Source organism: Diospyros lotus, chromosome 10 (genome assembly GCF_014633365.1).
Source record: "Diospyros lotus cultivar Yz01 chromosome 10, ASM1463336v1, whole genome shotgun sequence".
Taxonomy (NCBI): domain Eukaryota; kingdom Viridiplantae; phylum Streptophyta; class Magnoliopsida; order Ericales; family Ebenaceae; genus Diospyros; species Diospyros lotus.
In genome coordinates this window covers 25,645,708-25,711,462 of record NC_068347.1, presented here as the reverse complement: position 1 = coordinate 25,711,462, position 65,755 = coordinate 25,645,708, and the positions used below count along the sequence as shown (strand labels likewise).

General features: G+C 33.6%; 3 protein-coding genes across 4 annotated transcripts; all 3 read left to right on the top strand.

Moving 5' to 3' along the window:
* Positions 1–14,293: 14,293 nt before the first annotated feature.
* Positions 14,294–27,656, top strand: LOC127811675 (26S rRNA (cytosine-C(5))-methyltransferase NOP2B-like). The gene is made up of 18 exons (XM_052351758.1): positions 14,294–14,454; positions 15,246–15,512; positions 15,601–15,761; positions 15,877–15,940; positions 16,067–16,200; positions 16,279–16,362; positions 16,466–16,540; positions 16,623–16,694; positions 16,831–16,904; positions 17,537–17,589; positions 18,925–19,034; positions 19,530–19,598; positions 19,688–19,762; positions 25,299–25,391; positions 25,480–25,559; positions 25,653–25,752; positions 26,755–27,026; positions 27,217–27,656. The coding sequence occupies exons 2-18, from the start codon at positions 15,251–15,253 to the stop codon at positions 27,278–27,280; spliced, it is 1,842 nt and encodes a 613-aa protein (XP_052207718.1). The 5' UTR covers positions 14,294–14,454; positions 15,246–15,250; the 3' UTR covers positions 27,281–27,656.
* A 5,306-nt stretch (positions 27,657–32,962) lies between these two features.
* On the top strand, positions 32,963–50,309 carry LOC127811649 (uncharacterized). The gene is made up of 9 exons (XM_052351683.1): positions 32,963–33,299; positions 33,408–33,593; positions 44,847–44,976; positions 45,092–45,172; positions 45,295–45,491; positions 48,457–48,552; positions 48,654–48,747; positions 48,936–49,052; positions 50,049–50,309. The coding sequence occupies exons 1-9, from the start codon at positions 33,186–33,188 to the stop codon at positions 50,150–50,152; spliced, it is 1,119 nt and encodes a 372-aa protein (XP_052207643.1). The 5' UTR covers positions 32,963–33,185; the 3' UTR covers positions 50,153–50,309.
* Positions 50,310–53,341: 3,032 nt separating this feature from the next.
* LOC127811525 (serine/threonine-protein kinase D6PK-like) lies at positions 53,342–61,498 on the top strand. Of its 2 annotated transcripts, none has more exons than XM_052351461.1 (3): positions 53,342–53,604; positions 54,403–55,505; positions 60,352–61,498. In XM_052351461.1, the coding sequence occupies exons 2-3, from the start codon at positions 54,538–54,540 to the stop codon at positions 61,229–61,231; spliced, it is 1,848 nt and encodes a 615-aa protein (XP_052207421.1). In that variant the 5' UTR covers positions 53,342–53,604; positions 54,403–54,537; the 3' UTR covers positions 61,232–61,498. The 2 variants fall into 2 exon arrangements, with proteins under 2 accessions (XP_052207421.1, XP_052207422.1); XM_052351462.1 differs by lacking the exon at positions 53,342–53,604 and adding an exon at positions 53,761–53,920.
* Positions 61,499–65,755: the final 4,257 nt, after the last annotated feature.

Below are 65,755 nucleotides of genomic sequence, written 5' to 3'. Positions count from 1 at the left end.
CAAAACTTAAATTTCATGATCACAAATTAAAAATTTCGAATGAATTTTTAATTAACATTGAAAAATCTATGTTTCCTCACAAGTTTTAATTTATATTTATAATTTATAAATAAATATATAATATAATAAATAAGTTTATTTTAATAGTTAATCAATTATTATCTTTAATTTAATGCAAGACCAATGCATGAGTTTTTCAATACTAATTAATATTTAAGATATTACATTTTTAAGATTAATATATAAATTTGTTAATATTAATTAAAATTTAAAATTTAAATTTATTTTGATTGCATCTTCTGTGCATCGTACTGGTGAACACTAGTATTATATTAAAGTAGAATAGTTTGCAATTTTTTTTTTCCTTCCAAAAATCTATCAAGCTATTTTTGCCTCTAAAATTTATATTAATTTTGCATGGATTTTTGGAGAAATATTAATAGACAACTTGAACTATTAATTAAGGCAAATAAAATTGTCCATTTATTTAAAATCTTATCTTTATATATTTATTCTATATAAATATATTAGAATAGGATAGTAAGGCAAAATATTTTGCCAAGTGTCAATTAATGGTGAATTTGTTCCCTCAAAAACTTGCATTAAATCAAAGATAGTGATTAATTAATTATTAATTTTACTTTAATAATTATATTATAGTCTTAAAAATATGATATCTTAACAAATTCATAAAAAAGATATTTAAGATTGTCAAATGCTTGAGTTTTTCAATGCTAATTAATATTTAAGATATCACATTTTTAAAACTATGGAAGAAATCAAATTTCATATTTTTAAAGTTTTGTTATTATTGAAAAAACTTATTCTTAGTCACATTTAAGAATTTTAATTTATATTTATAATATAATAAATATAAAAAATAAAGGTGGATGTATTATAAATTTTATAATATTTATTTATAAATAAATATAATATAATAAATAAAAAAATTATAAATATTTTGCCAAATGATCTACTTATTGTGTTAATTATTCTTTAACACATTGAATGACAATATATTGAATTAAGAGTATTCTCCATTAGCATATTGAATAGTGAATAATTAATTAAACTTAAATTTTTATAAAAGACTGACTTTATATATATAAAAGTAGGATAGTCTGAAAAAAAAAAAGTTTCCCCCCAAAACTTGCATTAATAATTTACATTTAATACTTATTGTATTAATAATTTATATTTAGTAATTTGCATTAATAATTTAAAATTTTTAATTATTTTGAAATAATAAGTACTAATTACTGTAAAATTAATAATAACTTTTAAATACATGAGTTTTTCAATACTAATTATGGGTTTTTTAATACTTTATTATGCGAATATTAAATATTTAATTATTCTGTCAATCAATCAAAAATAAATACTATTTAAGAGGAATATGAATAGACACTTAAAGTATAAATTAGGTCACAAAAAACTGTCCATTAAATAAAATCTAATCCTAATATAATATAATAATATATAATATATTATATTAAATTATAATAGTTTGCAATTTTTTTTTCCCTCCAAAAATTTGCCAAGCTGCTTTTGCCTCTAAAATTTTTATTAAATTTACATGAGTTTTATGAGAAATATTAATAGTCAACTTAAACTATTAATTAAGTCATAGAAAATTATCTATTTATTTAAAATCTTATATTTATATCTTTATTCTATATAAATATATATATAATATTAAAATAATATAGTCAGGCAAAATATTTTGCCAAGTGTCAATTAATGGTGAATTTGTTCTCTCAAAAAAACTTGCATTAAATCAAATGTAGTAATTAATTAATTATTAATTTTACTTTAATAATTATATTATAGTCTTGAAATGTGATATCTTAACAGATTCATAAAAAAAATATTTAAGGTTGTCAAGTGCTTGAGTTTTTCAATATTAATTAATATTTCAGGTATCATATTTTTAAGACTATGGAAGAAATCAAAATTATTTTTTTTAAAGTTTTGTTATTATTGAAAAACTTTTTCTTACTCACATTTAAGAATTTTAATTTATATTTATAATATAATAAATATAAAAAATGAAAGTGGATATATTATAGATTTTATAATATTTATTTATAAATAAATATAATATAATAAATAAAAAATTATAAGTATTTTGCCAAATGACATACTTAATGTGTTAATTATTCTTTAACATATTAAATGGTGGTACTTTGAATTAAGAGTATTCTCCATTAATGTATTGAATAGCGAATAATTAATTAAATTTAAATTTTGATAAAAGACTAAGTATTAAAAGAAAAAGAAACTATAATTATCAATTATATTATAATTATTTAAAATAACGAGTTTAATCTTTTACTTTTAAATTAAATTCTCCCGTGTATCACAAGGGTTTACCACTGGTTACCTATAATGACAAATAATGTGTAACTAAATCTAAAATCATGACATGAATTTTTAAGACTGAACTTACACACAAGGATAGATGTACAAGAGTTGGCACGGACAGGCCCAACTAAACAGTAAAATATATATATTAAACAATAATACATATATATATATAAATATATAAAAGTCCAATCACAGTCCAACCCCAGGCCCCTTTGCATCCGCCCCTGCTTACACATCAAATTTTGTCTCTTTACTTGATCCAAACGAGATCCGAATATTTCATGTAAAAAGAAAACAAAATACATAATTACTTTTACCATGGTTAAAAGTAGACAAGTATAGTTGAAGGTAAGATTCTTAATTAAACAAAAGATAATTTCATTGTACATCCCTATGTAGTTTGTACTTTTTGTTAAAGCATATATTTTGTTTAAATTGTAAAAACACTCCCTATGTTACTAACAATATTAATTAAGATCAAATAAGACTTAATATCTTAAATTAATTTAAATTAAAATAAATAAAAATAAATAGCTTAATGAAACTTCCAACACCATGACCCATTTGGTGGAAATTCTATTCGCAGTGAGCGTTTTACTCTTCGCAATCATTTTTAAATATATCTAAAATACCCTCAAATAAAAGTTCAATTTTACCCTTACCTTCAATACTCAACCACTACCTGACATGTCGTCTTTCGCTGTCGAAATTCTGTAATTTCTTCTTCACAATAGCTCATATCCCAATCAAATCTATTCTCATCCATCTCCCTCTCAGACCCACTTTCAGACTCACACTCATACTAACCCATTTTCTCTCAAATACATATCAGTGACTCATCCATTTTATGATCGTTCATGAATTACTACACTAAAATATTGACGAAGAACTAGGAAGAGTTTGAGGAAGAACAGAACAACTATTTAGAAAAAGAATATTATGCACAGGTAAGTAATCTGTAAATGCGTGTTTTTGTCACGACCTGAAATCTAATATGTCATGACCGGCACTAATCCCTAGGCCCAGCGGCCCCACAATAGACTAGTAAGTCTCTTCTCTAGCTTGATTTGAATAAGACAATACTACTGACAAGATATAAAACATGAATAAAATACCAATTCACCTTCTAACATAATATCTCAATATTCCATATATAGCAACTGTACAAAATATCTATCACACTGCTATCATAAATACATATCTGTGCCCGTACCTCGAGCCCTTGGCACAATTATGTGCCAACAAAAATAAAGGACAAAACATCAGACTCTACAACACGTGTATATCTCCACAGAGCATCCTATATTACGTCCAGAATAAAAAAGAAGGTATGATATCATACCATAAGATCTGCTAGACCAATAATCAAAAGGAGAATTCCCTGAAAATATTTTTAATAAAAAAGGGTGAGTCTTGTGGACTCGCGAGTATAAGGTATGTCATGCCCATTATGAGAGTATACAATAAAAATGCTAAGATGATCATTATGAGTACAATAACATAATAACGGTATAAACAGCGAAAATATGAATCATAAGTTTAAATAATTTGAAGTTTCAAAAGAAAACATAGTGTAGGAAAAATAGGTGCCTAAAGACAACCCCCATAAGTTGTTCCTTAACCACCTAAGTCTTCTATACTTTTGTAAGAGATGCATGCACTGATCTTGAGGACACACTAGTAGAAACTGGCATAACGCCTATATACACATGCACACAAGTATATATATCGACACATACATCATCATCACACAATATCATCATAAAGGCCCACGTGATAGCAGTGCTGAAACATACTATCCGTGTCTCTCATGGCCTTGGCATGCCAAGCCTCACAGTACCATGATCTTTTCCTACTGTGAGTCACCATGGAATCTACTATATAGTCCTCTAATAATAATGCAAATGATACCCTAATTTATGCACAAGTCATAACCATTTATCAATTTAAGTGGTGCCTAAAATACACCATATCATCATATATTTCACATGCTCAAGATAAGAATTCAGTTAGGGTATCTTTCTGTTATGTCTCTCCTAGTAGGATGAAAATATTTCATGTAATTTAGGAACATTTAAAAGAGAATATTTTCTATGATTCGCATATAGAAATCATTTACAAGATATGCATAGAACAATTTATATACGTGCATAAAAATATGGTAAACATAACATATCATGTCTATTCGCTTGGGAAACGATGACTAAAGTCTGAGTCTAGGGTGAAGATCGAACAAAATCCTGAGAATCTGATCCTACAATAAATAGAATGGGGTGGTCACATTTACTTAATAAGAATAACGATGAAATGAAATTACCGAAAACCCTAACCATTACCTAATACCCTGAATTGATTATTTAATACCTTGGCCCGCACAATATTCAAATCTGGCGTCATGGAATTCGTCGAGTTAGGCCATCAACTACGTCATCATGCCTCGTCTTGCATGCTACGCGTAAGTGTATAGTGGAACCACACACCCACTTATAAGCTGCAATATCATAATATATATATATATATTTACCTATAAACTAGTTTTCTTTTAATATAGATAATATTTTTTTTTATCTAAATTCCTCATTTATCAAAAATACATACATATATATATATATTTATAACTAAATTGATAAATTTTCTTAAAAACTTAATAATTAATTAATAATTTAATAAATGGTTTAAAAGGAATAAATTGCAATATTCTAGCCTCAAAATAAAAGGAATCCATCAGAAATCAGGATTCGAAATAAACCCATGTCATCATCATAAGCTAGCCTAGAACGCACTCTGGGTCAATCTTGCTCGGCCTCGAGTCATCTAATAGGGCTTCGTCCTTAGGACTCCGATCAACAAAATGACTCGCCAATCATATTGCCAATTCTAGGAGACCTAAAGAGAACTCAAATTAGATCAACCTCGATATCCTGAGTAGGACCAACCTAACCAAGTCATCCTAGGTCCACGGACAAACGACAAGGGAGAACAAGCCAAGTGGGCCAGCCCAAGGGCTGCCACAACTGAGTTAGTCATGCCCAACACATTGGGCCATCCTAAAACTCAATTGGGCCCCACCATCCTAGGCCAAAACCTAACCCGACATGCCCAATCCCAAAAGCCCTCATTTCTTTTTTCCTTATATTTTATTTATTTTATTCTTTTTTTTTTCTTTTCTTTTCTTTCCTTTCTTTTCCTTTTCTTTTCTTTCTTTTCCTTCCCAGCAAACTACCACCGTCGGCGACCACCGTCGGCCTGCCAAAAACAGCTGATCAATATACCGATACGAAGCCCTCGCCACGAATAACAACATACCTTAAAATGAAACCCATCGGACGGTCAGATCTTAATAGATCTGAGAATTAATTTTTGGCCAAAATAGGGGCGAAATCTGGCGATTGCCGTTTGCTGGCCGGCTATTTTTCCAACGATTAGAGGCTACCCCGAGGTGCGCAGCACCAAGGAGAGCGACATACCCAAAAATGAGAAAGATCGGATGGCTAGATCTTCGTAGATCTAGAGTCAAACTCTCGGCCAGAATGGACAAACAAACTGCCAACTTCGCCGGCCCCCGTGGCCGGCGATTTCCGGCGATCCAAGACTGCCACCCAACTCCCTCAAGTAAACCAACCATCATATCCAAAAATCACAGAAATCCAACGGTTGGATCTTCGTAGATCTAACCTCAAACATTCGGCCAAAAAGCCCCATCGCGCCTCAACCCACATTTCACGAAAACAACAAGAAAAACCGTAAAGATGAAGCCAAAATAATTACCTCTTTGTAGATCGGGGGCGCTTTAACAGTAAAAATGAAGTCGGATCGAAGATCGAATGGTTCGATCGTTTGGAATCGAAGAAAATCCGAGAATGAGCAAGAGAGAAAATAAAAGAGAGAGAGAGAAAGTTGATTTCTGTTGGGGGGGTTGCCGAGCGCCTCCCCCTTTTCTTTTTATATTTTTACCTTTTTTAATTATTATATATATATAATTTAATTTAATTATTTTTTTATTATTTTTCTTTTTCGGATCTTTACAGTTTCTAAAATATGTGTTTGTGTTTGTAAGAGTAATATAGGTTGTGTTGGAATCCGTTGAAAAATGGATTAAGAAGTGTTTGTTTCTTAATATATTGAAAAAGGGCAAGGCTTCCCCAAACTTTCTCAAACTCTTCCCCAAACTTCCCCGAACTCCTGCGTTCAGGAAGGCTAGCCTTCCTCGAAAGCTGGCCTCCCCAAATGCTAGCCTTCAGGGAAGGTTATCCTTCCCGAACGCTGGCCTTCGGGGAAGGCTAGTCTCCCCGAACCTTAGCATTCGAAAAAGTTGGGACTTCCCGAATGTTAGGCTTTGGGAAATATGGTTTTTTTCAATTTCAAATTACGGTTGCAATCTTTGTTTTTTTTTTATTGATTTTTTTATAGGAATCGAATTGTGCAATCCAGCAATTTGATGTTATTGAACAATTTACTACTAATGAGGTATGATAGATTTTTAATAATTTTGTTTGAAATATATAATTATAGATAAAAATATATCTGAATATTTTTTGTTGTATTAGCTATTTGATACTAGAGAAGCACTCATTGGATGGGCTAGGAAAATTGGAAAAGAAAATGGAATTGTGATTATGATCAAGAGTTCAGAATCTGGGGGTCCTGGAAAAAGACTTAGAGTTCGTCTTGCTTGTGAATGTAGTGAAAAGTATAGACTATCGAAAAGGAAAGAAAGAACAATAGGAGAATTAAAACGCAAGTACACAAGTTCAAAAAAGTGTGATTGTCCGTTTGAATTATTTGGTATGAAATTTGAGTAGTGGGTGTTGAAAGTTGTATGTGGGCTGCACAATCATGCACTAGTAGTTCAACTGGAGGGTCATTCATATGCAGGGAGGCTTATAGAAAAAGAGAAAGTAATTTTAAAAACAATGTCTGAGAATCTTGTGAAACCTATAAATATTTTGATGAGCCTAAAGGTAGATGATGAGAATAATGTTACAACTATCAAAACTATATATAATGCGCGTCAAAAATACAAACTTATTGAGAAATGTGGTAGATCACAAATGCAACAGTTGATGAAGAAATTAAGAGAATGTAATTATGTGGAGTGACACAGAAGCGATGGATCAATAAATTGTATTGCAGACTTATTTTGGGCTCATTCGATGTCTATAGATTTATTAAAAGTATTTCCACATGTCTTAATAATGGACTGTACATACAAAACTAACAGGTATAAGTATCCACTTCTTGAGATTGTTAGTGTAACATCTACTGAGTTAACTTTTCCTGTTGCATTTGTATTTATGAACCATGAATACGAGGATAACTATACATGGGTTATGGAGAGATTAAAGAATGTGATTGGATCTAATACATTTTCAGGAGTAATTGTCACTGATAGAGAATTAGCATTGATGAATGCAATACATAAAGTCTTTCCAAGTACGAGGACCTTATTATGTAGGTGACATGTATCTAAAAATGTACTTGCTAAGTGTAAGAAATTTGTTGATAGAAATGAGACATGGGAGAAGTTTATGTTACAATGGAATCTTCTTGTTTTTGCCCCTGCTGAGATTGAGTATCAAAGTCTGCTATGTGACTTAATGATTGAGTATCATGCATATGAATAAGCACTTGATTATGTGAGAAAGACTTTATTAATGATTATAAAGAAAAATTTATTGCAGCGTGGACAAATAAAGTATTACATTTTGGCAATGTCACTACTAACAGGTATTCTTTAGTAAACTCAAATGTTGTTGTTATTATTTTTATTATAATATCTCTAATTAATCTTTTATTAATTTAATACTGCTTATGTTTGTATTCAAAGGGCTGAGAGTGCACATGCGAAGCTGAAGAGATATCTGGGATCATCTCAAGGTGACTTTGAGTCATCATGAAAAATTATCAATTCTCTTATTGAGTTGCAACATACCGAGATCAAGAGGTCTTTTGAGAAGAGTTTAATGTTGGTACAACATAATTTCAGGCAACAAATTTTAGAGAATTGAGAGGTATTATATCAAGAAATGCAATGAATATGGTGTTAAAGCAAACACAGATAGCTCAAAAAATTGGGGTGGATAAGGTTGCATGTGGATGTGTGATAAGAAGCACACATGGTTTACCTTGTGCACATGAAATTGCAGAATTAATGATGGAGGGACGACCAATTCCTTTATCGTTTGTGCACCCTTATTGGACAAAATTAGATTTAGTGCAAACTGTTGATACGTACTCAGTGTTAACTATTGATCCAGAATTAGAAAGTATATATAATATATTTCAGTCAGAACCACCAGAAGGTAAAATCGTATTAAAACAGAAGTTGAGAGAATTAATAGATCCAACTACGACTTCATTGATCCCACCAAGTGTGAAAGTTCGGACAAAATGTAAGCCATCATCAAAGAATAACATTTAGGTTGATACATCCACTTGACGTGATCCATCATATTTTGAAATAGTACAGTCTATTCATGACAGTACATCTCCAACAACACAAAACTCAGTTAAGACACCGAATGAAGGTAAACTTTATCGTACCAGTGTCAAACACAGATTGCTAGGCTATGATGCTTCATTCCCATCAAAAATACATCATTTTATACATAATATTGTTAATGTGGAGTCGGATGGACATTGTGGATTTCGTGCTATTGTTGCGTTGTTTGGAATGAGTGAGCACAACTGGAGGGATATTCGTATGAATCTGATTGAAGAGTTGCATACTTTTCGTGATGAGTATATAGAGTTATATGGATCTACTATGCGTGTAGATGAATTAATGCACGCATTTTCTTGCTTTGAGTGTGTTGCACCTCCTCAACATTGGATGACTTTACCTGACATGAATCATTTGATTGCTTCAAAATATAATGTTATATTGGTTCATTTATCTCGAATGTAGTGTCTTACCTACCTTCCATTGAGATCAGTCGCCCCTTCAGTTATACAACATAGAATTATTACTATTGGTTTTGTAGATGATTGTCATTTTGTACAGGTATTATTATTTAATAATTTATTTATATATTCCTATAATTATGTTAATATAAATTTGGTACTAACAATATTGTCTTATCATTTTATTAGGTATCTCTTAAATCAGAGTCACCAATTCCTCCCGTTGCACGCAATTGACATAAATATCGATATGATATTGCACGTGAATGAGAAACACCGTATATAACTCAAATTTAAGCATTTCTGTCTCTTATTAACAAAAATGTTATTACAAATGATGTTTTTGATTTAACTGATAAATGAAGAATGACCAATATGTATGTTTTACATTATATATTTTTTATTTAATTGATGAATATATGTTTTATATTATATGATTGTAATATTTCTTTATTTTGTTAGAAGTGTCAAAATTGCACAAAGTTATATTTATTTCTTTCATTAATTTATTCTTTTAATTTTTGTGTAAATGGTATTAAAATTAGATAAATCATAATAAAATTTAACAGTAAATATTAAAATAAAATAATATTACAAGTTATACACAATTCAAAATTATAATTTACGAATTACAACTATAAACAACAACTATAAGCAACTCGGTGCTATAAACAACAACTATAAGCAACTCGGTGCTATAATTAGTCCGAAGTGAACTTGATATTGATTATCTTGGAGGAGATGTACCAGATGTGGACGCTCCAATATTATCAACATCAGGATGCTGAGAGCCTAGAATGGTATTCACCCCAAGACATGTCTCCCTCCATGCATCAGCAGATACAAGCTCGGTACTTGATATCGTCTGTTCGAAAGCATATAATGTTAGTCGATTACGCTGAAACAAAAATAATTATATCATTTTTTTAATTTAAATAAACTAAATTCAATAATAACTTAAATATAATTTAAAAACCTACTGATTCAGCAAGACTGAGCATATCTTCTGCACCTCTATCAAAAGTTGATCGATGTATAGGATTTTGTACAATTAGATGTGTAATAGCTCCATACCACGTTAAATATTCAGGCGTAAAATGCCATGGAAATTTAGAATATTTACCACGTCGACGTGGTGGTAATAAATGCATATCCCATCGATTCCAAATATCATCAACAAATGTATAAATTACCCGATATGAAGCCGTACCCGGACCCCGCCTAGCTTCAACATGTGATAATGGGGTGGAGGAATAGTTTGCACATGCCCAAATTGTCGTAAAACTCTTTCAGGATGATATAATTCTATAATATTTCCACATTTCAGACAACCTGAGAAAAATATAATTTTTAGAAATGGGTGGTGTGCCTGAACCTTCTGGTACGGCGTCCAAATCAACTGTAAATATTATTTAGCTTGAAATTAAATTTTATAATATATTAATTAACTTGCAAATCATATATATGATAAATACCTAATCCGGTGATAAAGCATCAAGCTGCTCCCTGATATATTGTAAAGAAACAGTATCACGAACAGGTATCTAACGGAGAGCTCGTGGCTGATCGTCACTATATAATAAGTTACATTTAATTCTCGTAAAAGGGAAATGCTCGTACACCCATGCCTGTAAATTTAATATAAATAATTATGTTAAATATATATAAATATATGATATAAAATTATGAAATTAAAATAATTACCTCAAGTAAAGTAAGATATCCAGCGATACTCTTCGCCTCTCGTCTAGTATCAATGCCGAGTTATCGATACAAATATGCGAGACATGCAGCTCCCCATGCATAATTACCGATCATACTTAAATCATCTAATAATGTCAAATTCGGTACTGAAACTAATGTCCCACTCTTATCTACAAATAAAGTACAATATAATAAAAATAACAGATATACTCTACTAATATGTTCAATCTCTTCATTCGAAACCTCATTTGGTAGATGCATAAATGTTCTTTTCAACCAATCTAATTTTACAAATGCTCCTCGATTCTCTTTAATTTGTTGTGTTGCTACATCTAATGAAACCCCAAGTAACCTACATAATAAATCACTAGCTTCGCTAGGTGTCAAATGATGAGGCACAGATATAGATCTTCCTGTTACTGGAATCTTCAAAATAGCAGCAACATCATATAATGTTATACTTATCTCTCCGAATGGTAAATGAAATGTATTAGTCTCAGGATGCCATCTCTCTGTAAATGTTGAGACTATAGCATGATTTGTATATCGATAAGTACACTCTAGCAATGGTGATAAACTAGAACTTATAACAATATCACGAACACGAGGCTGATTATCCAATTGCCATTCAGGAATTTTAAGGCCATGACTTCTATATTTTAATATGCCTATTTCCTGTTAAAAAATTCAAATACCTAATTATTTAAATTATAAAAACTTGAAGTAAGTAATTATTTAAATTATAAAGATAAATATTAAAAAATTTAATATAACTTACCTCTCCTGCCCATATTACAAATGCAACATGATTTTTAAAACTTTTTAGAATAGATCTATCACTAGGGCTCCCAGGTAGTGGTTCAGAAATATCATCATCGTGTTGAGAGGAAGATGGTTGGTCAGTTGTTTCCCCTTGATTAGGGTTGGGATGCTCCTCAACTAGTGTCCCATAATCTGCTACTGGCTCTTCTACTACCTCTAAAATAGTCGATTCACTAGAACGCTAGATTCTCCTTCTTCTTCTAGTCGACGCAGTAGAACGCTCTTGAGAAGAAGAAGACTGGCGAGATGAAGAAGCTTCACCTCTTCTACCACGTACCATATTTACAAAATAACACAAAAATAAAAAAATATTAAGCAGAACATTACAATAAAAAAATTATTAAACAAAAATTATTAACATTACAATGAACCATCGAGGTTCGGGAAAATCCATATTTCCTGAATCCTAGAGTTCGAGAAATTCCAGCTTCCCCGAACTCTAGAGTTCGGGAAACACTAGATAAAGTTCGTGCAAAATATATATTTATTTTTTAAAAAAATTAAATTATTCGAATCCAATACTTAAATAAAAATTAAGTATAAGAAATATGTTAATATAATTATATAAAATATAAAATATGTTCAGTGAGTTGGGAAATCCATTATTAGATTTAAAAAATTAAGTAAAAAATATGTATTTGTTTGTATTAAAAATTAAATTATTCAATTCCAATACTTAAATAAAAAATTAAGTATAAAAAAATGTTAATTAGCACTATTTAATTAAAAAATTAAGTTTTTTTTTTTTCAAATATTTGTATAAAAAATAAAATATAAAATAAATGAAAGGGTTCGGACGTAGCACATGCCTCCGAAACCTGGGTTTCGGAGGCGAGGGGCGACTGCCCGATCAGAGGCAGTCGCCACCGCCACCTCCACCGCCTCTGAACCCAGGCTGCCACCACCTTGCCCCATCCAATCTCTCCTTTTCTAGCCTCTAAGTTCAAATCTTCAACCCAAAAAATCAAAACATCAAAACATATAAGTAAAAATTACCTCACCAAGCGCACAGTAGAGAGATGTGGCTGTAGGGAAGGCGATGGCGGCAAGTGCGACTGTAGGGAAGCGACAGAGGCGAGTGGAGATTGCAGAGAAGCCCAAATGCTGTAGAGAACGGTGGCGAGTGGCGGTAGAGATGTATGGATATATGAGGGCAATTTTGGAATATAGTTGGCTGCAACAAGTAATAATTCTGGCTACGAAGAGTAATTATTAAATTTATTTTAATTATTGTTGCGAATAGTAAAAATCTCGCTGTGAATAGAATTTCCCCCCATTTGGTGGGTTCACATGCTAGTTTCAATGATTGCATATGGAGTTTGACATTTTTGACATTTTCAATGTCTTTGGTGTGTTAAAGATCAATCAAACCCACTAAAGACAAAGTCAAGTCCAATAATAGGATGAGGCATATGCCTCAAAACTCATGAAATTGTTGAATCTCTAGGACGTTATCTATGGGAGAGTTTTGACAATTCGAGAAAACTGTCAACAATTCCGAAAGATCGTCGATTATTTCGACAAACTGGAGAAATTGTTGACAATCTCAATAGTAAGAAAGATTCCAATAGACTTAAAGGTTTTCTGAGTACCTCCCCCTCTTGTAGGGAAGTCTCGAATAAAATGCAAACATGATAAATTTCGATATCTAAAAATCTATTCGAAAATTTCGTAAATGATAGTCATTATCCATAATAGTCATAATTGTAGTTGATCTCGAAATACCAATAATGTTTATCATGAATTTTTGCATTCCTTTATAAATAGGTGGACTCTCATTCGAAAACTATATGTATCTTATGCTAGTTTCAATATTATTTGCAAACATTCTACAAAATCGAGTGCGTAATTCAAGCATTGAAGTGTTCATGCAGGGACCAACTATGTCATCTAACTGTATTATCTACTACATGATTCATAATGACATGATTAATAATTCTCCAATTGCACATATATTGTTGTGTCATAGTAATGAAATACTAAATTTAATGAAAGAGGAAAAAAAAAATAATAAAAAATGAAAGAGATAAGGATAAAGCATGTAAAAAAAAATCCAAACCACATAAGATAGACATAAATAAAAATAAGCATTGAATCTTACACTAATTTACACGTGTTTAGATGTGACTTTTATTTGATAAAATTGAGGCAACATAATAACACTTCATGCTAAACATATCATTAGGAGTCCAAATAAATTCAAGTCCCTTAATTGTAATTATCTCTCTATAAAAAAGTTTACTCAGAAAGGCTTACCAAACCTTGTCTCTGTATTTGAGGGACCAGTCGCAGTCGGCTAAATGCCCGGGCACCAGGTAGGAAAAAAACAAAGGGGGCAAAAATTGGGCCAACTTTAAGATCTATGTGATTTAGTTGGGCCTGACTGACAGCAAATCATACTACTGGATGGCTCTTCCTGGGCTTGGGGCCCATGTTGTCTGGCCCACATGCCCAATTTATATTACTCTCTGGGGGTTCAATCAAGCGGAATCCGAACTTCAAGGAGGGTTTTTCCCAAAACCCTAGCCATCCCAATTGAGAACACGAAGACGCAGAGAATTCCCAATTTGGATTCGGCGCTTGCTGCAATCCACGCCGCTGAAGCCATTGTTGCCTCAGAAGCGTGGTGAATTTCAGAATAATTGTTTTATTCACCGCGTGAGTCCATTTCCTTGCGTTTTTAAATTCCTTTAGTACATGTCCATTGAGGAATCATATTCCTTTAGTACAATATTTTTCTCATTTTGTAGAGGAACCACATATCCATTGGGATTAATCTGGTTTTGAACTCAGCTGCTGATTATATGTATATATATTTTTTCTATTTGAAGATATCAGTACCATCTGGCTTCTGCAACCTTTCTTTTACTTTACTATATTGTCTTAATCTGTTTCTTCGAGACTTTTGTTCGAATTGTTCATATGGAGGAAAAATGGCACTTGTGCTTCTTACACTTCATGAATGACCAAGGAAACATGTTGGTTTACACTTGTTGCTGAGTTGAAAACACATTGACTATCTTTGTTTTTTTGCTATGAATGCCTCAACTTATTTTAAGACCTGTGAACTTCTAATCGGATTTCTTCAGTTGCTATCGTCATCGTTTCTTTCAAATTTGGTTCCTGATTTATCCGTTTAGCTTTTGGAACCCGTTTGTTGCTTCCTATGTTATTTTGCTATATTCTGGTTATTTTGATGATTTGGGTAATTTTGATTTCTTCAAAATTTTGGTTTGGCTCGGTTATATTACGAATAAGACCAGTTATTTTGTGTCAGTTCCATATTGGCCAATAACTGATTGTAAAAACTGATTGCTCACCCCTAGCTGCAACCAAATGCAGCAATCTAGTTCTTATCTCATGCAGAAAACTTATAGCCTGAAATATTTTTGGCTGGTTGTCTGCTCTGTTACCTCTCATATCTATAAACTGATCTTTACTTTTTGCAGTATAAATGGCTGCTACAGCTTTTAGTAAGAAAAAGGGATCAAAGTCACAAAAACTTCATCCTAGGAAGAAGCAAAGGAATGAGTCTTTCTCTACTGGACATACAGAAAAAGATAATCTTTCTAGTGATTCTGAGACTGGAGATGAAGAAGTAACAGAGCATGGCCCATTTGATGAAGAAGAGGAAAGAATTGATTCAGGTTCTGAGGTGTCTTCTGATGGGGATGATCCGTTAGCAGATGATTTTCTCCAAGGAAATGATGATGAAGGTACTGATGTTTCTTGGTGAGACAATTTCAGATACTTTTTTGTTAATGTTTATTGATTTCATGTTTTGATTATTTGTATTTGTTGCAGATAAAGGCTCGGATATGGATTCTGATTCTGATGAGTCTGACATTGAGCAGAAGTCACGAGCTATTGAAGAAGAGAAGGCAAGAGAAGAAGAGGAAGCAGAGGCTGAATTGCAACTAAACATTAAAGAAGAAGCTGATGAATTCCGATTACCATCCAAGGAGGTCTTATAATTTAAACACTTATTGTTCTGCTATTGTTTTTATTGAATTTCCTATTTATTATCGCACGAGATTCCTGGTCATGCTTAATGGTGGGTTCTTTATGCAAATTTCATAGGAGCTTGAAGAAGAGGCAGACCGCCCTCCAGTTCTTCAAAGTCTTCAAAGGAGAATAAAAGAGAGTGAGTCATATGTCTATTTAAGACTTCATTCATTTTTTTTATCAAAATTACTTGCTTCTTGTATGTGTGTGTATTACATTCTGCCTTACCTAAAAAAAAAAAAAAAAAAAATTATTTGCATTGCAGCTGTTCAAGTACTTTCAAATTTTAAGGCTTTGAGACAAGAGGGAGCATCGCGGAAGGATTATGTGGAACAGCTCACGAGGGATTTAGGCACCTATTATGGTTACAATGAATTCCTGATTGGAGTTTTGGTGGAGGTAATCAGAAATCTGAGTAAATTATCAGTTAATTTTATGGTTTATGAGGATTTCTGTTGTGCGAATTTGTTTCTGCAGATGTTTGCAGTTAATGAACTTATGGAACTTATTGAAGCTTTTGAGAAGCCTCGACCAATATGTCTCAGAACCAATACACTGAAGGTGAAACTAACATTTTCCTGAGTTTGGACATGTATTTGTTTTATGTTTTATTGTTGACCAGGTTGCATACTGAATTAATTAATTTGTCTGGCTAAAATTTCAGACACGCCGACGGGATTTGGCTGGCGTTTTATTGAACAGAGGCGTAAACTTAGACCCCTTAAGCAAGTGGTCAAAAGTAAGGCCTGGTTTATGTCAGACTTTTTGTCTTCCTTGACATTTATGTAATTTATTCGGTTCACTGTCTCCCAAAATTGCAGGTTGGACTGGTTGTATATGACTCACAAGTTCCTATTGGTGCCACTCCTGAATATATGGCTGGTTATTACATGGTATTTTGAGTTGTTAAGTTGGTACTGCTGTTCTTCTTCCACCAACCCACCTTACAATACCACCCCTAACTTCAGTGAATTAGTCAATGCTTCTTATTTATTGATATGCTACTGCTCATAGTAAATTTGCTCACAGTTGCAAGGTGCGAGCTCATTTTTGCCTGTGATGGCCCTTGCTCCCCAAGAGAAGGAAAGGATTGTTGATATGGCGTAAGTAACTGTATCCTTTTAAAGAGCAATGTCTAGATTGTACTTAAAACTTTTTGCATGATCCTAAATTTAGTTTATTTTTTTCACTTGAGCAGATTTCATGGCTAAGGCTTTCTGTTCATTTGTTTTATTATACATATTTCTTTCCAGTTAAAAAATGCATTTTTTTAATCTTTCCTTTATTTTTATTACCTTTGTCTTGCTCTAGTTCTTCTTCTTTTATTTTAATATATTGATTGGTAACTTATAAAAGTGTCCTGCTTACTTTAGCTTTGAAAACTTGTAGCTGGCTTTCAATTCATTCTACACATTTTGCTATGTCAAATTTGTTGCATAATATAACTTTGTTATAACCTGTGGTTAAACCCTATAAGCAAGTTCTGTTTACTGACTATAACATTTTTCCTCAACACTTGTTTGTATTCAGTTTGATGTAATGGAAGTTTCATTGTGTTGAAATGGATTATTTTGATTGGGGTGCATTCACAATTTCCATCTGAGACACACTCTTTGGCATTCATGCAGTCATATAGGTGTAGTTTAACTGTATATGCTATCTATGTCTATCATGTCATGTGTTTACTTCTTTCTGTTTCCTTTATCTGTTAATCACTACTTGTACTTCATTGCAGGGCTGCTCCTGGTGGTAAAACAACCTACATTGCTTCTCTTATGAAAAACAGTGGTATATTTAAACAGACTGACTCAGTTATTTAAATTGCACCTTTTCATTGGTGTGGTCTTCCTTTATCTTTTTTGTCCATTTATTTTGTTTCCTTCCTGCGGGAGGGGGAAGGGTTAAATCCCTGATTTACTTAATATTCTTGTTATAGTTTGCTGGATTGAGTTTAATCTCTGCATTGTGCATTAGTTTGTCTTAATTTGTTTAATTATTGAGGTGGGCAAAGATGCATGGAGCAAAGTAGTTATCTTTGTTATGATACCGCTAAGTCAGAATCTTGAGCCCTTAAACTATTAGAAAGGGAGCCAAAAATGAATATTAAGCTCTCGAACACTCTCCCAAATGCAATTTTGTGGTTGGACATGGGCAAACTAAATCAAGTTGGAATAACATACCCTACAAAAGATTTCACAATAAGCACAATAATGTGGAAAAATATACACAATAATATTTGTACTGTTAACTCCTGGAATCATAACCCTGATACCATGTTAAGACACCCTCTAGCCCCAAAAGCTTAGGCTATGTTTGGGAGTTCTGGAGGCAAGGGGAAGGAAGGATTTGTAAAAGAAAGGAGAGGAAAGGAGGGGGAGTTACCTTTTGTTTGGTTGTTTAATGAAGAAAAGGTTCTCTTCCTTTGTTTGGGAGTTTAAGTAAAAATGAAAGGTAAGGGGGAAGGGTTATAATATTAAAATTTCAATGTATCCCTTATATTTTATATTTCAAAGCATAGCATAGAGAGCAAGAAAGTAAAAGAACAAATTTTTAATTAAAAAAGACTCACATCCCCTCCCCTACCCTCTGATTTGTTTTTATTTATTTATTTATTTATTTATTTTTTTTTGGGGGGGGGGTGGGGGACGACGAGATTTTAGATAAAGCAGGAGGGAGGAGGGGGATTGGGTCCCCTCCAATTCCCTTTCCCTCTTCTTCTAAAATATCTTCCAAACAAGGGAATTCTTTTCCCTTCTCTCTTCAAACCCTTCCTTCCCCAGTTCCCCTTCATCCTCTCAATCCAAACATAGCCTTAAGTTATGAAGAGAGGGGTCCAACAATTCATATCAAGCCATCAAAAATATACAGTGACCTACTCTTTATGCGTGGAATTGCTAATTGAGCCAACAGGAGGAATTTTTTAACCAGGTGGCATATTTTTTCACTTCCTTTTTCATTACAAGACCTTAATTTTGTTTTAAAAGTGAAGCTTCCTGTGTTCTGATGTTAAACTGTTCGTGCATCACTATCTTTTGTGCTCTCTCTCTCTCTCTTTGTCTCTCTCTCATCCGTACAAATATCAGTGACCCTTTCCTGTTTATTTTCTAATCCAATGATTCCTAGGTATAATTTATGCAAATGAGATGAAGGAGTCGAGACTCAAGTCGCTCACTGCTAATTTACATCGTATGGGGGTTACAAACACCATTGTTAGCAGTTATGATGGGAGAGAGGTAAGCATCTTACTTTTAACTCTTAATTCTTATTTAGTTTGAGTGTAAAGTCATTTTCTCCACAAGGGGAGATAGGGATGCATCTTGTTTTGTTTCCTTCTTAGTTCTTATCTAGAACAATATAAATGCCACTTTTTCTGTGGGTCTATCAAAATTTGTGTTCATGAGTGATAATTGTTGTTCCCAAACTTGGTTTCTTTTGTTTGAAAAACTGTCTTGATTGAGGTGGTAAAAGGCAGACCTGGCTTCAGATCTTCATTTAATAATTTGCATTAAATTTCATTGTTCATGCATCAGTACCAAGTGATATATATATATATATATATTTTAAATATTCTCATAAGGATGCTTCTTATCTCCCTTTTCCACCCTGACACTCTGCATACTCTCAGAAGAAAGTCCATTTTATTCCATGGCAATTGCTTGAGGTTCTCTTTGATCCCAATAAATATGGTCTAATGCTTTTATATTCTTTGGTTTGTCTTCTAAGTCCAGCTGCCCAAAGTTTTGGGTCAGAATACAGCTGATAGGGTATTGCTAGATGCCCCTTGCAGCGGTACAGGGGTAAGAAGCCAGTCTCTTTACCCATTTATACTCTATCCATCCTTGTCATTTTGTCTTAAAATAAATTTCAAGTTTCACTTGTTTTGCAGGTTATTTCTAAAGATGAGTCCGTCAAGACCTCTAAGACCTTGGATGATATACAGAAATGCTGTCATTTACAGAAGGTATATATATATATGTGATACCCATCAATATAATATATATTTTGTTTATTGATGAATAGTTTCAATTCATTGTCGCAACTTCTTATGGATAATGAAGGATGGAGTTAATCTTCTTTGATTGATCCAGATAGCTTGAAATAATGTTGTGCTGACTTCTCACTCTTGTTTTGTCATGCATTTTAAACCTTTTAAGGTGTTTGGGGGATCTATGTAAACTCTTTGAATCTTTTCCTGAATTCCTACTCTAATAACTGAGTTGTCCACATCTCAGCTTGCAAGCCTCAATTTGCTTGGAGCATGAAAATCCATATAGCTGTCTATGAGGTGACCTTTTGGAATTCCTACTAATAACTGAGTTGTCCACATCTCAGCTTGCAAGCCTCAATTTGCTTGGAGTATGAAAATCCATATAGCTGTCTATGAGGTGACCTTTTGGAATTTGCAAATGCCCTTGTTAGCTAATTAAATCCTTTTTGTAATGATAACTGAACTACAAAAACTTGCTAGATGAAAGGAGTGTTTGGCAATGAGGCGGGAGTTGAATTTAAGCCTCAATTCCAAAATTGAGCGTTTGGTAACACTCCAAATTTCTCAACTCAAGCTCGTTTGGGTTGAGTTGATATGACTGAACTCAACCTCACCAAAATGGTGAGGTTGGGGTCAGTTATGAAATTTTCCTTAAATATATCCATTTGACCCTTTTAAGAGAACTAATACACATTTTAATTCCCTCTTTGTCCCAATAAAAACCCTAACCAAATTTCTTTCTTTTTGTTAAAATAAATATATTTTCATATTAATTACATATTCTATAATTATAAATTATACACAAATTTATTAAAACACATTTTTAAATAATGTATTTCCATAACTATATTTTTTGTAAAATTCCCAACTCAATTTGATCATAATTTATCAAAAATATTTTTCGTAATTTATTTTCCGTACTTTATTAAAAAATATTTTTTTTGTAATATTTTTTAAGTAACTAATCTTTTTAGTCACTTAACATTTTAACTCAACTCAATTTGATCAAATTATTCAAAGATTAATTTATATATAATTAGTTTATATATATAAGTTAGTTTATACATATTTAGTATACAATTATAATTTTTATGTCCTTTTTAGTTAACATTCTAATTCAACTCAACTTTTGTATTTTACCAAAAACTTTTGCATGATCAAACCAAACCTCACCTCACCATTGGGCCAAACAAGGTTGAAGGAGGGTTTCAGAAGAAGTCTTATAAAGGGTTTTATAGAAGAAAACAATCCAAATTACTTGTGTACAGATTATTAAAGATATGCGTCAAGGAGCAAAAACATGTGTTAGAATTTTTTGGAGGGGATTGTTAGGATTAGGAGCGCTAGGATCCTCTCAATTCAATGCCAATCTCACACACTCTCTCACTCAAAATCAATCACAACAATAGAAATGAAAAACTGAATTGAAAACAGAATTAAATTAGTAAAAGAATAAGGGAAAGAAACAACCAAACCACAACAAGAGACAAGCGCAATTTATCCTGGTTCAGGCTGCGGAAACAGCCCTACATCCAGTCTCGGTCCGAGAGCAATTCCACTAGAAACCAATGTATGAATCAGTACAAGAAATACCCCTCCACTCTCTATCACACGAGTACACTGCTTTTACCGAGATTACAAAGTATTTTCTTGGACACAAGCCTTTCCTCTCACAACAATTCTCTCATATACAGAAAATAAAATTAATGATCATCTAAATGATTGCCCCCTGCCTTCCTTTTATAGACAATTTGGGTGGAAATTACAAGGTTTAATATTAGGCTACATAAAGACTAAAATACCCCTCATAATAAACACACAAGCTAGCCTCTCCCTAACTTAGTTTACTTTGCTGGTTCAATCACCCGAAGGATTTCCTAATTTCTTCTAACCTTCTAGATAGTTTACTCAATGCAAAACCTAACAAAGATATTGAGCCTTTTCCATTACAATTAGATTATATCAAAAATCCGCAATAAGCCCTTTTCTCTTTGCTCTAGTGATGGATAATCTCACTAATCACATACAAGAGAAGCGCCTTGGCATATGCTATTTGTATGCCACGTTGTGTTGATGGATTAGATAGAAGAAGGCACAAATACTAAGATTCATATATAGATGGGCACCTTAGAATTTAAAGGCTTCAAGTTGGGATGATTCAAGATCAAATATATAGAATGTATATTTAGTAAAAATAGAAATGTAAATGCTGTCATGGTGAGGCTTAAAGAGCAAGTCATAGCATTTAAAGAAATATTAGTTCAAATATTTTGGATCAATTATCCAAAATGATGAGAAGATCATTGAGGATGTTACCTATAGAATTAATACAAGATGGTTAAAATGGAGAAGTGCATTTGTTGTTTTGTGCAATAGTAAAATTCCATTAAAGCTAATCTATGGGGTGACTATTAAACTAGCTATGTTGTATGGTACAAATCGTTGGGGAATTAAGGAGCAACATGTGCAAATTATAGGTGTGACGATGATGATGTTATAGTGAATGTGGCCATAAAATAAATGTTAGAATTGGTATATGATTATATGTCATATCATAAGGTTAGTTTAACTTCTACTAAAGATAAGATGTGTGAGACATGATTAAGATAATTTAGTTATGTGAGAAGAAAACCAATAGATGCCTTTGTGAAGGGAGTTGATGAAATGGGAGGTGTTTTTAGTAAAAGAGGTAGAGGAAGACCAAAAAACATGGTGGGAAACTCTTATGGATGATATATGATATTATGGCTTTGCATAAGATATGGCCATCGTTATGATTTTGGATCGAAAACCAACCATAATCATACCATCAAACACACAAACGAATGCAAAATTTAACATGGAAAACCCAAATTGGAAATCACAGGTAGAAAGAATAAAATATCACTATGATGATATTGGTACAATAATAGTGATATAGTTGCGTTAAGTCCAAGGCATTGAGCACTTATTTATAGATCTAAACTCATTTGTAGATGTACACAAGGAATTATATTCGGATCAAAAGATGAGCCATGGGGATAGTTCTCTAGATGAGATAAATCCCAATCAAAATCAAATTTGATGTCCTAATCATAGTCAAATTTGAAATCACAATCACGGTCAAATTTGAATTCTGGATCACAATTATAACAAGCTCAACCTTGACACGAAATTTAAATATGAAATTATTCATAATTCTTTTTTCTAGCAAAATCACAGAGAATTAATCTCTTTAACGAATGCCAATCAAAACCGCATCACGGGGAATACTAACTAAATCCACACAATGTTTATTGCAGTGGATATCTTCACTCTTCAGCTACACTCAAAGTATAGATAACAAGATCAGCCTCAACATATCTTTATTGACATTAATGACTCCACATTCACCAATGTGAATCCACTTTAATGACTCCACCTTCATCTAAAACTATTTGTGCCAAAATTGCACGCATAATAACTTGCCATAGCAAGAATCTAATATTTCGGCCCAACAATAGAGTATCATATTTCAAGGTAGCCATTACGAAGATCAAATAACCCCAAATAATTTCAAATGATTGATAAATAAAACTTTATTAGACTAGGATATCGGATTTGGATAGTAAATCGGGGCAAATATAGGTTGGACAGATATGGTAGGTCGAATCTGGTTTAATGGATCAGATCTGGACTAACCAAATCTAAAGCGAGTTAGACCTTGGCAGGTCAACTGTGGTGTCAATCTACGGTGGTTGTAATGGTGGAGATTGATGATAGGGAAAGGCTAAGAGACGGTTTGCAATGGTTGCTCCAAAAGCGAAAATTGACGTTGAAAGGAAGGAGATCGATGGTGGTTGGCGGCGACAAAGAATAAGGCCGACAGTGGCAAGCCAGGAGACGACAACAGAGGTGGAGGTGGTAGAGACAACGATGGTGGCTAGGCAACAAAACCTTAGTTGTGGAAGATGATGAAAAAGTGCAGATCCAATGGTTGAGATTCGCCAATAGTTGATGGTTTGATCTAACGACTCTGATACCAGTTTGTTATGATTTTGGATCGAAAACAAACCACAATCAAACCATCAAACACACAAAACGAATATAGAATTTAATGTGAAAAATCCAAATAAAAGAAAACAACTGGCAGAAAGAACAAAATATCACTATGATGATATTGGTACAATAAGAGTAATGTAGCTACACTAATTTCAGGGCATTGGACACCTATTTATAGACCTAAACACATGTAGATGTGCACATGAAATTGTATCTTGATTAAAAGATGAGCTAAGAGGGTATTTCTCCATATGAGATAAATCCTAATCAAAATCAAATTTAACGTTCTAATTGTAGTCAAATTTGAAGTTATAATCATAGTCGAATTAGGAGTCTTAATCTCAATTAAATTTGAATTCTGGGTCACAATTGTAACATTCGTAGATGGAGATAATTAGCAAGTTAAAATCTATATATCTGTCCGACCTATTGGGATTAAGGCTTGATATGTTTGTTTGTTTGTTCTTGAAGCCCTCTTAAGATAAATATTAACTTTGTTTTTTTCACACTTCTTTTCCAATATGTAGAATGTGAAAGCTAATTTTTACTTTTTGATATTGTGTGAATGAATGTAAGATGTGAAAAGTTATTGGCTACATGTATGCTATATGCTATGTACCTGCCATATCCTAAGATGGATGTACAACCATACAAGGGAAGATAAAATTAGAAATGAGATTATTCTTAATAAGATTGGAGTGGCTCATATTGAAGATCAAATATAAGAGACATGATTAAGATGATTTGGTTATGTGTGAAGAAGGCCAATAGAGGCTCATGTGAGGCAACTTGATGGCATGGAACAACTAGTTAGCAAAAGAGGTAGAGGAGACCAAAAACAACTTGGTGGGAGACACTTGGGTTTGGTATTCAGTATATGGGCCCTTACTAAAGAAAAGGCATTGGATAGAAATAAATGGGAATCTAAAATTCATCTGGCTGAACCCACATAATGGGATAAAAACTTGATATATTGTTGTTGTTGTTGTGCCATGCCCAAGTATTGATGTTTGTGGCATCATAACCATGTCATGCGTTTATGTTTGTGCTTCTAAGCATAAACATTTCTGCCTGAAACAGGTAGAATCACTAAGCTTGTTCAACTTTTGGGGAAAAAAAAAACCTTCATAATGAAGAAGATTTTAGCATACTTTGACAGGGAAATACTTTGAAAGTCCTGGCTTCATTGAGAGAACTAATATTACACTACTGATGTTCCTCCTATCTGTAGGTACAATAATTTTTACAAATTGATTAAGGGCCCATAACTCCTGTTATTGCTTAAAACACAAGAATTTAGCTGGATGGCACTTGAGCCTCTTCCTCTTTCCAGTGGAGCTCATCACTAAAATTTGTATCTTCCTGGATATAGTGCAACGTTCTGTGCTTTTATCTCCTATTTTTTCTTTTAGCAAACATTTACTATTTGCTTATCTGTTTCACTGGTTTTATGATGAGAGATTTTTTCATTCTCCTGTTTTGTGTGCAGGAGCTGCTTCTTGCTGCCATTGACATGGTTGATGCTAATTCAAAATCTGGGGGATACATAGTTTATTCCACATGTTCAATAATGATTCCCGAGGTCTGTGTATGAGGAGACCCTTGGATACTCAATAATGATTCCTAAGGCTTCTTGCTTGAGGATTTACTAGATATACTGAATCTTGCAGAATGAAGCAGTTATAGATTATGCTCTGAAAAAGAGGGATGTAAAACTTGTGCCTTGTGGCCTGGACTTTGGACGACCTGGGTATTGCTGATATCTTCTAGCATGAAATTAACAAATAAAACATAAGTTTAGCAATTGAAAATTTTATTTGATGATACTTCTATGCATTGCCAGGTTTATTCGCTTTAGAGAAGGCAGATTTCACCCCTCTTTAGAAAAGACAAGGCGATTCTATCCCCATGTTCACAACATGGATGGATTCTTTGTGGCTAAGGTATATATTTTCCCCTGGAAATGATACTCCACACTCCAGAGTTTGTAATTTCTATTGCTCTAGTTGTTAATATTGTATGGGTTTTTCCTGTTGGTCATGGTTTTTATGCATGGACCACTAGTTCATTATACATATTTTTATATGTAGTTGAATTTCTCATAATGATGCTTTACTTGCTAAATGCACGTTGATTATCTCATATGGTTCAATGTTTTCCATTTCATGCCTATGAATGCATATTCAAATTCAATATCTGAGCAGCGTGGAAAGCCTTTGACCTTTTTTTTTTTTTCTTTTTTTTTGCATTTCATATAGAGTCTATGAGTTTAAAATTCTGTTAAAGTGGCTTGTGGAAAGAGTTATTAAGCAAACTCTTGGAAGCCTTTCTAGCCTCTGGTCCTTGTGAAATAACTGATTATGGACTGTCATATTGATGTGGCAATTTACAGCTTGGCAAGGGCATGAGTTTAGATTGGATTGCCAATCATGACCTCTGCTTACTATTGAATTTACTTCTTGTTAGTTTTGGAATGAGCTCCCACACCCTTTTCTTTGTTTCCTTCCTTTAGCAGTGGCAAGTGTAAGCCTATATACAAAAATGATCCTCTTCAAACCCGTGCAAAGAGGAGAGTCTCATACATGGGGGACAACTTTTTCTTTTTATGGAGTGATGGAGGCATAACACCCCTGGAGGAGCCTTGAATTTTGCTTTATAACTTCAATGATTTGATAACTGATAATTTTGCCTATTTGGAGAAAACCCAAAGGCTGTGGTGCATTTCCACAGTAATTGAGAAGTAAGGGACAGTCTGCTGGCTTAAATGCATTCCCCAAATATGTGCAGCTTCGGTTCATATTAAATTATTTTATCTAAAAATAATTGGAATTTGTTATGGTATGCTGCTGGTTGGACTTGGAGATATTTTCTGGTTCTCTACAATCCAGTAGAAGAAATGGTTGCCTTGGCTGAAAAAGTTCGTTACTTGTATTTGTTTCTTGCAGTTGAAGAAACTGAGCAATTCCAAGCCAAATCAAACAGGCTCTGAGCCATCAGCAACAGAGGAACAAGTTGCTGAGCCAATTGATTCCACGGTCACCGAGAATACTGGAAAGGAAGCCCAGCTACATTCACGGAAAGCAGCCCTTCCTGAAGACAGTGCGAAATTGGAGAAGGGCAAAGGCCTTCCTGGAAATGAGAAACATACGTCGCCATCTTCCACCAGAAAGAGGAAGACAATGAAGAATCCTTCTGTAAAGAGAATTCCAAAAGCAAGGTGAGCCTCTCTTCACTAAAATAATTGCCTTTTAGCAACCGTCAAGTCACTATTGAACTAATACTTGGCATTTGGAATCCCACATTCCTCTTTAAACAAAACATATTCTCCCTTTGATTGGAAGAAACAACCTCGGATTTGGTACCAGTTAGAAGCTACATACATATTGATCTCTTCCAAATTCTTTCAGAAAAGAGAAGCGACAAGCTTTGAAACAAGACAAGCGAAAAGCTGGGAGGGCAAAGAAGAAATGACCGATTTTGGCAGAGGCAAATGAAGGAATGGCTGGGGTATTCGTGGACCACCAATCATTGCTCGGTATCCAAAGAGAATTTAAGGGCTAAAGCCTCTGCAATACGATATAAAACCAACCACAGGACCATGTCACTTTACTTCAATCTGCTATGGCGGCCTCAGGCATTGGCTGCCTATCTAAACTTCCAATTTCCTGTAACATAGTAATGGGGGCAGAGGTTAGGCCATGGAAGGCCGAAAGTTTTTGTCAGTTTTGCATTCTTCCCTAGTCTATGCAGCTGTTGTATTCTCAATAGTTCTTTTTATTCGTATTGTTTATGTTGGATCAGGATCTCTAACGAATTCAATTATCAGATTCACGAGTGGGTTGATTGATTTGAATTGAACCAAAATTACATGAATTTCCTAGCATTTTGGTATAAATCGACCAAAATTATACCATCATGAAGATTGGTATAAATTGTGGAGGTCCATGGAATGAAAATCGATAAAAGAAAATTATTCAGTTTGTTTGTGAAAACTTTAATTTACTGTTCATCAAAAGCCCGTCGGAACTTAAATATATATATATATATATATTGGAACTTTGTTAATGTTATTATTTTTAATGTACTTGTTTGTTTTCTCATACAAGAAGCAAATATCTTGGTAATTGACTCGATTGATACTAAATATTTTTATAAAATGAGAAGTTATGTGTTTGTGCTAAATTCATGTTAATTATGAGAACTTGACAAAAATTAATTAAAATTTATGGATTTATATAGTTCATCATCCTAAAGAAGAGATCAAGAATGTAGAGTTTCATGTAACCATGTTATAAATAAATACAAAAATTATAAAATGGTCATTTTACACTGTGTAACTACTATTAAATTTATAAGTAATTATTAATTTATAAATTGTCCGAACCAATTTTAACAAATTATTTTTGAGTCAACATATTATAAGACAAAAACTAAAAAAATCATATAATATAAAAAAAAAAAATCACATGTAGCAACTAACTATATACTTTGCAATGTGGAAGCATTGATTTTAATTAAAAATACATATATCTTTTAATTTTCATTATTGAATTAACTTGTTATAATAATAATATTTATTCCATATAAAAAATAAATAGATAAAATAAAAAGTCAAATTAGTAAAGTCACTCGATTGAGTATTACTTATGGAAATTTCATATTAAATTGAAATATATATATATATATATTAAAAGTTTTAATATTAAATTAAAATAAAATGAAGTTATTATTTTAAAATATATTGTTGTTCTCAAGTATTTTGATTTTGACGATAACAAAGATATTTTATATCAAATCTAAAATTGGGTTCTACAAATTTTACAACTTTGTAAATGTCTGAACAGTAACACTCAAATATTTAAAAAGCAACGGATGATTGAAAAGAATACTAATAGATGTCTGAACTAATTAACTATGTTTGAACTTTGATATAGACATCTCAAACATCTAAAAAAATAGCTAGAATGTAGCTTAATTTTAAGATTTCATACAAATATTTGAAAGTTGTGTCATGACATCTTAAAAGTGTCCAATATCTGATCTAATCTCATATTTTCAAGCAAACGTTTGAAACCTAAACTACAAACATCTTAAGCATGTCCAAAATATTTCCTACACAAATATTTGGATTAAGGGAGATAAACGTTCAAATAATGTCTAATAAGTGTTATTATTCTTGAAATTTATTCAAATTAAGAACATACATTTTAAAAAATTTATAGACATCTTAAAGGGTTGCTTCAGACATCTTAAAAACTTATAAATGTTTTCCTTCAAACATCTTAAAAACATACAAACATGTAAACAGTTATTACAAAAAACACTCTTAATTTAAGGTTACCTGGACACTTAGATCCAAACTCTCATCTAATTCTTATATGTTTAAAACACTTAGCCTGTATTTTCTTTACGTTTTTTATTTTTAATTTTGAATTTTAAATTCATTTTGAATTTTTTGTTTTGATAGTCTGTTTTCAAAAAATTAAAAACGTGTTCTTTTTATCGTTTTTAAAACAAGAAATTAAAAAAATGTGTTTACTTTAAAAATTTGAGAAAAATTATTTTATGATATTTAATTCAATGAATTTGATTATTAAATGATAAAATTAACTACTTTTAATAAAATTTTAATTTTAATATTAAAATAAAATAATAAATTTAATTAATAAATTACTAACATCTAAATGATAATTTATATTAAATATTATTACAGATAATATATTTAATATACTTAATAATATACTATGTTATCCTATATTTTTAATTATAATATAGATATACTATATTTTTAAAATTTTAAATAAATATATAATTTTATTTTTGAAACTTAAGAATATTTTTTTTCTTTTTTTCTCTTTCTTTTTTAGATGCAAAACATGAAAAATGGATTGTATTTTCCATATTTTGGACTTAGAGATTGTTTTGCCTGAAAATAACCAAAACAATTTTGTTGTTTTGAGTTTCCTTTATAATTTTTTTATTTTCAAAAAGTATTTTTAAAAATGACAAAGTAAACCCATTTTCATTCTTTTAGAAAATTAAAAACTAAAATTGGTATGAAAACAACAAAGAGAGCGGAACTTTAGTCTCTCTTCAAGATTCTGTCCTAATTATCTCTTTTATTTACAAATAAGTTAAAAAGTTGAAGATATTTCTTATTTTAGTTTATTAACTTTCTGTGTCATTTTTCACTATCTATGTATAATTTTAATATATGTTATCTTAAGATAAATAGAAAAGTTAATGAGAGATGAATTAAGTTTTTTCACCTTTTATAAAATAAAGTTGATTGAAATAAACTAAAAAATAATGTTGTAAATAAATAAAAAAATGGTACACATAATATATAGTGCTTCAGTCTTAACTGCCTAATTCATTATTTTGATCCACGACCAATGATTTTGCAAGCACGTCCACTAGTGTATTTTATTACCTTGTAGTTTTAGCAGACTCGCTACAAATATTTACACTTAGTTTTTTTACAAATGGTTCAGCCACAATCATAATCTTTTTACGAGATAAGGTTTTACTTTTACAAGTTGGCTTTTCAAATAGGCTAAACCATAACCACTACTTTTTAAAGGCTAAGGTGTAATTTTTTACAAATTCATAATGAGTTTATGAAAGAATATTTAAAGAGAATGATGAATGATATAGTAAGCACGAAAGCTATTTTCTTAACTAAGAGAGTTACAAAATTTGAAATGATGCTCACTCTCAAATAATTTATCACATAAATATTTTAGAATGAATAGCTCATGAGAAACAAGATTAGAGAATAAAGAGAAATCGTGAAATTTGTTTGAAGTAGTATAACACGTGTGTTGTTCAGATGTAACTGTTTGAAGTAGTATAACACGTGTGTTGTTCGGATGTAACATTTTTCAAGTAGCCATTTCTCCTATATATATAGAGTTCTTGTGCTGAATGTTAGTTGACATAACAAATTTAAAAATGAATGATCCATTTTGTCTCACAAGTGCCACATTTTGTCTCTAATAGCTTTATACAACATTTAATAATTCATGCAAATAAATCTATGTTGTTTGATTAGTATTTAATGATTTGAAAGGTGTAAATTGTCAAGCATTGAATGCACTCAATGGTTATAAATTTCAAATTCAGATGACAGTTACTTGACTGGGTTAAAAAAACACTCGACTAATGAAAAACCTTCCAATCGATTGAATAAAGTAGGTAATCGATTATGTAGAGTTTACTCGAATATGACCAACCAATACTCGATTAACGAAACCACTGAAAGCACATAATAAATACTCAACTATTAAACTATACTTACTTGACTAATGGAAGTGTATACCCAAATATAAATATTTTATACCAAATTAATTTTGAAGCACATAAACTTAACCATATTCAGTCAAAACTTTACTTGACTAACTCATGAAAATGCTCAAATGAGTTTAAAAGATACAGAGAGTATGCATAACTCGCTCGACTGATAAATCTTTAATAGTCTATTGAACTATATATTGAGAAAGCATGTAACCAACTAACTTGAAAATCACATAAAAAAAAATACTCAAATGATTTTTCAAATAGAAACAAATACGTAAAACGCTTAACCCACGGATACTTGATTGATCCAAGCATATTAGTCAATTATAGTAACAACTTTACTATATTCAATATATGCTCAAACTTTGATACTCGGTTAATCTAAAAACACATTAGAGTATAAGAAGTATTTATATATAATTATATGAAGTGTCAAACTCGATTCAAATTTTTAGAAGAATATACTTGAATAACACATACTTGAGTTGAAACTTTGCAAAAATTGATTGAATCACTTCAACACTTGATTAGGCATGAAAATGAAATTGACCAACATTTTTTAGAAGGCTTTTATACTTAGTCGATTTTTAAAAAATATTTTCTTAAAATTTGATCATACTCGATTGATTTATATGAATATATTTTGCTATTCTTAGAAATACACAAGTATATGAACATGAAATTTTCAATACAAAATTATTTAGAGAAAAATGATTTGAAAATTATCAATAAACTAAATTTATTGAACAAATATTTTTCAAAAATATATTATCTATAAATCAAAACTCAAATTTCTAACAATTATCATTATTGAGATTAGTTTTACAGACTTTATTGTCCTTTTGAAATACAATTAATTGTCTCGTGATGAAAATATTTGTCTCTACTCGATAGTTAAGAAGACATATGTAAAAAGACTTCTCATATTTCAAATAAAAAGACACAAAAAATTTTAAAATACAAATGATCTATCATGTTGAAACAAAGAGGTGTGTTGAAGGTTGAAAAGTTGACACTCAGTTCAGTCATTATCTTTGTGTTATGTGTAAATTGATTATAATCAATATCACTATCTCTAGAATAAAGGGTAAAAATTGTTTGATAGTAAATTATTTTGAAAAAAAGTAAATTTATCAACAAAATAAAAAAAATTGATTTTTTTTTTAAAATTAAAAGTGAAAACTTTTGGAAAAGTTAAATTATTTTCTTGTTATTGTTGTAGTCAAAAGTGAATATTTTTTTACCATTCTTGTTGATAAATAAAATGAAAATATTTGTGATAATGATAAAAATATTATTTATGAATAAATCCCCATTTCAAATTTCAGAAATTAAGAAAATTCCAAAAGAAATATTTTACCAGTTTTTGCAATGAAAAAATCAATCCATTTCCAAAAAACAAAATTAAAAATATACATAACCACAAAAATAATAAAAAGAAGGAAGTTTACCTTATTTACAGTTATTTGTGTATTCGTAATTAAAATTCAAACTTTTAATCAATTAATTGGTAAAATTATGAATAGATTATTAGCATTTAGTAAAAGTAGGGGCTATTCTTTTCATATTTTAATTTTAATTTTGAGTATCTGTTTTGAAATTGTTAAAAATATATTATTTTTTTTGTAATATTTTTTGTATTTTGAAAATTTTGAACATATGATGAAAATAGTTAATTTTTTTTTGTTATTTTGAGTTTTTTTTATAATTTTCTTATTTTTTAAAAATGTGTTTTTAAAAATATAAAAATAAATATATTTTCACTATTTTAAAAAATTAAAAATTAAAAAAATCGTAAAAATAACCAAGAAAATAAGGGAGTTCTTGATTCATTCAAATTCATATGATAAAAACCAAACACCAAACACGGCCTTGCGAATGCCAACCCTTCTCTCTAAAACCCTAAACCCTACATCAAACCATCAATGGTGAGTGCTTCCATATCAGCAACCCCCACTTCTACAGGCTTCCATTGACATCTCCTCTCACCGCCAATCATCCCTTGCTACAACCGCCGTGCTGCTCTCTCTCTCTCCCAAGTACAAAAATTCACGTTTTCCCCGCCAGACAGAGACCGATGGCTAATAAGGTTCCGATTTGGGAGTTACCGGACGTGCCGAAGGGCGAGCTTCCTCCGCACCTCCATCTCCAGCGAACTCGCGTCTTCTGCAACTCCGATGCTCCTACTCATGTACGTATACCGGCTTAGACAGAAGCACTGACATTTCACAGTGTTATTGATTTGGTTGGCAACTTATGTTTACGGTTTTTAATTTTTTTTTTTTACTTTGGATTACAGACGGACAACATACAATACTCTGGCGCTTATGCGGCCATGGGAGTTGATAACAGCTTGAGGTTGGACCAATTCCGCAATGGCTTTAGAGTAGAAGTGATTCGGCTTACCGAGGACGAAATGGAGGTCGATTTGATTGGTATTGACGCTGCGCTCGCTAACGCATTTAGGAGGATTCTCATAGCCGAGGTGCATTTTTCTCATGTTTTTGTTTGTGATTATGTTTGGAATTATATGTCATACAAGGGGTCTCTAGGAGCTTGGGTTTTAACCAAAGAAAAGAGAACAGATTGGAAAACAAAGTGGAGAACTGAAGCTAGTTTTATTTATTTTTGATTGAGGAAGAACATGAATAGATATTTGTCAAAGTATCCAACTTTTTTGGTTTGGTTACTCGTAAAAATATAATGTCTATTGTATAGTGAAAAACATGCAATTTGATATTAGTTAATCATTCTTTCAGATTCTGCCTCGAACTTAGACTAAATCTTCATAGACAACTGCCTCCAGTTGCATTGGCTGTACGCAGTTTTGTATTTATCATCGCGATGTTGATGCTTGAGTTGACAATGGAATGCTTTTTCTTTGTTCCCACAACGGGTGTAAAGCCTTCACTTGGTTGTGCATAAGGATTGATTTGGTAGCATTCAAAATAATTACGTCAACTCATCCAGAAGAAATTGGTGAAGGAGTTGACAATTAAGCTCTTTACTTTCACTTATATATTTCGGGCATCTCATACACCTCCACCATGGGATTAAGTACTATGATAACTGGTCTATAGATTTGGTCTGGATCCTGGGCTAATTTTTCACTAAAATATTGTAATGGGATGAAAATGGAATTTCTCTTGATTTGCACCTATCATATGCTGTCGACACATCTGATCAACAGTGGCTGGATTTTGTTTTATTTCCATAGAGGGGACCAATTGTGAGAAAAATTCTCAACTCCTGCCCATGTTTAGATGGAAAAATTTTCATTGCCGCCACATGGCAGTTTGTAAAGATCAACTACAGTAGCTCAAGTAACAATTGTAGGAACTAAATGTATCTTCTCCCACTATTATTTAGGGATAATGCAAAATTTCCCTTCCATGGTGCCATACGTGAAAGTAAAGTGAAGACCTACCACTATTACCCTTAATGCTCATAGTGCACTAGGGGTGCCAAGCAAGAAAAGCTTCTATTTTTATGTTGCATATGATAAGGCCAACAATAGTGGAAAGGGACAGCTATGAGAAAAATTCTAATTTAGACTCCAAGCTGATCTCCGCTGCATCCTACATCAGAAGTGGTGTGAAAAAGATTTTGGTACATAAGGACTTTATCTCCTCAAGACAATGGGCCTCTAGAGCAAACCAATTCATCCCAATAGTTGCTTAACCTCAAAAAGTTTTGTTTCTTCCTCTGTTTTTCCTTTTGATAATAATGGTGCAATTATGTTATGGCACTATAGGTTAGGTCACCCAAATTTTGTCTATCTTCACAAACTGTTGCCTTCATTGTTTAAGAATAACGACCCACATTTGTTTCAATGTGAAATTTGTCAGTATTCTAAATATATTTGGAACAATTATCCCATTCAACTTTACAAAGCATCTCATTCTTTTTCTATGATTCATAGTGATGTGTGGGGCCCTTCTAGGATAAAAAATGTTATTGGTTCTCGTTGGTTTATCTTATTTATTGATGATCTTACTCGCCTTATTTGGGGATTTCTTATGAAAGAAATATGAAGCTAGTGAGATCTTTCAACGCTTCAATTCTATGATCCAAAATCAGTTTCATACCAAAATTCAAATCTTGAGAACTGATAAATCCCAAGGAATATTTTAATTCTATTCTTGGTAACTATCTTTCAAGTTAGGGGATCATTCATCAAAGTTTATGCGTGGATACCCCCAACAAAACGAGGTTGTTAAACGTAAAAACCAACATCTCTTGGAAGTTGCTAGATCTCTTTTGTTCTCCTCCAATGTCCCTAAACATTTCTGAGATGAAGTCATTCTTACGACAACCTATATCATTAATAGAATGCCCTCACGAGTAGTGGTAAAGCCAGAAGTTTTTACATGGGTGGGCAAAAATTAAATAGCAAAAAAAAAAAAAAAAATGAAATAACATAATACTAAAGAAAATATATCAATAAATTACTACAATTGTTCTCGATGCGTTTTCATATTTTGATAACGTCACATAATGACATCATTATCTATTAGGTGAGATCAAGAAGATTTGAAATTCAAAATAGGCGATTGATAAGATAAGGATAAGTCATTATCCTTGTAGAGTAATTGTTGTAAATTTATATTTAAAGTTTGTAATTTTAAGTTTGGTTTGTCCCTAGTTTTTAGGAGATAAAGAATCCTAAATCTTCTCCTAAATTATAGGACCCTTGTGTATATATTCTTTCCTATTCCTCTAGAATGAATTAATCAAGCATTTTGTTTTTTGCTTGTTTCATGGTATTAGAGCCAAGGTCCGATAAATAGCATCAAGGCTTTGATGCTCTTCTTCTCTTTCTCAAAAATCATGGCTGATATTCACCAAAATCCTACCCTAACTGAAGCCTCCGCTACAAGCTCTCCGAACCCTTTTCCTCTTTCTGGTTGAGCCCTTTCTTCTCAAAATCTACCAATTGCCTCTATTGATAACCATCTCATACAAATTACTCACCACAAGTTAAAATGATAGTAATTTTAGGGAATGGTTTTAGTCTATTTTATTGGTATTCAAAGGGAAAGGAAAATTCAGCTATCTCACTGGAGATATTCTTGCTTCTCCTACCGATTCTACCACCTATGGCACTTGTGAAGCAGAAAATTGAACCATAATGGCATGGTTGATCAACTTGATGGAGCTAAGACTAGGGAGGACTTACCTATTTTACAAAATCGCCAAGGAGATTTGGGGTTCAATCCATGAGATGTATTCTGACCTGGAGAACTCCTCTTAAAGCTTTGAAATAAGGTTAGCCATTAGGACAACAAGGCAAGGTAACATGAGTGTTACATATTACTTTAATATATTGGTTGAGTTATGGCATGAAATTGATTTATTTCATACTATAAATTGGAAGTGTATTGCTGACAATAAGAGGTATTACAAGATGATTGAAAAAGATAGGATATTTGATTTCCTTCATGGACTTAACACTGATTTAGATGAAGTAAGAGGTAGGATTTTAGGAACAAAAACGCCTGCCATCTCTCAGGGAGGTCTTTGCCGAGGTGAGAAGAGAAGAAAGTCGACGAAATGTAATGCTTCATCAACTCAATGATCTAAGTATAAACCAACAAAATTCTGCCCTTGCAACTGTTAACCAAGGGAAAATTTCTCAAAAGGAGAAGGAAGAGAAAAACAGTGGTGTGACCACTGTAAAAGGTCGTATCATACAAAGAATACTTGTTGGAAGATCCATGGTAAACTTGCAAATTGGAAGCCTAAAAACAAGAGAGATAATACCTGATCAGCCTATGTTACCGAGGCATCCAGTGAGGATAGAAGTAGGACATATTTAAATCTGTCAGAAGAACAAATTCAGGCCCTCTATTGATTGCTAAATCAAGGTACCAGCCCTACCAACCGCTCTATACATCAACCTACTACATCCATGGCACTACAAGGTAATCCCTATCTCTCCTTGAGGACACATAGACTGCCTAAGGACGCTTGGATAATAGACACAGGGGTATCCGACCATATGTCTAGTTCTACTAAGCATATAACTGAATACACTCCTTGTAAAGATTCAATTGATATTTCAATGGCTGATGGTACTATATCTCCTGCAGTGGGTTATGGGACTGTTTGTCTTTCAAATCTAAAGCTAGAATTAGTTTTATATGTGTCTGGGTTGAGTTATAATCTCTTATTAGTGAGTAGGATTACAAAAGATATGAATTGCAGAGTGATATTTCTTCCTTCATGTTGTGTGTTTCAGGACCAAGCATCAGGGATGATGATTGGCAGTGTTGAAGCAAAAGCTGGACTCAATTGGTTGACGAAGAATACTTCAGCCTCATCTCATTCGAATAAAATAGTCCTAACTATTACCTCCAATGCCAAAATCATGTTATGGCATAAACGATTAGGACACCCTAGCTTTCCCTATCTTAGATTCTTGTATCCTCAGTTTTTTATCAATAAGGACCATATTCTTTCTTGTGAACAATGTACTCTTGCAAAACAATCAAGAGCTCATCACCCCATTCAATCTTATAAACCTTTTAAACCGTTTCATTTAATCCATAGTGACATTTGGGGTCCTAATCTTTCCGGTTCAAGATGGTTTATAACTTTTATTAATGACCATTTTAGGGCATGTTGGGTGTATCTTATGAAAGATAAATCAGAAGCAAGTAGCATATTCAAAAGATTTCATAAGTTTGTTTTGAATATGTTTCAAACCTCTATTCGTATCTTTCGAACCGACAATGGTCGAGAATATTTTTCTCATGACTTGACCAACTACTTACTTGAGCATGGTATTTTGCATCAAAGTTCTTGTCCCTACACACCACAATAAAATGGTGTGGCTGAAAGAAAAAATTGACTTCTCTTAGAAGTGGCAATGGCTATGATGTTCATCACTCACGTGCCTCATTCATTTTAGGGGGAGGCTTTTCTTACAGCTGGATATTTGATAAATCGTCTCTCTTCTAAAACTCTCAAATTCAAAACCCCTCTTGAAACCCTTTGTGAATCATATCCTAATACACTATTCTTTCCTTTCGTTGAGCCTAAAGTTTTTGGTTGTGTAGTGTATGTTCACAATCACAGTGTGTCTCGAACAAAATTAGATCCAAAAGCCCTAAAATGTGTTTTTATTGGCTACTCTCCTTCGCAAAAGGGCTATAAGTGTTATTGTCCCATCAATCGGCGGTTTTATACCTTTACCGATGTCACTTTCTATGAGGATCTTGCCTATTATTCACACACTGGTTCTCAAACCAATCCTGCTGATCCCCTTTTGGTTTCTTCATTTCTTCCTCCCCTACTGCCAGAATCTTCTCAAGGGGGAGAATTAATCCCTGATAAGATACTGTCAGCAATAGGCCCTAAGCCAATTTCTCCAACTCCTATTCAGTCACCCATCTCTAAACCTGTGCACCCTATCTCCTCAGTCTCAAACTCAACAGCTTACCAGTCCTCCCTGGCTTGTGTTTTCCCGAAGACCTAAAGGTTTATTTGAAGTCCAGCAAGGTCAATCATCCTCCCTCGATAATGGTCTATTAGAAGACAATAAAGCAGGTGTTGATTTAACAGGGAATGATGTTGAATTAATAGAAGAAACTGAGGATCAACCCAGTGGTTCTATTCAAGATGATGGGCTAGATTGGGCAGTACCTATAGCTCTCCAAAAGGGTGTAAGATCTTGTGTTAAACATCCTAAATATCCTTTGTCCAATTATTTAACTTATGCAAAAGTGTCTCCTCAACTTAGAGCATTTATTGCAAGGCTTGACAGTGCTGAAATTCATAAAAATATTCAAGGAGTTATGGGAGATCCTAAGTGGAAAGTAGCTGTGATGGAAGAAATGAAGGCCTTGGTTGGAAACCACACTTGGGGTATAATTGAATTACCCCTAGATAAGAGAACTGTGGGATGCAAATGGGTGTTTACCATCAAGCACAATGCAGATGGTAGTATTGAAAGGTATAAGGCAGGGTTAGTGGCACAAGGGCTTATTCAAACCTATGGGATAGACTATGAAAGAACCTTTGCCCCTATAGCTAAACTCAATTCTATTTGGGTAATACTCTCAATTGCTGTAAATTTGGATTGACCTTTGTTTCAGTTTGATATAAAAAATGCATTTCTTAATGGGGACTTAGATGAGGAGATCTACATGAAAATTCCACCAGGCTTTGAAGATGAAACGAGCTGTGGAGGAAAGGTTTGTAAATTGAAGAAATCTCTGTATGGTTTGAAGTAGTCACCTCGGGCTTGGTTTAAGAAATTTAGCATAACCTTAATCTGACTTGGATATAAACAAGGATAGGCTGACCATACTTTGTTTATCAAAACCACAAAAAATGGAGGAAAGTCTATACTAATTGTCTATGTTGATGATATCATTGTAACAAATGATGATGAGCAAGGTATCAAGATACTGAAAGAGCAATTGAGAGCTGAGTTTGAGGTGAAAGACCTAGGACTCATGAGGTACTTCCTAGGAATGGAGGTGGGTAGAAGCAAGGAAGACTTATTTATCTCTCAAAGAAAGTACATTGTGGATTTACTCAAGGACATGGGTATGCTGACATGTAGACCAGAGGGTATCCCATTAGACAAGGGCTGGAAATTTGAAGAGCAGAATGATGATATACCAATTGAAAAAGAGAGATACCAAAGACTAGTGGGTAGATTGATCTATTTGTCTCTTACCATGCCCAACATAACTTACGTGGTAAGCAAGATCAGTTAATACATGCATGCTCCTACAAAGAAGCATAAGAATGCTGTGTTTCATGTGCTTAGATATCTAAAAAGGTCACCTGGGAAATGGTTGATGCTTAAAAAAACCAAGTAATGAGAAATTGAAGGGTTTGTTGATGTAGATTGGTCATGCTCTTCAACAACTGGTTATTGCATTAAGGAATGGGGAAATATTGTGACCTGGAGAAGTAAAAAGCAATTAGTGGTGGTTCGCAGTAGTGTTGAGGCATAATTTTGAGCAAATAGCCCAAGGCATTTGTGAGGTAATTTGGTTAGAAAGGTTAATGGAGGACCTAAGGATACATTTGACTCAACCTACAAGGGTATTGATAGTAAGTTTGCTATTAGTATTGTGAGAAATCCTGTCCAACATGATTATATGAAACATGTAAGGATTGACAAGAATTTTATAAAGTGTGAAATTGAGGAAGGGGGGAATAATTCTATCCTATGTTCCAACCATGGATCAAATTGCAAATGTGTTCACAAAAGTTATGATGAAACCTGGGTTCGAATCTCTAATAGTCAAGCTAGGAATGACTTGCATTTATTCCTAAGCTTGAGGGGGAGTGTTGGATGTGATCAAGAAGATTTGAAATTTAAAATAAGAGATTGATAAGATAAGTACAAGTCATTATCCTTGTAGAGTAGTAGTTGTAAATTTATATTTAAAGTTTGTAATTTTAAGTTTGGTTTGTTCCTAGTTTTTAGGAGATAAAGAATCCTAAATCTTCTCCTAAATTATAGGAGATAAGATAAGGCACCCTTGTGTATATATTCTTATCTATTCCTCTAGAATGAATTAATCAAGCATTCTGTTTTTTTGCTTGTTTCATTATCAATTTCATTAAATGTATTCTTTTCAATATGCACAACTAAACAATCTCAAATATTACAATCCAACTTACAATCCCAATAGACAATCTCAAAATAGCTGTCTTGGCATTTGATGGAGAGGTAAGTGGAGGAATGACTGAATGAGCATGAAAGGCAGAAAGCTACTGCCATCTTCCTACTAGGCTACCAACAAAATCTTCACGAATGCCAAAAAAAAAAAAAAAAAAAACAAACCCAAGATCTTTCAAGAATGCCTCAAAATGTAGTTCCAAAATCCTTTAAGAATCCTTCAAATTGCAATTCTAAAATTCTTAAAAATGTCGCAAAAAATCAGTCCCTAAATACTTCAAAAAACCCTAAAAAAATCAGTCCATAAATCCTTCAAAATAGCCCCAAAATTCAGTCCCTAAATTCTTCAAAAAAAGCCCCAACCTTAAGCCCCTAATTTTTTTTGAAAAGCCCTAAAATTTAGTCCTAAATCTCTTCAAAACATCCAAAATAGAAAAATAGATGCTGAAGAAGGAGAAAACACTACCGTTGACCAGCATCTAGCGACCAATTTTGATTGATTAGCGACAGTGAAAGAGAATGATGAGAGACCAATGAAGTGAAAGAGGTGGAGAGTGAAGGCTTTTGGATGGCATGTTGAATATGTTTTGTGACTTTTGTCTATTATTTCTTAATTATTTTTAATAATTAATTTTTAACTAACTAAAAAAAATAGAAATTTAGGGTGGGCTATTACCATATGTGGCTCCACCTTTGCTCACAAGTCCTTAATGATCAAACTCCTAGTCAGATTCTTCTCCAATCATTCCCTCACTCTTGGGTTATCTCAAACATTCCCCTAAAAGTGTTTGGTTGTTCTACTTTTGTCCATATTCATCACCAATTCTGCATCAAACTTGATCCCAAATCCATTAAATGCATATTTCTTGGCTATTCTCCCTATAAAAAAGGTTACAAATGTTATTCTTCTGAACACAAATGGTTCTACCTCAATGGATGTAATCCTCTTTAAAAATCAACCCAATTATTCCAAAATTGATATTTAGGGGGAGGAACCTCTAAATAACTCTCAGGAATATCATTTTTGGAATATTCCAACCACTCCTAGCCCACTGCAACAACCAAACCCACTGGATCAACATCCTTCACAACCTAGGCAATCGACAACCAACATTGAACTCCAAGTCTACTCTCAGAGGAAACCTAATCAAGAAGAGATTGAGCCACGAACATGTCTAGACACTGATCAAGAACTTGACTCGAATATGGAGGTAAGAGAAGGTAATTCTAATGATAAGTCTATTGATGATGATTTACATTGGCCTATTGCATTGAGAAAGGGGGTTAGATCATGTACAAAACACCCAATTCAGAACTACACCTCATACAAGGGTCTTTCATCTAGTTTTAGTACATTTGTTTTAAGTTTAAACAAGGTGCAGGTGCCTCGCAATATACAAGATGCCCTTAAACAACCAAAATGGAAGAAGGCGATTCTTGAGGAAATTCAAACCTTGGAAAAGAATGAAACATGGGACATAACAAAATTACCAGCTGGAAAAACCCCTGTGGGCAGCAAATAGATATTCACAGTAAAGTACAAAGAAGATGGACAAATTGAAAGATATAAAACTCGTCTAGTGACAAAGGGCTTTACACAGTCATATGGTATAGATTACCAGGAGACCTTTGCCCTAGTTGCTAAATTAAACACTATTAGGGTATTGCTCTCCCTTTTTGCCAATTTAGATTGGCCACTCCACCAATTGGATGTAAAAAATGCTTTTCTAAATGAAGATCTAGAAACCACATAGAACAAGGTCTATAAACTAAGGAGATCACTTTATGGACTCAAGTAGTCACCTAAAGCCTGGTTCAAAAGATTCACAAAAGCAGTCAGGAAGCATGGATATGTTCAATGCCAAGCTGATCACACTTTCTTTGTCAAACATACCTTGGGAGGTAAAATTTCCATCCTCATTGTTTATGTGGACGATATTATTATTATAGGAAATGATTTTTCTGAAATGAGATGCCTTAAAGAGGTTCTTGCAAAAGAATTCAAAATTAAATACTTGGGAAACCTAAGATATTTCTTAGGAATGGGAGTTGCAAGGTCAAGAGATGGGATCTCGGTCTCCCAAAGGAAGTACATCTTAGACCTCCTAAATGAAACTAGAATGATGGGTTGTAAACCAGCTGACACTCCGATGGAATCCACCACAAAACTAGACATTGGTAAGGAAAGTGTTCCGGTTGATAAAGGGAGATATCAAAAATTGGTAGGAAAACTTATATACCTGTCATGTACTAGACTGGATATAAGTTTCTTTTGTAAGTATGGTGAGCCAATTCATAAATGACTCCGAAGAAGAACACATGGCAGTAGTATACTGCATCCTAAAGTATCTAAAGTTAACTACAGGCAAAGGATTGATGTTTAGAAAAACTACCAGCAGAGATGTGGAAATTTATGGTGATTCAGATTGGGCTGGTTTAATTCAAGACCAAAGATCAACTTATGGATACTGTTCATATGTGTGCGGAAATCTTGTTACATGGCGTAGTAAAAAACAATATGTGGTTTTTGGAAGTAGTGCAAAGGTTGAGTTTAGAGCCATGGCTCATGAGGTTTTGTGAAGGGATATGGTTGAGATTCTTGAGAAGATTACTACTTGATCTAAAATCAATGTTGATAAACCAGTAAAGGTAATGTGTGATAAGCAATATGATATTAGCATTGCAAAAAATTCGGTGCATCATGACCGAATAAAACATGTGGAACTTGACCGGCACTTCATCAAAGAGAAGCTAGAAAAAGGGGTATTCCTACTCATCTATACACCTTCAAACAACCAAATTGCAGACATTCTCACTAAAGCATTGCCAAGGAAAACATTCGAAGAGTTGAGTTGCAAGTTTGGTCTGAACAATATATTCAGCCCAGCTTGAGGGGAGAGTGGAGATTACAGGTGGCTGACTAATTGATCCTTTTTCAGCTGTTTAAATTAGTGTGTTTCCTAATCACCGAGTTTCCTTATTTTGTAAATTCTGTAAAGTCAACGTGTTTCCTTTTTGTGTAAAGAATAAATCTTTGTATGGAGCTGTAAGTTACCTAATTAGTATAGATGTATCTTCTCAGTTTAGGTTTCCTAATTAGCTGTAGGTTTCCTAAAGTCAGGATTGTATTCTGTATATTTATACTGATCAGAATGATACATAAAGTGAGTTCTTTTTCTCAAATATTTCTGCATTAAGTAACATGTAAGTTTTCTCTTTTTTAATTAAAACAAAAACTAAACAAAAAAAGGAAAAAAATACAACCAAACAGCTAATTGGAAGCTTTGTCAATAACCCCCCCCCCTCATATTTTACTGTTATCTTCTTTTCAATCTTGTATACAGTGCGTTGCATAGTGAACAGTCTACAACCTCTATAATTTATATTGTAAAAATAGCTGTACTTTCAAGCACTAGGTATGTTTTACGACGGTGGAACAACATTCACTCTTCTCTGGTCTAGTTTGGGATCCTTGTAATTCATTGTTAGAGATGAGGCTCCAGATCAAGGTTTTGTTGAGATAGGTATTTTACAAGGCAATCAGATAAGCATCTTCAGGGCAGTATTATTTGCCATATTTTTTATTATATGGCTCTTTTGTGTAATAATTTATGAAGATCTTGAGTTGCTGCTGATGTTCCTAGAATTCCTATCAGATTTTTCTTGATCTGTTAGCTTGTGATTTGAAACATGCTATCAAAATTTTTGAACTTCACCCCCCTGATTTTCCCTTTCTCTATTTCTATTTCCCTTGAGTTTCATAAACTAATGTATCTATTTCAATGTCTCTATTTCAAGTTTTGTTCTGATAGTCTTCACTACTTGCTTACTTGTAAAAAGAAAAGGAGTTTCTGCTTTCTTACCCTTCCTCATTCATTACACCTTTGAATCTTTGCTTCTAGTAGAGCAAAGAATTATTAATACTGTCTTAGATGTTGATGAGTAGATGCACATGCACAGAGAGAGAAATGAACCTGCCCCATATTTATGTCTGCAGGGCCTTCTATGATACCCCTTTTATTAACATAGCTTAAGGTTCGTGGCAGATTTGGCTTGTGAAATAGCTTTTATCTTTTCCTGTTTTGATTGCAGCTTCCCACAATGGCTATTGAAAAGGTTCTTATTGCAAATAATACATCTGTAGTCCAAGATGAAGTGCTTGCACATAGATTGGGTCTCATCCCAATCAAGGTTGATCCACGTCTGTTTGATTATATGTCAGGTTTTATCTTATCCTTTGTTGTTAATTTGATGATTTATTCCTTTAACACATACCTGGTTACTGGTGAGTTTATATGGGTTGTAAATCAAAAAGTTTATTCCCTTAACATTTGCAGAAAGTGATGTGCCTAATGAAAAAAACACCATTGTTTTCAAAGTCCACATCCGTTGTGAACGAGGTGGCCCACGTCTTAAAGGTCTACAGTCAGTGCTCATTCACATGATATATAAAGCTTCATATGTTTCTCCACTGTTGATTATTGTCACTTTTTGAATCCTAGATGCATTATTGTTGGCAATTTTGTGGCCTAAAATGCAGTAAAATCAGAAGATTTGAAATGGCTACCAAATGGGAGTGAGTTTCCATTGGCCACAGAAAATCCAACTTCAACTTCATCCTCAAAACCAAAGACCTACACTTCATTCACTTGCAGACAAGATTCCTTGCCAGAATTTTCAAAAAATCCAATTGCCACATGTCCGGACATCCTTATAGATTTACTTGGACCAGGCCAGGTAATATGCTTTTCAATTTTATGTTTTTAATGGCTGTTATCTCCCTATTCACATACCAGTTGTATTTGGGCTTAAAAAGTATGTTACTGTTGTAAACATTCACTGGGATTGTTGAATTCTCTCCAAAACTTGGCTCTGTTAACTTAGGGTACTTGAGAAACAACCAAGAAAGGTGTCAAAATTAGATTCATAACTAGTTTAATGCTGGTTCCGGTAATTCGGTTGTTTTTGCTTCTCTAGAGGCTACTTTGTTGACATTGGACTGAAGGTTGATGATTCTTGAACAGTGTATCCATTTCACTCTATGTTGTCTTCCTAACCATATTCATATCAGTATTGGAAAATCTCAAACATGTACAACATAAAATATATGATTTTATGGGTACTTCTAGAGAGCTTGCATATTATGGCTTTGGATCCATATTTTGCCCAAGAATTGAGATTACTCCATATTGGCTTACCACAAAGAAAACAAAAGGGTCTTTTGAGTTTCATGTTAAATTATGTTTACTTGACATATTAATTACAAAATACACAACAGTAGGTGAATTTAGGCAGTATATAATACAGTGCATTATGCTTGGTACTGGATTCATATTACACCAAGGTACATTTTAGACGTGATTATGAATTTATCTATGAAAGTGAAGAGGTAAGGGCTCAGTGCATATCCTTGATGAAATTCAATTGGAACTGAAAACTTTAGTATCTCCTTTACAAGTTTTAAGACATCTTTTTACTTAATGGTACATGTATCTAATAATTTGTAAATAAGCAATTCACACGCTTCTCTTCTCAAAATTCTCCACAAAACTTCTTTGGGGACCATGTCATAATCTTTTTTATTGTTATGTCCCATATCGATTGGAGATGAATGCCATAGGGGTACACAAGATTTTGGGTTAATCACTCCTAACAACAGTGCTTTTAGGATGGGACTCGTGAAAAAGGGTAATACAGCAAGGACCTAATTGCCTCATTCCTCTCCTAATACTATTATTGTGGGCCTCGTTGGAGACATTGGAGTCAAGGTAGACTTGGGTCAGGAGAGCTCTTCCACTCCTTGGGAAGTGAGATCCAGCATGATAGGGTGTTACATAATTAGGTGCAGGAGAATGTAACATCCCACATTGGTTGGGATAGAATGTTATAGGGGTGTGTAAGATACTGGGCTGGTCAACCACACCTAAAAACAATTGCTTTTAGGATGTGAGCTTGTGACGCGGTGAATACTATTTGCAAATTCTTTTGTTTATCTCTAGATCCTTTTCTTTAGATGTTTTAGTATGCAAATTTATCTCATGGTTGATCTACTAGGCAGAAGACCAAATTGGCTTTCAGAGATACTGTTTCTCTTCTTAAGAGTGTGTTTGCCTTAGCTTATATTTTGGGTCAAACGGAGCTTATAAGCTCTTCAACAGCTTAAAAGTTTTTCCTATCTATTTGGCAAATCATGAAGAGTTAACAAGCTACCCAGCAAATAAGCTCTTTCAACACCTTATTTCAGAAGTTGGTAGAGGTTAGCTTATTTTTTGATAGCTTATAAGCTCACTTAAAATAAGCTCTTGTTGACCCAGAAAATGATCAGATCACCCTCAATATAAAATCATAATAAATCATTATAAGAATACTTGTAAAATCATAAAAATTATTATGAAATCATAAAATATTATAAAGTCATAATAAAATCACAATCATAAATTATTATAAAATTCTTTAAATTAATATGTCAAACGTGTAATTAAAAATTTTAAGAGACTTATTAATTAAATATAAATTTTTTACACTAAACTTAATATATGTTGTAATTTGTCTCAAAGTACAATGAATAAAACTCCTTATTTAAAAGTTGCATTTAGATACTTTATTTACTAAAATAATGGTTTATCCTTTTTGCACATTTTAATAATTCTAACATCTTATAAGCTTTTCTTTTACCAAACACATACCCATACAACTGACAGTTTATCGCATATTTTATCTGAACACTTTAACAACTTATTAGCAAATAAGCCTTTAGAGCTTATGAGCTCTGATGAATTGAGCTAATCCAATCAGGCTCTTAATCTTTGCTTAATCACCCTCTCCTAAAGTTTGATAGTATGGCTAATTAGCTTGATACTTTTATAATTTTCATAATTTTGAATATCATCTTATTTTTATAAATAGGCATTGGAGTGGTTTCCTCAATTTAAGGGTCATGCTAAACAATTTCATTAATCATAAAATGCTTTCTTCTTCCATTCATGTTCTTATTCAAATATTATCGATTCCAACTATATGTTCTTTCTTTATCTTTTTTGTAGCTTGTTTCACTTCTTCATTGGACAAAATCCATTTATAGAACATGCAATTTCTCGATTGCCCTCTCATTTATGAACACTTTTGATTTTTGTTCTTGATAAACTTCACTTGGCTCCAATTCTTGTTTTAATTTCTCTTAGTTTAGCCAGATTATATGTATATATATATATATATCTTTTCCCATCTTATGTGTCTAGTTGGTTGGTTACCTAGATCAACCCTTCTTTTCTTTTCTTTTCTTTTTTTTCTTTTTCTTTTTCTTTTTCTTTTTCTTTTATCCAGGCTTCTGAGACCAGCTGTAATAAGAATGAATATCTAATGGCATCTTCTTTACTTACCCAAAAAGGAAAAAGATTTTTTGATTGAGATCATCTGGACTTGATATTATCTATAGATCTAGCATTTATATATTTTGATTCTTCTGATGAATTAGAATTTTAGCCCATGAAAGCTTGATGCTAGTAGTTCATCAAATTAAGTAGGTGTTTCTTTCTAATCTTTGTATTGCCATATGGCCCCACGTTCCTTCAGATTTTTTAGGTCATTGATCTAAATTTCTTTGTCATCAACCCAAAAAGGTGAAAACAAATAAAATAGTTGCACAACTTGAAAAACATAATTTATTTTTGAGATCTCTTGATGTTGTGAAACCTGTTTATAGGAAATTGAGCTGGAAGCACATGCTGTTAAAGGCATGGGTAAAACACATGCAAAGTGGTCCCCTGTGGCGACTGCATGGTATAGGATGCTCCCTGAGGTATAAAAAAATGTTAATTTAGTGGCTCTCTGGCATTTTGTCTAAAATGCATTTCCAGATTTTTGTTAAAAGTAATTATTATTATTATTTTTTGGGGATAGATTGTATTGTTGCAGGAAGTTGAAAATAAGAAGGCAGAAGAACTTGTTAAGAAGTGCCCTGTCAATGTATTTGACATTGAAGATATTGGTAAAGGTAAATTGATTCTTATTCTCTCCAAGAAGATGGTCCAAATTTTTTTCCCTCCTTCAAAATGCTTGACATGATATGCTGGTTATCTTTCAGCATAGTGTGGAATGAGACATGTGAGAACTACTCTAGTAGATTAGCTAATTATGTATACATTTTTGCCTTGTCCTGATTAATGTCTGGTTGCTATGTAGGTAAGAGGAGGGCAACTGTGGCTCGACCACGAGCTTGTACACTTTGTAGGGAATGCATTCGCGGGGATGAATGGGACAAGTATGTTGCAGTACGTCGTGTGAAAGATCATTTCATCTGTAAGTAATACACTTCTAGACTTTGTTTGCATCACTCAAACCCCCTCAGCATATAAAGTGATAGCCATTGAATTTATCTTCCTCCACCTATAACTAAAGAGTGGGAGCCTTGTTAGTAATAGTAAGATTCCTCTTTGTGACGGGAAAGATCATGGGCTCTAGTTGTGTAAACGGCCTCTTTGCAAAGCAAAGAGTAAGGCTGGGAACAAAAACAACCCTTCCCCAACCCATGCAAAGCGGAGAACTTTGCTAGTGGGGACTTCACGTGTAGCTGGATGAAAGACTTCATTAGATTTCCAAATTTATGTACCTCGTTATTGTAGTCTGACCAGTGAGTTTGACATCTTATTGAAATCTAGAACTTTGATGCCTGTACTTGATGGAGTATGGGTAATAGTAAAGTTTCAATTTATGGGCAAAACATGTTTGGTAATGACTAATGAACACAGGTTTTCATTTTGGTGGTTGGAACCACTCTTTTTCTTTATCCCTCCCGGGCTTCTAAGAGATCTAACTAATATGGATGTTGGAATAACTGAGGCATTTTATGACAGGTCACATGTAGTTTAGGTGTCTGCTTTGGTGTTCTTTTTTTTTTGCCGTCTTTATCCTTTATTATTATAAAGAGACAATATTCCAGCTATAGAGATTTCAAGGCATCAACTTGCCACGCCTCCGGAAATTTATTCCCATGGAGGACCCTTCATTTATTTTTTTATAGATTTTCTTATTCGATCTAGTCAGACATACTGCTAGATCGTCCAGCTGTAGTCCTCGTGGCATTTACACTTTTATGTGCAATTCGCCATCGCTACAAGTATGAAAATAGCTTTTTGTCTGAATCTTGTCTGGAATAGGGACCTAATATATACTTTAAATACGTTGGGGGGGTTCCATATTTTGGGTCGTGTCTGCACACAAACTTAGCCATGTTTTTGCGAGATTTTGATGATAAAAGTTGTAAAATATATTTGTTGTTTCCCCCCACCTCTCTAGTTACCATAGAGGCGACGGGAGCATTACCCCCCCAAGTGCTGTTCACTGAAGCTGTAAAGATTTTGGAAGACAAGTGTGAGCGTGTGATAACCGAGCTCTCGTGATGTTTTTGTCTCAAGTTAAATGTCAAATGCCTACTGCGGAATGACTGTCACAAAGCAAGGATTTGCTAATATATATGCATTTTTTTTGTCTTGATTATGGATTCTCTCTCTCTCTCTCTCTCTCTCTTAATTTAAATTTATTAAATTATTTGCTAAAGCTGTGTAATTTTCCTCCCTGGATTGCCCTTCTTATCTTTCTCTAAATCAAGCATGGTTTTGATTCTGCTATTTTAATCATTTGATTTTTTTTTTTTTTTTATAGTAGTATGCAAGATTAGTTCAATTCTTTAATCGTTTTCATTGTAGATGAAATCAATAAATAATATGCCAGTTGTTGCTGAGATGAGGGAGCATGAGCATGTTGGTTATGCATTTATGTGGTTAGTTGTGAGGTTGTAGCTCACATTTATTCTCTATGTTTGGAATTAGCATTTATGGAATGAAAAAGAAATGAGGAAAGTGGTGGAATCCTACTTAAGCCGCTGCTTCTGTTTAACCTTCTTGATAAGAAAACTATTCTTTCTAGTCAAAAGCCCAAAATAGAGACTTATCTCACTCTATAGTTAATTTTCTGCACGTGATTTTATTATAAGACCACGATGATAATAGATAGCATTAATAATCTATTAGTTACGCCTGCTTCATCATACTATGTGCTATGGGCTAGGAAAATGAATGACGATTAAATGCTCAATATATATTCTTCATATTATTAGACCAAGTTTTCTTGTTTAGTGTTCTGTTCGCTTGCCAATTAAGAATTGAAGAGATTATTCATATGATTTTATAAAATTTAAAGAGATCCATAAATGATTGATTGGATGTGGTCTTGTTTATGGAAAATTCAATGTGTGTGTGTGTGTGTTGGGGGGGGGGGGGGGTGGTTACACTTAAATGAGTTATCAAATTTTGATTAAATTGAATGTATGATAAATATTAAATGTAATTAATAAAATATATTAAGATTTAAGTGAACTTATATTAAAAAATCACAAAAATATTTAAAACACTTGTGTCCGTTAGCTGTACAGAAAAAAGAAGAAGAAAAGGATTGATGATATATTTATGAAATGGTAGGAATGCAATCCTTAATGGTTAGCAAGTCTAATGTCAACATAAATTTTAGTGCTTCCCAATATGACAGCCCAACTAATTGTGTTTGGAAATTGTGGAAAGTCTCTCTCTCTCTCTCTCTCTCTTTATATATATATATATATAGAGAGAGAGAGAGAGAGAGAGAGAGATTATGTATTGTTTTCCATTTTAAGGAAAAAATATGTAATAAAAGAAGAATAATAAGAGAACAATTCAGTCTCTCTTATTTCTTATTTTTGTTTTTATTCCCATAAACTACTTTCAAAGTTCAAACACAAAGCTTATATCCGTCTCATCATTTTAACTCACGCTTAGCCTTAGCCTCCTCTCCTTGGGAATACAAGTTCAGATTTGGATCTTCACATTATACAAATCCATACTTTTTTAAAATCGAACTAATTCCGTCAATTAGATTAAATTAACCGATTGATAATCCAAAAGGGAAAAAAAAAATCAGTTCTTAAAAAATAATTTTAAAATTTTAAAATAGCAATTTGGTCCCTCAATTGCTAGTCCAACTCTGTAAACCATCTCAATTGATTCCATTTTAATAACTATTAATTAATTAATTAAATACATACTCTATTATATATATATATATATACAAAAATCTTTCCCATTTATAAAGCCATTTATTTGTCCGGCAAGTGGCACCATGCCTCCTCCATGATCTGAATTCCATCAAAGAAATGGTGGAATCTCATCCGTCTGATCATTATTATTATTATTATTATAAGGTTTTGTGGATAAACATTAGGTATTAAACTAATAGCAGTGTAATTGGGCAGTGTGTCCGCCTTTGCAAAATTGATTATCAAAAACAGAGCGAGCAGGCTGGCTGGCTGGCTTTGGAGTTACCGAGAGAGAGCCACAAAGATTCAATCCTCAGTTTCTTTTCTTTTATGGAGTCCATCCATGTTCTTGTTACCAAATTTTGAACGATGCTTGCTTACTGACTTGGGATATATATATATATATATCGACAAATAACTTTGCTGCTTGGACAGCCATCGATTCAGTCAAGATGCTTGCACTTATAATGGAAAAAATAAAGATCCCCCGCTGCGTCCAGACAAAATCTTCGTTATTTGAGTTCAAGATTGAAATTAATGTTCAGATGATCAAATTTATGAAATCATCAGCTAATTCCAAAAAAGAAATTGCTATTCTTATATTCACTGGGTTTGGAGAGGAATCAACAATTGTTTCGAAGATAAATTAGTCGTAACCGTGATAAATAATGAAAATATAAAAAGATTTTGAAGATTAAACTGTATCATTTAACAAGTTTCTCGTTCATATAATGACGACTTCTTATTATTATATTTTTCTTGACGTTACAATACTAACAAATAGATTTTCTTCCTACATTTTTATCAAATTTGTGAGGTAAAACTAATCCTTCTTAAATAGTTGTCCTTACAATTAAAAATGCAATTTGATGAGCTTTTACACAAGAACGATAGCCTCGCAACCAGGACATTATTTTTAAAATGAAGCTTTGTGTTAAAATAAGACTTTTTCAAAACTTTATCACTACTTAATAAAGAATATTTTTATACATTGAATTGAATTTATGATGTTATATAAGAGTAATTTTATGGATACTGTTTTTTACGAACCAAACTCAATTGTTATGATGATAGGCAAATGATATTTTTATTTTAAAAAACAAGGTTAATTTTTGTGCATATATTTTTAAGTAATAAAATAATTATTGAAAGGAATAGTTTATAATTATAAAAGTAGTAGCGTCGTGCCTATAAATTTACTAGAAAATGGTTTTAAAAACTATAGTTGAATGGACAACATATGTTTGGCATAGAAAACTTTAGCTTTAGGGACCACCATTTAAAAAATTGAATTGTGAGTTGGTTTGGTAGAGGAAGAAAATAAACAAACGCTAATACTTGTGTTTGATAAAAGGGGTTGGATATAATTAGGTGATATAATTAGGTGATTCATAGGTCATGAAAGCCCTAAATGGAAAAATCAAAAGAAAGAAGCAAGGCATGAGAGACAGGGTGGAGCCATTGGAGGCCCAGATGTTGATTCAGACCCTTGTGTTTGGGACAAAATACCAATGAAATTATTGAACGTGAAAAGCTCTACTTTAGCTTTGACCCCTCCAATCTCTCCCTCTCCCCCCCCCTCTCTCTCTCTCTCTACTCTTTCCAACACTCTTCAAAGCTTTTCCTTTTCTTTCCTCCTTTACTCTTTCTTCTTCCATTTCTCCATCTCTCTCCACACATTTGGCCCTCTTGGCGGAGAGATCACACTCTCTTTATCTTCATACTGCCGTTCTTGCTGCATTTGCTGGAGGAGCAAAAGCCAAGTTCTGACCTTTGTAGCTTCAGGTACTTTTCCGGGCTTCCTTTTCCCCATGCTTTTGAGCTGGTCCTGTGATTTGCTTTGTGGGTTTGCTGTTCCATGCCGTCTACTTTGTTTTTTTGCATCTGGGTTTTTGTGGGTTTTTAGATCCTTTTGGTAGGGTTTGCGTATGAGGAGGTGGGGTCTCTGTTCAAGATCTGTGCTTTTCATCTGCCCCTTTCCTATTTCCCTTTCTCTACCTTCTAGGGTTCGTTCTTATCCTTTGATTTGTGGTGTTTGGCGATCACTAATACCCATTGTTAAACTTCGTTTTGACTATGATTCCTGTATTTGCATTTTGAGGTAGAAGGTTTCCATTCTTGTATTTCTGTGATGTTTTATGCAGACGGCAATTGATCTGGTTCTGCATGTTATTCTTTACTTTCATATACTGTCCTTACAGTATGGTTCATCTTCCTTTTCTCTTGGGGTTTATTTTACTGTTTGTTGGTCCTGTTAATTCAATGTTGAATTGTTTCTATTTACTTTTATCTCTAGGGTTTCCTGAACAAAGATAAATTTTAGATCTACCACTGGCTTCATATGATGCTGTCTTGATCTGGGTATATGATCTGATTTCTGGAATCTGTGGATTTGGTTCTGGAGCTTTTCTTCCTTCGCTCCCCTTATTTTTTTCATGAAATATTGTCACTGGATTCATCATCCATGCGATCTAGACCTAGATGTTAAAGTATTTTCCTGTTGTTTTTATTTATTTCCTGATTATTGGCATACACCATATTAATATATGGATTTCTAATTTTTTTTTTTCTTTGATTGCGTAGATACCTTTCTTTTGTTGATGGAGTTGGAGATGAGTGAAATTGACACAAATAATGGAGAGAGCTGCATGATGAACTGGGAGTCTGACTGATGGGTTTGTTTAGTTTGGTTAATTCAACAAGTTTTTGCTTTTGCCAATGGCCTCAAAATCTTGCGTCAGAACTTCTCCTGGAAAGCAGAGAAACGGCACTGATAACCAAATGTTAGAAGGAAATTCTCGCAGGCCTTCACCTTTGCAGGTTTCAAAAACAAGTAAATCAGAATCTGTCACGGCCAAAAATTTTCCTAGAAGTGTGCATCAAGCTACCCCTAAGCAGGTCAGCAAGGAAGCAATAGAGGACAAGAAAGCACTGAATTCTCAACAAAAGGGGTCTTCCAATAATTTAGCTGATAAATTGCATTCAGGATTATCTTTGGATGATCTGAAACACATGCCAATGAATGGGAACCCCACAGTCAGTGATAATAGGGGTTCAATTGAGGCTGGAACTTATCAGGACAAGAAAGCATCAGACTCTGGAACTGTAAAGGATAGCTCAGCTTCTGCGAAAGTTAGTGATGGAACCAATAGCCTTGCAAAGACAAGTGGAAGTGCTAAAATTAGCGATCGAGCTGAGCTTGTTGAGAGTGGAAAGAGCAGCATGTGCAGGGGTAGCACAAGCACTGATGTAAGTGATGAAAGTACTTGTAGCAGCTTAAGTAGCAGTATTAACAAACCTCACAAGGCAAATGACTCGAGGTGGGAAGCCGTCCAAGTTGTCCGAGCAAAAGACGGGGTCTTGGGTTTGAGTCATTTCAGATTGCTAAAGAGGTTGGGATGCGGGGATATCGGAAGTGTCTATCTCTCAGAGTTGAGTGGCACTAAGTCTTATTTTGCTATGAAGGTTATGGACAAAGCACAACTGGCAAGCCGTAAGAAACTGCTCCGGGCTCAGACAGAAAGAGAGATACTACAATGTTTGGACCATCCGTTCCTTCCAACCTTGTATTCTCATTTTGAGACTGACAAATTCTCATGTTTGGTGATGGAGTTTTGCCCAGGAGGTGACTTGCACACACTTCGGCAGAGGCAACCAGGAAAGCATTTTTGTGAGCAGGCTGTTAAGTATGAGACTCGTTCCTCTTCGTAAAGTTAACATAGCTCATCTTTTATCGTGTCTTTTAACTCTTTTTGTTGCATGATTTAGTAATATGTCTCTCAACAGTGCTATTGTACTTTCTATTGTCTCTAATTTCAATGTTAAAAAAAGGTTCCAGCATTTATATAACTGCCTTATTAAGTAATTATGTCACCACATTTTGTTATACACTTTTCTAAATCTAGTGGTTTATGTTTAGATCACACATTTTATTACACACTTTTCTAAATGTAGATAATTAAAGTGTAATTATGGCAACACATTCTAGGGCATATGGCTCAACCTCTTCTTGTTCCACATAGAAACACTGTGTTCTTTGGAATATGGTATCACATTTTCTTACAGCTAGATGCAGAATTATCATAAGCTTTCTCTTCTACAGGGTTGGCATGAAAATGAAGCTTTGCATTTCAAAATCCTTCAATATTGTAGGTCTTCCAAATAGATAATGTTAGCAATTTCATAGTATTCTTAAGATGGTAAAAGAACTTCTCTTCGAGTTTGGCCTCCTTCCCTTGGATGGAAGTGGATGCATCTCAACACCTGATTTTAGTGCTGCCTTCCTAGAGTTTGTTCTTTGCTAAGCAAGGGTAAGGCTGTCTGGCTGAGTACAATTGAGCTTCCCTAGAGCCTTCAACGCGGGAGCCTAGTGCACTGGGTTCACCTTTTTTCTTCTTACAATTTGTTGGATCTTGGACTTTCCTTTGTTTCTTTCTATTTTTCATAGATGGCTATTTCATTAATATGGCTAGCACAGTATCGGACTTTTTTGCTATTCCTCTTTTGCACATTATTTTATTTTTCTGCCCAATGAGGTTGTCTCTATATTTCTTGTATTACCAACAGTTATCACAAATGTAGTCATTCGTTGAGTGTTCCCCCCCACTCCCGCCCATTTTGGCACTAGGCTATTTTAATACACGTCTATGTCATTTTCATTTATCAACTAGACTTTCTGATATTCTACTCTTTGGTCTTATAGAGCATGGTTGGTTTTGTAGCCGTCTCTTCTAGAGTGTCCCTCTAGCAAGAGAATATATAATGCTTGTTGATTGGCATACTTCCTGGAGCATTTTTCTTCATAATTATTGGTCTATATAAACTTTGACCCCTTATATAAGTAAATTAGGCAAGAAATTTGAATGGCACATTTGATCATCTTCTATTGACCACTTGAAATACGGTTCTTTCACGTTATAGAAGGATTGAATATGTACATTAGAGAAAAAGAAACAAGGATAGCTTGCACTCATAGTTGTATAGGAATTGTCAGTACAGAGCTATAGAAGGGACTGACCATGGTGCATAGCTAAACTTCTGTACTGTTTACCCAATGTAGTCATCTTCAGATTTAAGCCACATTTTTCTTTGTGTAGGTGTACTGAAATGCATCCTTACCCCCCAGTTAATATATTGAATGCTAAGTGAGAATATTGATAAACAAATGTTGGATAGGTTTATGCATGCATAATCTTGGGTTTTTTCACTCTAGATTATATTTCTTTTTTCTGGTCTTGTACCATGTTGGATTTCAATGTTAGCTCTGGTTGCCTTGATACATTTGGAACTCTATACCATACATTTGGGACTCTATACCATAAGGCATTTGTTTTTTGTTTCCTGTCTCACCAAACTTGATTTTTTATCCTTATTATTCTCTCTCTCTCTCTCTCTCTCTCTCTCTCTCTCCCTTGGTTGCTGTCTTGCTGAGGTATTCATTCCCCTTCCCCTGATCCAAATGGACAACAGTTAAACCACTACCTCTTCACTTATGGACCTGTAAGAAACCTCCACTAGAGAACAATGGCCCCTTGTAATGCCACTCTCACTTTGTAAATTTGTTGATTGATTCTGATAGGCTTTTTGCACGAGTCAATCTTTGCTGAGACTTTACAGGAAAAAAATTATTGCTAGCTGAGGGTGTCACAGTTACTTGGCACTAATAAATTTGGGTTTAGGATTCTTCTTCTAATAGCTATATCTTTCTTTTCTTTTGAAAAGGGTATTTCTGAGAGAATTTAAGAAGGTAGGGAGGAGAGAGAAAGGATGGATAAACTTTTATGAGCTCTTAACTAAAATTTTCGTGCATGCTCAATTCTGATTTTATGGTATGGCACTCGTGTTTGTGAACAATTCATAATTTTGAACTTAAGGTATGGGGGTTGGTGATAGGTTGATGGGAAGGCATGGCTTCCACAACTGGTATTGAATTTAGATGGTGAAGCAGACTTAGTTTGCCAAATTTGTTATGAAATAGAACATGTTCTCATGGAAATTGGCTTACAGGTAATTCCATATTATCTAAAATATCAAGGTATTTAACAGGACTAGTATAGAAGGGAAAGCTTGCATTCTGTCATAGGTTGCAATTTTCTTATTGTTCATTGAATGTTCTAAGTGGTTCAAAATTGATTATTTTCTTTATGAGAGAATTTCAGCATTGCATTTTACAGATACTGTTGCTTGAGGCCTTACTCTCCAAATCCCACATTCAAAACTCCCATCAACCTCCCTATCCCCCACCCCCCTCTTCTCTCTATGTCTGTGTGTGTATATGTTTCTGTATGCATAACTTGTTCACCAATGCATGGTGATCAATCCATGCAGTGTTTGCACTCCACTTTTAGTGTTGGATAAATGTCTTGATGATCAAGTCATGGCTTTAAGTCAAATGCTCTTTGAACGTCATTTAAAAGGGTGTCACATGAGATTCTCACTTTGCGGGGGTCATTTTTGTACAGTGTTTCCTTTATTTCATGAAGAGGTTGTTTTCAGAACTTGAGCCCATGAATTTTTAGTCACAAAGGATCAAACTTATTGTTGCCACCAATGTTCACCCTCTCTCTTTGAACTTCACTTTGGGCAATTTTCACTCTTTTGGGAACTTCCCTAGGTTGTTGTAGATCCATGTTGCATGGATGATGTTAAGTTTGTTAATGTATAGAAGAAACTATTGCAGCTTGTTCTAAAAGTTCTTGTCCTTTCAACAGGGCTCTTTGATTCTTGTTAGTAAGGTTCTTAATTTCTAGTCTTGTTCATCTAATAGTACTGTCTATAATATTAGGAAATCCACAGACGTCTTTCTCTTACATGTTTTTTGGCTACCCAGAGATTTTCTCCTTGTATGTTTTGCCAATCTCTCTTTGAATTGATAAATAGATTATAATCATGACACCAATAATTCTGTAGTGATGATATTCAAGTGCTTGTATCTTTCACTGGATGCTGTTTAATGTAATTTTTGAACCATGGCACTGGATTTGAAGGGAAAAGAGGGGGAGGAGCTGAGAGCAAAATGATATTGTGATATGTCATTCATAGTTTTGGACCTTGTGTATGTTTCCCTTTCTGTTGTGACCTCCTAATGGCAGTAAATAGGTAAAAGCTAAAGGAGGCAAAACTTTGCCTGTAATTCCATGGAAACCTTTTTGGCTTTTCTTAAACAGCTGGGTAAAACCTTTGTTTGGTTTTTTGATTTTTCATTAAACAGATGGGAATTTCCAAATTCAGCACTAGATGATGCTCCTAGTTTTACCATCTTTCTTTTTTTGATCAATAGTTGCCACCTTACTGATGGTTGTGAAATTGAATTTTGAATTTGTTGATAGGTCTTCACACTACGTTTGGGCTTTCCATTAGCCTTAACCAAAAATCATGTTGATCCATCTGTTGCTGCCCCTATGTTTTTACCTATTTCTAGATGCGTGCTCAAATGGTTGACACTTTTAGATCTTTGGCTTTTCTTTTATATGCACCTTTGTCACGGCTAACATTCTTGTTTCTTTCCTAGGAGTCATCAATCTAAGCAACCTGCCATAAACATTAAATTTTCTAGTAACAACAAAATATTATAGACCTACAACTAGACCAGTGTGAACTGACATGCTCTCTCATAGTTTTGCAAGCTCGAGTTTGATGAAATTGCCGGTTTATGATGAGTCTGACTCCTATTGAACTTTGATAAATGGAGCCATACTCTGTGCAAAAACAGGTACCTCCCAAATCTGCTTTTGCAACCCTGCCTCTAGTGACTTCCTGGTGCAGTTGCCCCAATTCTCATTTTTATAAATGGTGCCTGCCATAAGCATCAACAAATGGGAAAATGTAAAAAAAATGATAGCCAAGCACCATAGAACTATGCAAAAGGGGAATTTTGCCCTCGAGTATAATGTAGCTGCTATTTTTATATGGCTTTGGGAAGAAAAACTTGATTTTTTTGTGTTTTCTATATCTGTATATCACACAGATGAATGCTTTCTTATATTTCTTCTTCTCTTCTCTACAGTCTTGAGTTGGTTTCAGATGGAATGGAGAATGCCCATCTGTTAGTACTAGTAGGTTCTACAATTCTAGGATGATCAGCATGCTTGTTAGCATATGCATTAGCTACATTTTAAGCAATTGCTTCCATGAATATCAGTGTCTAATTTGGGGCTGTCTCAAAGAAGGCATATTTGGTCACTGGGTCGTTTTGCCCATGGCATGAGAAGTTGTAGAATTAGTGCCATCGAAGTGGGAAAATCTGGATTTGGTCATTTGGAGTTCAAACTGACAAATGACATTTTGGAATTGCAAGTTACAAAAGTTACTGGAATCCGAACAATATGTATGTAACCAGTTAGAATGCAGATAATCTACTAATGCAAACCCAGGTCTTTTCAAATTCTTTCTTAGGTTAAATCTTTTAAATGCATTTGATATTTCTCTCTCTCTCTCTCTCTTTTTTATTTTTATTTTTTGCTAGAAACCATTAGGTTCTTTTGTTTCTGCTTATGGGTTTTCATCATCAAACTTACAAACGGCCATATGCAGGTTCTATGTAGCAGAGGTCCTCCTTGCTCTGGAATACCTCCACATGCTCGGGATTGTCTACCGTGACCTCAAGCCCGAAAACGTCCTTGTGAGGGAAGATGGACATGTAATGCTTTCCGACTTTGACCTCTCTCTCCGCTGCACTGTCAGCCCCACGCTCGTCAAGTCCACCGCCATGGAGACTGACCCGTTGCGGAAAAATGCTGTTTATTGTGTCCAACCCGCTTGCATTGAGCCATCCTGTATCCAGCCATCATGCATGGTCTCAACCACTTGTTTCACTCCCCGCATCTTTCAAAGTAAGTCCAAGAAAGAACGCAAACCCAAGAATGAAATTGGGAACCAAGTGAACCCGTTGCCCGAGCTTATTGCTGAGCCAACAGGAGCGCGCTCAATGTCATTTGTTGGAACGCACGAGTACTTGGCGCCAGAGATCATTAAAGGCGAAGGGCATGGCAGTGCGGTGGATTGGTGGACATTAGGCATCTTTTTGTACGAGTTATTGTTTGGCAAAACGCCTTTCAAGGGACCTGGAAACAGGGCCACACTCTTCAATGTTGTCGGTCAGCCTCTGCGGTTTCCAGAGTCGCCTGTCGTCAGCTTTCAAGCGAGGGATCTGATAAGGGGGTTGCTGGTGAAAGAACCACAGCATAGGTTGGCATACAAACGAGGAGCAACCGAAATCAAACAGCACCCCTTCTTCGAAGGTGTAAACTGGGCATTGATTCGTTGCGCAAGCCCACCCGAGATCCCAAAGCCAGTTGAGATAGAACGAATTCCAGCTCCAACCACATCAACCAGCGACAAGGCCATGCCTGTCGTTGCAGCCAACCCTGATCAGAAAGGTTCTGATAATTATCTTGAATTCGATTTCTTTTGACCTGGTTTGCTATTATTTGTTCCTTCCTCAAGGAAAAGATGTAGAGTAGTAGTTCCCCAAGTATCTTCAGAAGCAGTGACTATGAGGATGATGATGATGATGATGATCATTCAGGGTTTTTATTATATCGACTGCCAGTGATTCATGGATGTTTTCTTCTCTTCTTTCATGTTGTTATTAAACAGTTTCAATATTTGTTGTATTGCAAAAGCTTGGATGTTGATGATGATGCTCTCTATCAATTCGGAATGTGAATTGAGTAATTCATCTCTTTTTTCTTTTTCCCCCTCCCCTCCTGAAAACATAGTTGGGTTTGGTTCGTTGGGCGTAGATGGATAGAAATGACGACTGGCGACTGGCAGGTGAAAAGGCCCGTTAACCTGCTGTCTTCAATCTACATTGTTGATTGATGTAGTAGTAGTAGTAGTAGTAGTAGTAGTGTTGCTGTAATCATAGTCTTGTTCTTATTGGGTTTGTTGTTGCAGGGCTGATGAATTCATATAGCCGCGTCCATGACATGGTCTGTCGTTGATCATATGATTGGGAGAACGTATTCGATGGTGATGTGCCTAATTGGCTAATCATATCTTGTTTATATACTATACACCAAGGAGAAGGGAAAGAAGAAAATGATTTCTTTCTGAATAATTTGTATATGTGTGTCTCACAATTGATGGTTCACCCCGTCACTGTTACGACGTCTTAACCACCTGTCATTTGTCATGGAGACGTGGGAGAGAAGAGAGAGAAGAACCAAATTAGTGTCAAAATTATAAGGAAAATGCTATTGGTACATTCATTTTGTACATATTGGGCTACATAAAGGGGTATTATGATAAAAAAATTCTTCATGAGGCGCATGTGAGGTGCATGGTATTTTGATCATAATATCTTCTTATGTAATCCAAGATGTACAAAATGGGTGTACATCTAGCATGATTCAAATTACAATTTTGCGGTGTGGGTATGTCAAGTGTTACAGTTGATTCGCTTGAAATTTATTAATTAATTAAATTAAATTGATAAATAAAATTGAATTAAATTCATCGACTAACTCAAACAATTAAATTAATTGCTAATAAAAAAAATTAAACTTAAATTGTATAAATTGAATCAAATTGATAAAATTGAAGAACCATAAAAAAAATTAAAGAAAGTTAAAATAACCAATAAAAAATACACAAAATTGAAGAAAATGACATCGTTTTATAAATATTAAAATAATATTATTTTAAAATTCAGTCGATTTGTTTAATTTGGTTCTTTCAATCAAAGAATCGAATTAAAAATTAAAAATTAAACATTTGAGAAAAATTAATCAAATCAAACTGACAAGTTTAGTCAATTTGATTCGATTAATTTGAATAAATCGTAATTTTGCTCTCTTTTTTATGTGGCAAGGGAGTTGAGCTCATATATTCTTTAATCTATTCTACAGTATGAAGACATGATAAAAAAAATCAACCAATATCAAAAATCTAACCAAATCGTTATGCTAATAACCGTAGGGCACACCTTAACAAGGTCCCACGCATTCTCCTACTGAATTTTATATTTTCGGTCCAACACTCTCTCTTTCCAACTTAACAAAAAAAAAAAAAAAAAAAAAATCAGAATTTTGATCCAATGATGAAACTAGCATCCACGTATGCCACAAGTGATGATGATTTTTTTATGTAACCTGCCCTGGGAATATTCCCCACCTCTTGGACAACATTATTGTACTGTGCATATATGTATATTTATATAGTGAATAAATCACAAGTTAATAAATAATTGCTCATTAATACTGAATGGAGTGTCCAAATTGGTCTCCAAATAATGTTTTAGATATATATATATATATATATTTGTGTATGATAAATAATAGGGGGACAACACTTACTAGATATAATATTGCTCCTTTGGTAAAATATATATTTTATTTTCTATACTTATATATATTTTTTTATTAAAATATTTATTTATTTTTATTATTTTAATTACGTTATTGAATTATGTAATTTTGAATCAATTGCACCCTTAAATTTTTTATTATTTCAATTACACTTCTAAATTATGTTTTGACTCGAAATTACATAGTTTAATAATATAATTAAAATAATAAAAAATTTAGGAGTATAATTGACTTAAAATTATATAATTTGAAGGTGTAATTGAAATAATAAAATATTTAATTATTTAAATAAAAAATATACAAATAAATATATTTTTAATTTTGTTAATGGTTTAAAATAATGTTTTAAAAATTGGACCGGACTGGTCGGTCAGACCGGTTTAATTGGAAATCGATGGCCTATCCAGTTCGATTTAACTTAAAAGGTCAAATCTTCTTCAACTCGGTCAAAATTCGGTTGGACCGGTGAACCGAAAATCGGATTGACCCTGATTTTTTTCACCCCTCACTCATTTTTTAATTTTTAATTATTAATTAATTCTATAATAACATATATAACAATTATATATGAAATATTAGTTGTATATTAGTTAATAATAATATTTTTCATAATAATATATAAAATATTAGTATTTTAAATATATATTTAATATATATATTATTTAATTATAAAATATATATATATGATATCATCCGGTCGAACTAATCCGGTCTAACCGGTTGGACCAAGTGACCCGTGGCCCAATTAATAGGCCAGTTCATTTTTTGGTCCGATTTTTAAAATATTGATTTAAAATAACAAGGGAAAGGAGTGAACTGTCAATTCAATTGTCCCTTTAAAAATATTATTAATTTGGTTACACACAAATGGTCAAATTCCAAAATTGCCGGAGATTTGGGTTTACTTCCAAGACCGAAAGCATTGACCAGAGAGAGAGAGAGAGAGCCAGCCCGCGTGAGCCGGCCGGCTGCGTCGTCAAAGTCAATAACTGTACTAGTCTTGTTAAATGGTTAACAAGACTCATTTGACCTCATGTCTTCAAATATAATAACTTATTTTAAAAGTGCAGTGACCAATTTAACTCTTAATCAAAGTATAATGGCTTAATTGACATTTTGTTCTTATTTTTTATTTTTGATAGCAAAGCAAGGAATTGGGGGTGGGGGTTGAGATTCTCTTGGCAAGTAGGGCTTAAGATATATGCTGATAAACAATGCAGATTGGAGTGGTTAGATCTAGTTGAAGAAAGGATTCATGAACAGATAATGCACATGAACCTTTTGGCATTTTCCTCCTCTCTTTTCATTCTGATAGAGCCTAATTAACGTGTTTGGAAGATGAGAATCCACCGAGAAAGTGTCCCAATGGAGAAAAGAAAATTGGAGCTTCCCTTTTTCTTGGGTGGGCAGTGTTGGGGAAGGGAATATCCTTGAACATATGTAGACAATGAGGAGTGGTTTCCTACCATTTTCCCAATATTAGGTGCCATTTGAAGATGCAACGAAATGAGAGAGAGAGAGACATATTCTCGCTGGTCACAATCCATGTGACATAACATATGGCATACACAAAGAATCACAATTTGAGCTATTCTTGTTTTCTTTTTCTAAAGATTTTGAGGATAATATACAAATTTATTCTTTTAAGCATAATAATATATTCCGTCTATATTCGTTTTTTACACAATAAAAAAGTGAAATTTTTTTATGGAATCAAGCATAAATGTTTAGTCCAATGGTCGCAATCAACAAAAATTGGTATCTCGAAAATGGTAGCATATTTCATGCTAACCTGTTGTCGACGTTTGATTTCAGCCGACCCCGATTTGTTTTTGGGTCGCGGTGAATAAGTCCAAAGTGCCAAGAAGAAGAAAACAAAGATCTCGGACGTGAATCGACACCATAATTTTTACGTGATTCGACCAGAACAATGCCTATTCCACGATCGCACTCTGATTATTTTCTCAAAATAGCGGTATTTGATTATTCTCTCTATCCCCCTGACCCCTCTTCTACCGAGGGAGCTTACAATTTTGATAATATATAGAAATATCAAGACTACATAAATGGGGGACAAACAACCCTTATCATTTACACAAAATCGGGAGTGGAAACCCCATTACGAGGAGTATGGGCTGTTGCAGATAAAGTAAACAGACTCTACCTCTGACTTCTCAGCAGCTTTGCCGCTTTTGTGAGCTTTAGGTTTTAAGCCAGCGATCTGGATGGTCCAGCGATCTGAGGGGTGTTGTCGGGAGCCTATTAGTCGATTGCTGGGAGCTTCTTGGGGAGCTCGCCGGGTGTTCGCTTTACGAGTTTTGAATTTCGATCGTGGCTGGACTTTCTTTGGCGAGATTGTCTGGGCGCTCCTGGCTTCGGGTGATTGGGCTGGTCCATCGGGCCGAGTGACCCATGTGAAGTGATACATGAAATACATATAATATAACCCATGAAACATATACACGTATTGATGAGCATAAGTATATTTTCAATCAGCTTTGGATTTTTATATCTTTTATGGTAAAATTAATTTAGATATTATTATTTTTTGCCTTAATATGTTTAAGAAGATTTACAAGGGCAAATGGATTATGTTTTATGCTATCAATTAAAATACCTGTATTTGT

Excerpts from the sequence above, each read along its gene's own strand:
- LOC127811675 (XM_052351758.1), top strand. The coding sequence starts at position 15,251 with ATGGCTGCTACAGCTTTTAGTAAGAAAAAGGGATCAAAGTCACAAAAA. Across the intron at positions 17,590-18,924 it reads TTCTCTTATGAAAAACAGTG|GTATAATTTATGCAAATGAG; the intron begins GTATATTTAAAC and ends AATGATTCCTAG. Across the intron at positions 25,392-25,479 it reads GTTCAATAATGATTCCCGAG|AATGAAGCAGTTATAGATTA; the intron begins GTCTGTGTATGA and ends TGAATCTTGCAG.
- LOC127811649 (XM_052351683.1), top strand. The coding sequence starts at position 33,186 with ATGGCTAATAAGGTTCCGATTTGGGAGTTACCGGACGTGCCGAAGGGC. Across the intron at positions 45,173-45,294 it reads AGGTGGCCCACGTCTTAAAG|TAAAATCAGAAGATTTGAAA; the intron begins GTCTACAGTCAG and ends CCTAAAATGCAG. Across the intron at positions 49,053-50,048 it reads TGTGAAAGATCATTTCATCT|TTACCATAGAGGCGACGGGA; the intron begins GTAAGTAATACA and ends CCACCTCTCTAG.
- LOC127811525 (XM_052351461.1), top strand. The coding sequence starts at position 54,538 with ATGGCCTCAAAATCTTGCGTCAGAACTTCTCCTGGAAAGCAGAGAAAC. Across the intron at positions 55,506-60,351 it reads TTTTGTGAGCAGGCTGTTAA|GTTCTATGTAGCAGAGGTCC; the intron begins GTATGAGACTCG and ends GGCCATATGCAG.